The sequence below is a fragment of the Ovis canadensis genome, chromosome 1, assembly GCF_042477335.2.
Source record: "Ovis canadensis isolate MfBH-ARS-UI-01 breed Bighorn chromosome 1, ARS-UI_OviCan_v2, whole genome shotgun sequence".
In the NCBI taxonomy this organism is placed as follows: domain Eukaryota; kingdom Metazoa; phylum Chordata; class Mammalia; order Artiodactyla; family Bovidae; genus Ovis; species Ovis canadensis.
The window spans coordinates 203,991,890-204,063,978 of record NC_091245.1 but is presented as its reverse complement, the minus strand read 5'-3'; positions in this window follow the sequence as shown (position 1 = coordinate 204,063,978).

Here is a 72,089-nt window from a genome sequence, read left to right as displayed (position 1 = left end):
TTCTCACTGATTTCTAAACCTGCTGCCAGAGAGCAGATTCCTTATGACTCCACTCCCTGCCTTTAGACTCCCATCCTCTCTTCTAGGATGACTGTCCCAGCCATCTTCCCGCTACCCATCTAGTACCAATCCAGTCCATACCTACTGCCCTGAAGCCAGAGAGAGCTTCCCAAAATGCAGATCTAATCATGTCACTTTCCTGTGATTTTTCTTTTCTTTTTTTTTTTTTTTTTTTTAACAATTTCCCCAATACTTTGAACATAAGATTGTAAATTCCTTTCCCCATTCTTTAAGACCTTTTGTGACTTGGTTCCTACTTAGCTTGTTCTGACTCATTTCTCACCTCTGCCCACTCCTGTCTACACTCCAGATGTTCTGAATTAGGAGCTGCATTAGGAGCTTTAAGTAGTTACTGGTCCTTGCAATGCCCCTAAAAATATATTTTATACCTTTCTTTCTCAGGTGAAGAATCTGAGCCTCGAATCTCACAGCTAATAAATAGCAAAATCTAACTTTAGAGACAAGTCTCACTGTCACTGAAGACCTGGGTGTTTTTGACAGACTTTGGGGAGCCTGGCATACTCTGTGGAGTTTGCCAGGCCTGCAGTGTGGGAGAGAGGGGATACTGAATCCCTCCTGCATGCAAAGTCCTGACATTATCTGGCCGTAGCCCTTTCCTTTCTTGCTGACCCATATGATTTTGCAGATATGGGGGGTGACTGAGCCCCAAGATTAATAATCACTTCAAAATTCACCGTGGCCAAGGAGAAGACACACTATTCATCATGTGAGCTGTAGCCAGTTCCCATTGCTTGAGTTTAATCAGACTAATGAACCAGCTGGCTTCCTTTCTGAAGTGATTTCTGCTGTTTCCAGTACTGAACAATAGCACAGCGGGATTGGAAAGGGAGAAGGAAGAACATTCAGCTGGGGAGAAGGGACATCCTCCAAGTTAGCCAGCTGATGGGTTGGCTGTACTGGAAGGTAGGACAGGGTGGGTGGGAACTTGGTGGGGTCCAGTCTAGGCCTGTCACCTCCAGGGAAATGTTCCCAAGGACGGGGAGGGTGTTTCTAAAGTGTGGAAGATGACAGGTCCAGGTAACTCAGAGGACAGTGTCTTCAGAGGAGAGCGGGTAGTAAAGGAACTTGATCCAAATAATGTATTCATTTGTCTAGCATTTATTGATGCCACTGTATGCATGGTCTATTGTAAACACTGATGATAGAACAATGAACCCAACATGGATTCTGCTTGAAAAGTCAGGGCAGTCATCTTCAAATATTTTAAAACTGTAGAATCTTTTGTTCAAAGGAAACCTTACAGAGAAGCCCAACAGTAAAGGAAAAGCAAAGCTCTAGGTGGCTTCTGATGGGCTCTTCTGAACTCTAGGGATGCATGGAGTGCAGTGGATTGTGCTGTGCTGCCGAGCAGGAATGACCCAGGGGCAGGGGACCCAGGAGTTGTCTTCCAACATGTGATGTAGGTCTTGGGGAAGAAGGGTCTGACCTATCCATGGTGGTTCCACATAGTCAAGAGTCTGTTATGAAATGACAGAAAACCAACCCGAACCTCTAAATCACCAAACTGAAGAAAGAACAGGGAAATGGATGGCCTTCACGAACAGCTGGAACCAGGGATTCGAAGCTCCCCGATCTTGGTCCCGTCTCTTCCTCCTCTTCCTCTTCTCTCTCTTCTCCCCAGGCACTTCTAAGGAAGTCCCCATCCACAGGCCTGGCTGCAGTGAGTGGCCATGTGCCATGCCCTGAGGCAACACCCACTGACATCCCTGATGAGACCATCCTGGTTCCCTGACTTAAGGGTAGTCAACCAGTCTGGAGGGAGAAGGCAATGGCACCCCACTCCAGTACTCTTGCCTGGAAAATCCCATGGATGGAGGAGCCTGGTAGGCTGCAGTCCATGGGGTCGCAAAGAGTCAGACACGACTGGGCGACTTCACTTTGACTTTTCACTTTCATGCATTGGAGAAGGAAATGGCAACCCACTCCAGTGTTCTTGCCTGGAGAATCCCAGGGACGAGGGAGCCTGGTGGGCTGCCGTCTATGGGGTCACACAGAGTTGGACACGACTGAAGCGACTTAGCAGTAGCAGCAACCAGTCTGGAGGCTGGTCAGGGCCTGTAACTTAGGCTTGGATTACAAAGAAGAGCTGGGAGCCAAGGGACACAGAGAAGTTGCCCATTCGCTCTGGAGAAGAGAGAAAAATTTATGTAGATTTGGCATCTGAGATGGCCATTATGGGTTGGATGACCAAATGTATCAGTTCATCCTGGGGAATCCCAGTGTGCCTCAGGTCAATTATGACTAGGGCCTCTCTTCACTTTCATAGGTACTCTGGTTTGGATGTGTTACGCGAGTGTATGTTCCTCGATTCTTTGTCTCATCACAACAAAGATTTGGAGTGACAGATGAAACACTATTCAGTCACTCGAATTATGGACCATATTAGGTGGTGGAGTGGGAGATGAAAAAGGATGAGAGAGAAGACGGGATCAGACCTGGAAGAGCATTGCAGGCCAGGCAGAAGAGTTTGGATTTTTATCCTGAAGACAATGGGGACTTTTAACATGGAACGTACAAGATCAACTTTTGCCGTTACAAAGATCACTCTGATAAAGTGTGGGCAGCAGATGAGAGACAGGCTGAAGAGCTGAAGGTGATCAGCTGACTGAACACTCCAGGTAAGAGGCAGGGTGGTGTGAATTAAACAAGTGACTGTAGAGATGAGAAAAGCAGCTGTATTCAAGGGATATCCAGGAGGAAGATTTGAAAGGATTTGGGAGACTGATTAAATTTGGGGATGAGGGAGAGAAAGGTGTTAAGGGTGAATTTTTCTGTATTTCACCAGTAAACGGCTGCTGGTGGCAGAAATAGTGAGTGTGGCTTTGAATGTGCTGGTTTTGAAGGTCATCAGAGTGGTCACTGAGTGATCAGGGTGTAATTAGGGAGGTGCTGGATGGGAAGTGGTTGTTGGGGGTGGTGGGGGGCAGGGAGCTTCATTTGCGGGAGTGGAGGGAGCCACAGAGAGGATGGGCAGGCTGAGGAGCAGGAGGTGGGAAGGAGGACAGGTGAGGCTCACACCCAGAGCTATCTGCTCTGTGTCTCATGCTTTGCTTGGCATTCTGCTCATTTTTCTTCTCACCATTCCCCACCACAGACTGTATACTCTGTTTGAGGCCTGGCACCTTTTTAAACCTTGAATCATCTCCCACGGTGCCTTTGTGTAGCAGCTTGTTTGTATATATTTGGTACTACATGATGGAAAAAAAAATTTTAAAGCCCCGTAAGATCGACCACCAGATCTCTGATGACCTTGGGAGAGTGTTTCCCATGGTCTGTTGGGGCAGATGTCAGACTCCAGTAGTACATGGAACGGGGGATGGAGGAAAAGCAAACCAGGAACTGAAGCCACGATCCGGGCTGCCTCACTTCCCACTAGCCCATCTTCTCCTTCATTTGGAAGGCAGTGTCTTTGAAAGAACGGCTTGAGATACTTAGTCACTGGGAGCATTGAATGCAAATGAGGGAATTAGCATGTCTGGTATGTCTTCCCTTTAAGTCCAATGCCCCTAGAAAAATGACAGTAACAGGAAGAACTGTACTGTGTTTGAATCCTAGCTTTGTGCTTGGGAAGGGCACCAATTTAGATAGCTTAAAATAATTGGGAATTTGAAATCAGATCAGATTTCAGATTGGAACCAATATCTGACTCTGATTTTTACCTATCTAATAGTTTTGGAAACTTTGTAAAATATCAACATTTCTGAATCTTGATTTGCTCAACAGAAATGTGGGGATATTAATGACTGTCTCTCAGGCTGCAGATCAGATTCAATGGGTGGGGGAAACTGAAACTCATAGAGGTTTTATATAACATTCCCAAGTTATTTCACTAGTAAGTGATGGTGCTGGGATTCCAACCGAGGGCTCACAAATTGTGATGCTTTTGTACTGATACTTTCTAGTGTACTCTGCTGCCTGGCACATGACCTCAGCTCTTCTTTGTATGGAAGCAAGTCATAAATAACTAGATAAATGCCTGGACCAAGAATATGCAAAGTTCCCTTCCCTACTCTCATTGTCCTTGGGATCTTAAGAAACCACCCTCAACTCCATGCTATTGCTGAAGCTTCTCATTAAATGGGGGGAAAAAGGTATGACCTACTGCACAGTCTAATTGTAAGGGTCACACTTGTTAATGTCAGCAAAGGTACCCAAAGGAGTATTCACATAATAGGTGTGAATTAAATGGTAACTAAAGCTGATTCCAACTTTGAGACTGGAGCTAACTTTTCCAACAAGCTTTACTGGTAGTGACAATAATTGTAGTGATAGAGGCAGTTGTAGTCAGAGCAGCATTAGGTAATATTTGTAGAATACTGGGAAATCTTCAAATGCCAGAAAATAACTCTCATTTAAATTCCCAACAACTCTCTAACAGATATCATTATTTATTACTATTTTTACAGATTAAGGTAGAAAGGCATAAAGAAAGAGGATAAGTCACTTCCCCAAAGTCATTTAGCCTTATGTGGCAGAGTAGAGGTCAAGTCCCAGGCTCAGGGTTTTAGTGAAGACTCCACTTCCATTGAATGCCAACACATGGACCCCAAAATTTGGTTGGAGTTTATTCCCATGAGGGTTCTGTAAGCTAAGAAGAAAATAAAAATGTTCTTTCCAGGAAGCACCATGACTGGAGAAGATGCAGACCCAACTGGCTCTCTGGCTTAGCTTCTGGGAGCTGACCCTGGGCTTTCGAGGACAGTGCCAGCAGCTGGGACAGAGGTGAGGTCACTGTCACCAAGCCATTATCTCTCAAGAACTCCCCAGCCCCATCCCAAGCTTACACGGCCCCCTGACCTCCCAGCCCTTATTGCTGAGGCAAAGGGGAAGGAGAGAGAGAGAGACCTGGGCTAAAGGCTGGTGGGAGACGCAGTCAGAAGGGAGAGAAGTAGAGCAACAAAACCCGCCGAGGGGGCCTGGCAGGGAGGCTGTCAGCCTGTTCATCTGTATGCTCGGGGGTGAGGCTGTGGCGGAAGGCACCACCCAGGCAGTCATTTGGACAAATGCATCTGTCAAACCCTGCAGGCACCGGTTCTGGCTTTCAGGGGCTCTGATCCCATTCCCTGCTGGCCCTTGTCCTCTGCCCCCACAGTGAGATTGGCCTGTGTGTGTGTGGTGTGTGATGGTCCCACATTAAAGGGGCAGGAAGACGGAAGCCCTGGTGTCCATCTGCAGCAGGAGCTCAGCCCAGGACTGTGTCCTCTCTCTCTCTCCCTGTAGCTGCTCTGAAGTCCTCTCCCCCAGACTGCTGGCAAAGCTGCAGAGCTTCTGACTCAGTGACATTTTATAGGATCACTGTGTTCTTTCTTCAGAGCCATTTGAGATGGAAGTGGGAACAGGGAGCCCACTATCTCAGAGGACAGGACCAAGGATGGTGCTCCCCAAGTGACAGAGGGCTGCAGGGGGTCAGAGCAGTGGGGGAGTGATGGGAGGAGCCAACACCCTTGTGTTCCAGCCTGGCATCAGCTACTATCACGTGTTGTCTTTTCTTTTAACCCCCTCAATAATACCAGGACGTGGGTAAAATTACCCCCATTTACAGGGAGAGGAAGTTGAAGCTGAGAGAGAGAAAAGTGGTTTACCTAAGGTCATTCAGTGACTAGGAGGCCTCAATAATCTTTAACACCAGTCTTTTCTAATTCTCCATGTTGACTCTTCCTGTATGCCTTGCAGCCCCCAAGCTTTCCCACGAACCAGAGTTCCCAGGACACATCACTGGTTTATAAGGCAGTATCAAATGGCATGAACTTAGTGGGGCTTACACATGTATGGTGGTCATCATGCCTGTCTTCTGGTACAGACTCTAAATCTAGGCTCTGTCAGAAATTTTCCTGGAAAGATGCATGCATATCAGGCTGAATTGGCCGCCTCCATGCCTATGGGCATGGATGAGTCTTACACACATAATCAGACAGACACACACCTACCAAAGCATCTTGGAGCTGGAAAAGAATTGGTTGGTCATTTAATCCAAATCCCTGACTCATCAGAGTTCTAGCCACTAGACATTTTCTAGTCTGTGCTTGGAGGTTTATAGGATGCTAGAATAGTAACAAGTGGGGTGTGGCCCCAACAGTGCACAGGCTTACCCTGTGAACCCCCAGACTATATGGTGTCGTGGTCACGAAGTGGTTTGGTTTGGGTAAGGGTGGTGACAGTGCTGGTGATCCTGATGGCAGTGGCGGGGATGATGGTGACAACAGCAGTAGAGGAGGCGGTGGCTTGCTGGTGACAATGACGGTGGTAGTGATGGTGGGGGTAGAGGAGGGGCAAATGGTACCGATGGTGGCAGAGGAAGTGGTGGTGGTGGCTGGAGGTGAGTGCTGGTGGAGGTGATAGGGTGGCGGGAGTAGCAGTCACGGTAGCTAAAGGTGGAGGGGAGCCGATTTCAGAGGAGGAGGCAGGAATGAAGGTAGAAGTAGTGGTAGCCTCCTAGGGATGGCGGTTTACCCTCCAAGTTTAGGGTAAGTTGAACTTCTCAAAGTATGAGGAGCCAGCGCCCACAGGGGAGGCTCCAGGCCCATCACTGGTAGAGGGTACATTTCTTCCCAGAACACCAAACCCCTATCCACATGGTCTCAGGGTGGCCCACTGCCATGAGAAAAAGGAAAAGGCCATAGCTCCCTCCTGGCCTGTCCAGTCCAGGGTGCCTCTTGGCTCTGGTGGCCACCCAGGCCAGAATTCTGCCAGACACAGCCAGTGTCCACCATTTCTAGGTGACGAGGTCGCAGGGCCCTGAGGCCCCACATTAATTTTCGAAGCTTTGATAGAAATGGTTTTGACAGAAACATTGCAGGTCCACAAAATGTAGCACATTTTCTCTGATAGGTGAACACCTCCCCCCAACCCCAACATACACACTTACACAGTTTCTACAGAAGTTCATGCTATTTGTTTTTAAAAACCAGCGTGCACAGAATGGAGCATGTACTTAACATGCCGCGTGCCCACCCCCACCATCCTGATCTAGACTGCTTCGTGGTGCTGGCAGCCCTGCTGCTGACCCAGCCACTGAGGCGCCACTCCAGAGGAAAATCGATGTGTTGTTTGCCTCTCTGAAATGAGAGCACGCCCCATGAAGAGTCGCAAAGAGAGGCCTTGACAGCAGCTCTCATGGTCCCCCAGTCAACACTGGGCTTCCCTTCTGATGAGTCTGAGCAGCCCTCTCACCTGGAATACTTGTAGAGGAAACCTCTACTCTGCACTACCTATATTAACTAGTATGACACGTAGGCTTCCCTTGGTGAGTAGCCATTTTCAAGGCTGTTTTAGGGTAGCCTCTGACCCAGAATGACTCCTGTCATTTATTATCCTCCACAGAACCCTTTCCCCACAGAAGTGTGTGCAGCTCACACTCCATGCATTCCTCTATCCATTACCTCACTGCTCCTAGCAGTAACTCCCACATCAAAGATTCACAAAAGTATCTGCCTTTGATATGGCCCCCTTACTTCCTTGCATGGGGTTAGTGATAATTTCTGGAGCAAGAAGATAGAAGAGCATGCAAGTATCATTCCTTCTTGGTGCCTGGTTCTTGAGAGGTACTCAGAAAATGAGCATTTAATGAAGGGAATGAGGGCTGGGGTTCCAGATATGAAATCTCTTTAGTTTTATTAAGGCCCTATTAACTGCAGTGCAGGGAAAGAGTCAGGAAGCAAAGGGCCCAACTCGACACTGACAGACCATGAATATAGCTTCTTAGAACCATAGGCTATAAAGCCTCTATCTGGACAGGTTTGCATAAGATAGTGGCATGTGTTGGTATCTAGAAGTTCCCCCAGATACTATTTTAAGGGTTTCTTCTGTATTCTAGTTGCCTCCACAAGGACGGGGTCAGCCCTTGGCAGCTGCAGCCCCTTGAAACTCTGGACAGTGACTCAGAGATTAGCCATAAACAGAATGTCATCTGTGGCATGAGGCCCGGGCTCTGTGTATATCTGGCAGCAGTGTACCTGCAACCCCATCCTGCTCTCAGTCTTGGTATGAGGAGCGTGCTGCATGCTCAGTCACTCAGTTGTGTCTGACTCTGTGATCCCATGGACTGTAGCCCACTCGGCTCTCTATCCGTGGGATTTTCCAGGCTAGAATACAGGAGTAGGTTGCCATTTCCTCTCCTACTCCACTCAATATAAGGAAAGGCCCCTAAATTCTAGCAAACCACAGAAGCAAAGGCCAGTTTTAAGGAAACTGCCACTTCCTATGATAAAATATAGGAAGTGCCACTAGACATGGAACAACAGACTGGTTCCAAACAGGAAAAGGAGAACGTCAAGGCTGTGTATTGTCACCCTGCTTATTTAACTTCTATGCAGAGTACATCATGAGAAACGCTGGGCTGGAAGAAGCACAAGCTGGAATCAAAATTGCCAGGAGAAATATCAATAACCTCAGATATGCAGATGACACCACCCTTATGGCAGAAAGTGAAGAAGAACTAAAGAGCCTCTTGATGAAAGTAAAAGAGGAGAGTGAAAAAGTTGGCTTAAAGCTCAACATTCAGAAAACGAAGATCATGGTATCTGGTCCCAACACTTCATGGCAAATAGATGGGAAAACAGTGGAAATGGTGGCTGACTTTATTTTTGGGGGGTCCAAAATCACTGCAGATGGTGATTGCAGCCATGAAATTAAAAGACAATTGCTCCTCGAAAGAAAAGTTATGACCAATCTAGACAGCATATTAAAAAGCAGAGACATTACATCAACAAAGGTCCTTCTAGTCAAGGCTATGGTTTTTCCAGTGGTCATGTATGGATGTGAGAGTTGGACTATAAAGAAAGCTGAGTGCCAAAGAATTGATGCTTTTGAACTGTGGTGTTGGAGAAGACTCTTGAAAGTCCCTTGGACAGCAAGGAGATTCAACCAGTCCACCCTAAAGGAAATCAGTCCTGAATATTCATTGGAAGGACTGATGTTGAAGCTGAAACTCTAATACTTTGGCCACCTGATGTGAAGAACTGACTCATTTGAAAAGACCCTGATGTTGGGAAAGATTGAAGGCAGGAGGAGAAGGGGATGGCTGAGGATAAGATGGTTGGATGGCATCATTGACTCAATGGACATGAGTTTGGGTAAACTCTGGGAGTTGGTGATGGACAGGGAGGCCTGGTGTGCTGTAGTCCATGGGGTCTCAAAGAGTTGGACAGGACTGACAACTGAACTGAACTGAACTGAACCGCTCAGCCAGTTTCCCACTTTCTCTTATAACTTCTTTTAGCAATTCCCAACTACGTCTTGGCAGCTCATTTCTTCTATTCCGTTTCCATGTCACTCTCAGATTGGGCACACCACTGACTCTTTCCTGAGCCACAGTATTGGTAGTACAGTAAGTCCCCTACATACTTGTTTGTAAATCCAACAGAGTTATCCTAGTTACCCAACTAACAGAATATATAGTACTGTACTATAATAGGCTTATAGTATTTTTACACAAAGAATACATAACAACAAACAAAAAATAAAACATTTTTAATCTTACAGCACAGTACCTTGCAAAGTACAGTAGCATAGTACAACATCTGGCATGCAGGGGCATGTTCACATCTTTGAAAGTTCACAACTTGAAGGTTCGTATGTAGGGAGCTAGCTCACTGTACTCCATCCTGATGATGTCCTGTGGAACAGCTTCTGGCATTTCCAGGCCCCAGGACTCTTCCTGTCCAGATGTGACTCCTTGGGCTGCACTCCCAGCCATCACGTCCAGACGGGACCAACCATGAAACCTTTGAAAGACTCTGGTTGTAACCAGAGGAGACTGTCCCCAGGGAAAATGAGCCCATGAGACACCCCCTTGGCAGTATTGGAGAGCTGCATGAGCCTTCAGTTGAGCCTTCATCATTTCAACAGTATGACAGCATTGAGTGGCAAACTGCCCCAGCTTGGGCAGGAAGCAAGTCTGGGCACTGCCAGCATAGTAAACAGTTTGATCTCTCTAAATAAGGCCCGTCTGTGTGGAGTGGACCAGAGACGACAGAATCTCCTGGGGCTCTGAGAGCCAGATGCCTTTCAACGGGTTTTGCCATTGATCTTAATAAATACAAGGAGGCAGCAACTGGCATGATATATTCAAAACAATCCTTGCCTGAGAGGCTTGTGCTCAGAAACCCTTACTCGTTCAAATCAATTCAGCAAATACTTACAAGGCATCTCCCTGAGCCAGTCACTGTACTAGGCCCTGGAAGGACAAAGACGAGTAAGACTGCCACTGTCCTGGAGAGGCTAAGAGCCAGACAGTGGTGAGGAGTAGGGCAGGTGGGGGCTAAGAGGGTAAAGAAAAACGTATTATAGGTTCTAACAAAAGGGCACAAACAGGGGATAAGCGGTATACTAGGTGGGGGGTGGTCACTTCTCCTGGGAGTAAGAGGTCAGGAAAGTCTTCACAGGGGAAATGACTCAGATATCATTTCACTGAATATCTATTGACTGTTAGCTGGCAACAATTTCTGTACTAGAGGATTTCACAGGCATTATCTCATTTATGCTTCACCAAACCCCTGTGAAGTAGATATTATTATCCCTGTGATGTTCAAAGATGAGGAAACATAAGTCCAAAGGTCACATGGCTAATGAATGATTCTTTGGTAGAATTAGAGCCCTCAGTCTGATCACCCAAATAACAGAGGTCCTAACTTTGGGGTTCTCTTGTGCTCATACACATGAGCCTTAGCCTAGCATTTTTATAAGTAGATGCCCAGATATTGTCTCATCATTCTGCTACCAGGAGAATTCATGCAATGAAACCCACAAACAGAGAAGCTAAGGTGAACCTCCCTTCCTCACGTCCCCACTTCCTTCCTCATTATCTCTCTCAGTTTTAGAGGCCTTAAACTTGACCCCACACACACACAAATTAAAAAAAAAAAATTCTTTGCCTCCAGAAGCCACTGTGCTTCTGTTTCATCATATTTGCCTTAAAGTTGAAAAAAGCCTACTGCCAAGGACACTGGAGTAGGGTGGGCTGTGGGCTGAGAAGGGAAGGATAATGGTGGAGAGGGGAGGAAATCCTTCCAGGGCTGCAAGGACCTAATGCCACGGAACAAGAAGAGAGAGTGAGTGTGGAGGCAGAGACGTAAGCAAATGGGGAGAAGAAGATACGGAAGGTGAAAAGAAGATGGTCCACTAACCCAGAGAAGAGAGACAGGGAGAGCCATGCTGCTGCTGCTGCTAAGTCGCTTCAGTCGTGTCTGACTCTGTGCGACCCCAGAGACAGCAGCCCACCAGGCTCCCCCGTCCCTGGGATTCTCCAAGCAAGAACACTGGAGTGGGTTGCCATTTCCTTCTCCAATGCGTGAAAGTGAAAAGTGAAAGTGAAGTCCCTCAGTTGTGTCCGATTCTTTGCAACCCCATGGATTGCAGCCTACCAGGTTCCTCTGCCCATGGAATTTTCCAGGCAAGAGTACTGGAGTGGGGTGCCATTGCCTTCTCCGAGGAAAAGCCATAGCCAGGCTCAAAGAGGACCAACAAAGATGTTTTCACATTTCAGTCAATCCTGGTTACTCCTGCCTTGATCCTTGTGTCCCAGATTGGAAGTCTCTTTGGGGGGATACTGTGATGGCCCCTAAAAGTCCAGATTCAAGTTTTGGAAGTACTGGTTGCTGAGAGAAGGGACTCAGCAAACCTGGTTTCACCCAGACCTCAGGCTCTCCATCAATAGAGGAGAGGAGCAAAGATTAGCCCAGGTCATCTTTCCAGCTCTGACATGCCAAGACATCAGGGACAGCCATCCCCTGAATTTGGTTTCTCTGGATTTGGTTGGATAGAGAGGACACAAAGAGCCTGGGAACTTGAGTCAGCACTGTAGAACCATGTGAAGAAGTGGCAGATTTACAACAGAATCAATAAACAAGTTGCTACCTAAGGAAGGCAGTCTTAGGCCTGCTCTCATCCATATAGTTTTCCCCAAATCCTGTTGTTTTCATACCATATTTCCCTTCCCCCATGCAGAGTCAGCTTTAACTGAACAGTTACAAACTAAAGAGGTTGTGAGTGCCAGACCCTAGCCCAGGGCGGTAGAAGACAGAATGATGTCCCCTGGATGTCAGGTCCAATCTCTGGCACTATTGAGGTTACCGTATTTGGAAGAAGGGGCTTTGCAGGTGTGTTTAAGTTAAATGTTTTGAGGTGAGATGATATTCTGGGTTATTCAGGTGTGCCCTAAATGCAGTTGTATGTCTCTTTCTAAGTGGGAAGCGGGAGATTTGACACAGACAGAGAAGACCATTTGAATAACAGTGGCCTTTAAGAATGGGCTTCTCTGGTGGCTCAGTTGGTAAAGAATCTGCCCATAATGCAGGAGACCCTGGGTGGGAAGATCCCCTAGGCGTAAGTGATGCAGCCACAAGCCAAGAAATGCCAGAGGCTGGAAGAGGTAAGGATTAGATACTTCCCTAGAGCCCCCAGATGGAAAACAGCCCTGTGACACATTGATTACAGGAGATGCAAGAGACACGGGTTCGATCCCTGGGTGGCGAAGATCCCCTGGAGGAGGAAATGGCAACCCATTCCAGTATTCTTGCCTGGAGAACCCCCATGGACAGAGGAGCCTGACGGCTATAGTCCGTAGGGTTTCTAAGAGTTGGACATGGCTGAAGCGACTTAGCATGCATGCACAGAGTGCTTTCAGGCTTCTGGCCTCCAAAACTGTGAGAGGATACATTTCTATTGTTCTTAAGGCACTAAGTTTACAGTGATTTGTTACAGCAGCTATAGATAGTGAATACGCCCAGCCTCATCCTACCCCTGACTCATGCCTGCATATTCTGCACACATGTCCTGCAGCCTGAATATGTCATGGGCTTGCTGTGTCCTTTGCGATGATGGGGTCATCTAGACTCTCTGGATGAGCTGTAATGAGAAAACCATGGACGGACCTGGAGGTGTGGAGAGGACCTGAACTGGAGATCCAGTTCATTCCTTTTTTGTGGTGGGCAGAAGACTTAACCTTTCCAAGCTGATTTTCTCATAAGATGGGACTGGTAATCCTTCACTATCTTACTGCTGTCGTGTTAGGACCACATAATATGATGGACTTAAAGGCAGTTTGCTGCCTTTTCAGCTCCATGTACACATTATTTTTCCTGAAATCCTGCTTTCTGGGCACAATCCTGGGCAGACCCCTTGTGAAGTGCAAGTAAGAGTCAAGTTGGGAGAATCTGCCATGACTCTTGATAGCCCTGACATTTCTCTGATTCTGTGAGCAGGGAGCAGTGGCACAAGGTATGAATGATTCTCAGTTCAGTTCAGTTGCTCAGTTGTGTCCAACTCTTTGCAACCCCATGAATCACAGCACACCAGGCCTCCCTGTCCATCACCAACTCCTGAAGTTCACTCAGACTCACGTCCATCGAGTCAGTGATGCCATCCAGCCATCTCATCCTCTGTCGTCCCTTTCTCCTCCTTGCCCCAATCCCTCCCAGCATCAGAGTCTTTTCCAATGAGTCAACTCTTCGGGAGGGTCTATATCCGTGAACCCTTTCCCAGCCCACCTAAACTGCAGTCACTATGTACTTTATCCACAGATTGATCAAGATCATAAACATCCTAGATGTGTTCAGGACCTCAGCATCACCAAGGTGAAAGGACCTGGTGTGAATCTGATAGCTTGTTGACAATGTCTTATTTGCTTTGTGTCTCCAGCAGCTAGCATGGAAGCCCAATAAATGTTTATTGGATGAATGAAGGGATGGATGGATATATGAATGAACGAACAATGAATTAGTGGATGAAAAGAAATGAGCCCTGAACATCCACAAAACCTCATAACTCACAACCTATCCTCAAGTATCAGTCGCTCAGTCTGGGTTTTACCTTAACTTCTCCAGTCGCACACTATCTACCTGATCCCTCTTCTGAGCTTAGTTGGAATAAATTCTTTCAGGGCTCCATCAAAGGATCACTTCCAATACCATTAAGCACTGCCCATGGTCCCCCCTTGAATATACTGGTTACCTGGAATCACCATCCATATGATTTCCAGGACTGCACTGAACCCCAGGGGTGCAGCAGCACCAGCTAGCCTTGTCTGAGGACAGAACCCTGTCTGTTCTGTATTATGTCAGATGGTCAGGCTGCACCTCAGGATCAGCAGCAGCAGAATTAGAGTCCCCCAACTTCCATCCCATCATGTCTTACTTCCTTACCCCTTTCACCTGGGATGCTAGGGTCCAAGCATGGTTACCCCAGATTCTATTAGAGACATACTTAGGAGAAGAAGAAGGACCAAAAATTTCTATAGATCCAATTGAATTTTTAGAAGCCTAGTTTACTTTCTTTTGCATTGTTATATAGCATATATTCATTGTATAGAGCTCTGAAAGTACATAAAAACATAAATTATTAGATAAAATCATCACTAGATAGCACAAACAAATGGAAAGATTTCTGGCTCATAGACTGGAAGAATTAATATTGTTAAAATGGCCATACTACTCAAAGCAATCTACAGATTCAGTGCAATCCCTATCAAAATACCAATGGCATTTTTCACAGAAATGGAAGCAAATAATCCTAAAATTTGTGTGAAACTGCAAAAGATCCTGGATAGCCAAAACAATCTTAGAGAAGAACAAAACTGGAGGTATTATCCTCCCTAATTTCAAACTGTACTGTAAAGTTACAGTAATGAAAATGGTGCGGCACTGGCACAGAACAGACACGTGGATCAATGGAACAGAAAGGCGAGCCCAGAAATAAGCCCACACTTCAGTGGTCAATTAACTTACGACAAAGGGGACAGAATATACAGGGGGGAAAAGACAGTCTCCTCAATAAATGCGGTTGGGGAAACTGGACCACTTTCTTACACCATACAAAAAATTAAACTCAAAATGGACTTAGACTTAAATTTGAGACCTAAAACCATAAAACTTCTAGAAGAAACATAAGCAATATGCTCTTTGACATCAGTCTTAGCAATACATTTTTGGATTTGTCTCCTCAGGCAAGGGCAACAAAAGCAAAAATAAACAAATGGTACTACATCAAGCTAGAAAGCTTTTGCACAGTGAAGGAAACCATCAACAAAATGAAAAGGCCATCTACTGAATGGGAAAAAAAATATTTACAAATGATATACTCGATAAGGGGTTAATATCCAAAGGATACACACATGTCAGTAAAAAAGAAACAATTCAATTAAAAATGGGCAGAGGACCCGAATTGACATTTTCCCAGAGAAGATATACAGATGGCCAATAGGCACATGAAAAGATGCTCAACATCATCAGTCATCAGGGAAATACAAATCAGAACCACAGTGGGATATTACTTCACAACTATCAGAATGGATATTACTTCACAACTATCAGAATGGCTATTACCCCAAACCAATAAATGACAAGTGTTTGTGAGGATGTAGAGAAAAGGGGACCTTTGTGCACTGTTAGTGGAGATGTAAATTGGCACGGCCACTTTGGAACACAGTATAGAGTTTCCTCAAAAAATTAAACAGGACTACCATATAATCTAGCAATTCCACTTCTGGGTACCCACCCAAAGAAAATAAAAACATGCATTTGAAGAGAATATGTACCCCTATGTTCATTACAGCATTATTCACAACTGTCAAGCTATGGAAGCAACCCAAGTGTCCATTGATAGATGAATGGATAAAGAGGCATATTATATATATATATTATGTATATGTATGTATATATATATGAAAAAGAATGAAGTCTTGCCATTTGTAACAACATGAATGGACCTAGAGGGTCTTATCTAAGTGAAATAAGCCAGACATAGAAAGAAAATACTAAATGAATTAACTTATATGTGGAATCTGAAAAACAAAACAAATAACTACAACAGAGCAGAAACAGATTCACAGATACAGAGAACAAACAAGTGGTTGCCAGAGGGGAGGGGAGTGATGGAGGAGTGAAACAGATGAGTGAGATGAAGAGGCACACACTTCCAGTTATGAAATAAATGAGTCATAGGGATAAAATGTACAGTGTGGGTAATATAGTCAGTGATATCATAATAAATTTGTATGGTTACAGACGGTAACTAGATGTATCATGATCATTTTGCGATATGTAGAAATATTGAATCACTATGTTGTGGATCTGAAACAAATGTAATATATTGTATGTCAGCTATATTTCAACAAAAAAGAAAAGAAAAGGTCATCGTAATTTTACTGTCTAGGGTCAATGACTATTAACATTTTGGTATATTTCCTTTCCAGTAATATTTCTATAATTTTTACAAAATTGAGATTATAGAATATATACAATTTAAATTTTGCCTTCTAAATGTAACATTTAGCATAAACCATCTATATCATAAAATGCTCCATAAATATCATCATTATATATTAGATGTATTAGTTGCTGCATGCTGCTGCTACTGCTGCTAAGTCGCTTCAGTCATGTCTGACTCTGTGCAACTCCATAGACGGCAGCCCACCAGGCTCTCTGTCCCTGGGATTCTCCAGGCAGGAATATTGGAGTGGGTTGCCATTTCCTTCTCCAATGCATGAAAGTGAAAAGTGAAAGTGAAGTCGCTCAGTCGTGTCCAACTCTTTGAGTTGGATTGTAGCCTACTAGGCCCTTCCATTCGTGGGATTTTCCAGGCAAGAGTACTGGAGTGGGTTGCCATATCCTTCTCCAAGTTGCTGCATACTATTTTTCAATTTAATATTAACAGTGATTTTTAGACATAATTTTCAGTAAGCTCTCCCTTAGTACTCCAACCAAGGAGCACTATATTCTTTTTTCCCTATACAATCCATTTGCAGAACTCTGAGCTAAGAAGAATTCATTCATTCCAAAACAACAATGAGCAATGAAGAATGTAGGCTTGTGATGAAGATTTGATAGGAAAGATAGAAGAAAGGTGTTTTTCTGGAACTCTCTTGCTTTTTTGATGATCCAACGGATGTTGGCAATTTGATCTCTGGTTCCTCTGCCTTTTCTAAATCCAGCTTGAACATCTGGAAGTTCATGGTTCATGTACTGTTGAAGCCTGGCTTGGAGAATTTTGAGCATTACTTTACCAGCATGTGAGATGAGTGCAATTGTGCAGTAGTTTGAGCATTCTTTGGCATTGCCTTTCTTTGGGATTGGAATGAAAACTGACCTTTTCCAGTCCTGTGGCCACTGCTGAGTTTTCCAAATTTGTTGGCATATTGAGTGCAGCACTTTCACAGCATTATCTTTTAGGATTTGAAATAGCTCCACTGGAATTCCATCACCTCCACTAGCTTTGTCCGTAGTGATGCTTCCTAAGGCCCACTTGGCTTCACATTCCAGGATGTCTGGCTCCAAGTGAGTGATCACACCACTGTGATTACTGTCATTACAGCATGAGAGGTCCTGGCTTCACAGACTTACCCTCATCTTAGGAAACAGACTTCACAGATTTCCACTCATTAGGAAAACAAAGGGTCTTTGAATACCTGGACCCAGGTACCTTCTGTAGAAAGAATTTAATGACAATCACTTGATAATTGACTAGGCCTTAACAATAACAAATCCATCCTCCTATCCCCACTGACCTCATTTATCATCATCAAGTATTTCTTCCAGACACATAAAATGCCTTCCCTAAGAGTAAATGACTTTCTCAATTTCATTAATCTGGTGTATAATAAAATCTCCTTAATTTGTTTTTCATTGGATCAACTCTTTATTAGGGTCTGAATAAGAAAAACTTGTTTTAAGAAAGTGAAAAACTGTGCGTACAAATATGAAACGTGTATATGTGAATTCCACAGATACCCAGAAAATGGTCATATCTACCAACTCTAATCAAGGGATGTTTGGTTAGGGGGAGAAGGGAACAGTGATAATTTAAATAAAATCTATCCAGTAGAAAGCAAGCATTGGACAAGTGAAGAAGTCTAAAACTGAGGTCCAGGAAGTTGTATTTTGTTTTCTGGGAAGGTCACTGTCGCTGTCAACAGAAAACCTGTCTGTGCAAGGAGGGTCCTGCCTCGAATGCTGGGTCCAGGGGTGTGCAGCTCATTTCCGAAAACCACAGCAAGTTGGAGGGTGTTCAAAGGGAAGTACAATAACCATTTGAAGGGCTATAAGAAAAGCCTGAAAGAAGGAAACAGTGGCTCCTTGTTAAGCATCTGGAGGAAGTAAACAGAGCGGGGGTGATTCCCACTTTCAACCTGGCAAAGACGGCTCTGACTTGGTGAATCCTGAGAGACTCTAAATAACAGAAGATGCAGGGGATCCTAGAGAAGAAAGCTCCAAGGCAGAGATTGAAGCAACTCCCCCCTGCTCTATGAGCTGAGCAAAAGCACTGCCTCCTCACAGCTTTTGCTTGTGAACAAGAAAGTAAAGTGCACTACTGTGAGTGATGTAGCTAAAGAACCACTCTGAGGAGCACCCCCTTCTTGGAACCTGGGGACTCTGCAGAACTTGGAGGTGGTTCCTGCCCCTGCTCCACCCATTAAGTGTCCTCTCTGTTACCCGAGCCTCTCAGAGTGAGGAGCTGCAGATAAGAGTGGGCTGGGGTTGCAGGTTTGGGAGAAGGCAATGGCACCCCACTCCAGTACTCTTGCCTAGAAAATCCCATGGACAGAGGAGCCTGGTGGGCTGTAGTCCACGCAGTCGCTAAGAGTTGGACACGACTTCACTTTCACTTTCACTTTTATGCATTGGAGAAGGAAATGGCAACCCACTCCAGTGTTCTTGCCTGGAGAATCCCAGGGATGGGGGAGCCTAGTGGGCTGCCGTCTATGGGGTCACACAGAGTTGGACACGACTGAAGCAACTTAGCAGCAGCAGCAGCAGCAGGGTTGCAGGTTTAGCACAATCTCTCCCACCAAACACACACCCATATACACAAATCCAGGATCTCCAGTTAAATTTGAATTTCAGACAAGTAAATTTTTTGGTCTAAATATGTTCTAAATATTGCACGGCAATGCTAAGATGACAATGAAATTAATGACTGTCCAAGTTTCCTCTTAATAGAACAGAAAAAGAGGAAGTTAGAGAAATAGGGAACTGAGTTGTTGGAGAAGCAGTCTATGTGTTTGCATGTGTGTGTGTGTGAGAGAGAGAGAGATTAAACTGTCAGCATGGTCACTGGTTGAAGACAGATGCTTAGAGAATTCACAAGAAGATAAAAATGATTTTTAAAAGCCTAGGTTCTATGGTAAACATTAGACAAATCATTTATGTGAATTTTGCACCACTTCTTTTTTTTTGTAACGATCCTATGCTTTTTCCCCCTCATAAAGACCTTTTGAACTTATCACCATCAGAATTGATTTGAAAGCTTGCTGATGCTCTCCACAGAGCCTCAGCATGAAATCACACCTATTTGTTGGCAGAGGCTTTGACATCTGTGGATCCCTGATGAGGTCCAGCTGTCTTCTCTCCTGCCGTCATGAACTAACTGTGAAGCTACTTGAAAGTTTTTTCCCCAAGTTCCCTTTCCCTCACACCGTGCTCACATCACCATCACAGCCTCCTTATTGGTTGGAATTTGGTCTAGAAAAGTTTATCTACTACTTCCTGTACTCCCTGAGAGATAAAATAGTTAGCAAGGCAAATTCTGAATGTGTCAGATGCTCTGCTTTTAGCCAAGTGACGTTCCATGTATCTGAACAGTGTAAGTTCCCAGCTTACTCTGTTCTTCCAGGGGCAAGTTTTATGATCTGTATCAGAAACCCCACCCCACTCCCCATCTCCTCTCTCTGACCAGCTTCTATCATGCCTGTTCCCCTCTTGCTTCTTTGCCTGGCGTTCCTCTTGGGAGCATTGTCCATTTCTGGGTAGCCTAAACTTTCTTGACTTTCATCTCTGCTCTGGCCTGTTAGTGAGGGTATTTGCTTTATGGGACTTCCCTGGTAGCTCAGTGGTAAAGAATCCGCCTGCCAATGCAGGAGATATGGGTTCCATCCCTGTGTCAGGAAGATTTCCTGGAGGAGGAAATGGCAACCCACTCCAGCAGTTTTGCCTAGGAAATCCCATGGACAGAGGAGGCTGGTGGGCTGTAGTCCATGAGGTCGCAAAAGAGCCAGACACAACTTAGCCACTAAACAACAATAATGTGCTTTATGAATGACGTCTATCCTTTAGTTGTCCTATTTCAGCCCTGAGGCCCATATTTCTGTGACCCAGAGAGCCATAGCAGAGCATATGGGCTGTACCATGGATCATCTGTTTCACCTTGCTCAAGACACAGACATTTTGGATATCCTGGAGAATCCCAGGGATGGTGGAGCCTGGTGGGCTGCCATCTATGGGGTTGCACAGAGTTGGACATGACTGAAGCGACTTAGCAGCAATGAGACATACTGTCTTAGACACTGCAGGGAAGCATCCCAGGTTCTCTTACTCATCTTATGGTGGTGGTCTATTCAGGGTTCCTTTCCTTTTCCTGCTTCTGATGATAACAACTTCCCTGTTCTTCTGGAACTGCCTCTGCACATCCTCTCATGTCTCTGCTGAAACATCCTACCTTCTGGCCAAGGGGAGGTTCCATCAACCCCTGGATGAATCTTCCCAGGCAGTTTCATTCCATCTTTCTATCACAGAGACAAGCTCATGAGACAGCGCATGTGTCGATTTGGATCTGTCTTCCCCTGAGAGCACCTACAAGGTCATTAGTGGGCTGATATAGACCTGAATGGGCTTCCCTGGTAGCTCAATGGTAAAGAATCTGCCTGCAATGCCGCAGGAGACAGGTTCGATCCCTGGGTTAGGACGATCTCCTGGAGAAGGGCATGGCAACCCACTCCAGTATTCTTGTCTGAAGAATCCCATAGGCACGTTATAGTCCATATGGTTGCAAAGAGTTGAACATGACTGAAGTGACTTAGCACACATTGACCTGAATGGTGGGTAGCAATGATCCCCTCTCTTCCCCATCCGTAAAGGCAAGTAGAACTGAGTGATAGAGGGAAGGACAGATCTCGTGACATCATTTGAGTTCCTTCATCCAGTTATGACTATGGCCACCCCACTCCTGGATTTCCATGTTTTGCTTTAGCGGATTTGCGTTGGGCTTAACATTTGCAGCTAAAGAATCCTGAACAACACACACTTGGTATTTACCTTTCTCCCTGGACTTAATTGACGCTAAGTCCCAGCACATTTGCTCCCACAATTCTTGACATTGGTTCCATCTCTAGGCTGATCATCTCTATTGTAAACATAAAGGGAACAAGGCCGAAAGAGTACACAGCTAGTAAAGAGCTCTGTTGGAATCTCAATACAGATTTTGACTCCAAATCCAATAGTGGTTTTAAAATTTTCACTATGATTCACAGAAAAATTTTTTTACATATTCCAAAAATGCACACAGCCTGTGAAAGTGAACCATATGAAACTACAGATATTGGACCTTTTGATCTTAAAAATGGTAATTTCATATAGTTCAATCTCTATGTATAATGTAACAGAAACAAAAAATAATGAAACAAACTTACCTCTACTATGTATAATACACTGCATTACTTATATTTTTATCCTACTTTACTTCATATATTTTCTCTCTTTTATTTATTTATTTTTTTGTTTTTATTTTACTTTAAAATACTGTATTGGTTTTGCCATACATTGACATGAATCCACCATGGGTGTACATGCGTTCCCAAACATGAACCCCCTCCCACCTCCCTCCCCATAACATATCTCTGGGTTATCCCCGTGCACCAGCCCCAAGCATGCTGTATCCTGCATCGGACATAGACTGGCGATTCGATTCTTACATGATAGTATACATGTTTCAGTGCCATTCTCCCAAATCATCCCACCCTCTCCCTCTCCCACAGAGTCCAAAAGTCCGCTATACACATCTGTGTCTTTTTTGCTGTCTTGCATACAGGGTCATCATTGCCATCTTTCTGAATTCCTATTTTCTCTTTTAAATTGAAGCATAATTTATAATGCAGTGTTGTGTTAGTTTCAGGTGTACAACAAAGTGATTCAGTCAAATATATATATTTTTTATAAGACATTGAATATAGTTCCCTGTTCTATACAGTAGGTCCTTGTTGTTTATCAATTTTATACATAGTATATATATTTGGGCTTCCCTAGTGGCCCAGCGGTAAAGAATCTAACTGCAGTACATGAGACTCAGGTTTGATCCTTGGTTTGGAAAGATCCCCTGGAGGAGGAGATTTCAACCCACTCCAGCACTCTTGCCTAGGAAATCCTGTGGACAGAGGAATTTGGTAGGCTACATTTGGGGAGGGCTACCATGGGGTCGAAAGAGTTGGATATGACTTAGTGACTAAACTACCACCACCAGTGTATATGTGTTCATCTTAAACTCCTAATTTACATGTATATTCTTTTTCAGACTCTTTTTCGTTATAGTTTACAACAAGATATTGAATATAGTTCTCTGTGCTATACAGGAGGTCTTTGTTGGTTATCTGTTTTATATATAGTAGTGTGTGTGTCTGTTAATACCAAACTCCTGATTTATCCCTCCCTATCCTACTTTATCTGGTCACAACCCACTAAACTGATTTTATGACACCCTAATGAGGTGTGACATGAAGTTTGAGAAACTGTGACCTACACGAAACCATTCTGGTAACCATGCTTCTCTGGAATATTAATCCCACTCCCTTTAAATATCACTTTAAATCTCTCGGGTAAATTTTCTGACACAGTGGCCTTCTCACCACCATTTTGGTCAGAGCTCATTTGCCTGGATTATCTTTAGAAGCATCTAGAAGTTATCCTGAGTCACACCAGGATTACGGGACATGGCAAGTCCACCATCAGGATCGCTCTAGCTAAATTCCAGAATCAAACCTAGAAATTCTCATACTAAGTGAATAAACCAGACAGGGAAGGATAAATATCATGTGATATCACTTACATGTGGGATTCAAAAAAAAAATACAAGTGAACTTATATACAAAACAGAAACAGACCAACAGACATAGAAAACACTTACAGTTACCAAAGGGAAAAGAGGGGAAGGGATAAATTAGGAGTTTGGGATTAACATATGCACACTTCTATATATAAAATAGATAACCAACAAAGACCTGCTATATAGCATAGGGAACTCTAGTTAACATTTTGTAATAACCTATAAGATAAAAGAGGAGAAGGCAATGGCACCCCACTCCAGTACTCTTGCCTGGAAAATCCCATGGACAGAGAAGCCTGGTAGGCTGCAGTCCATGGGGTCACTAAGAGTCGGACACGACTGAGTGACTTCACTTTCACTTTTTACTTTCATGCATTGGAGAAGGAAATGGCACTTCACTCCAGTGTTCTTGCCTGGAGAATCCCAGGGACGGGGAGCCTGGTGGGCTGCCGTCCATGGGGTCGCACAGAGTCAGACATGACTGAAGCAACTTAGCAGCAGCAGCAGCAGCACAAGGTAAAAGAATCTGGAAAAAGGATATATACATATGTATAACTGAAACACTTTGCTGTATACCTGAAAGTAACACAATATTGAAAATCAACTATACTTCAATAAAAATGAATAAAATTTTAAAATAACAAATTCAAGAACTGCAGATGAGTGTATCAGTTTGGTTCAGTTGCTCAGTCATGTCTGACACTTTGTGACCCCATGGACTGCAGAACACCAGACCTCCCTGTCCATCACCAACTCACTCAATCTCATGTCCGTTGAGTCAGCGATGCCATTCAACCATCTCATCCTCTGTCATCCCCTTCTCCTCCTGCCCTCAATCTTTCCCAGCATCAGGGTCTTTTCAAATGAGTCAGCTGTTCACATCAGGTGGCCAAAGTATTGGAGCTTGCGCATCAGTCCTTCCAATGAATATTCAGGACTGATTTGCTTTAGGATGGACTGGTTGGATCTCCTTGCAATCCAAGGGACTCTCAAGAGTCTTCTCCAACACCATAGTTCAAAAGCATCAATTCTTTGGCACTCAGCTTTCTTTATAGTCCAATTCTCACATCCATACATGACTACTGGAAAAACCATAGCCTTGACTAGACAAACCTTTGTTAACAAAGTAATGCCTCTGCTTTTTAATATGCTGTCTAGGTTGGTCATAACTTTCTTTCCAAGGAGCAAGGGTCTTTTAATTTCATGGCTGCAGTTACCATCTGCAGTGATTTTGGAGCCCCGAAACATAAAGTATCCCACTATTTCCACTGTTTCCCCATCTATTTGCCAAGAAGTGATGGGACCAGATGATGCCATGATCTTCGTTTTCTGAACTTGAGTTTTAAGCCAGCTTTTTCACTCTCCTCTTTTACTTTCATCAAGAGGCTCTTTAGTTCTTCTTCGCTTTCTGCCATAAGGGTAATGTCATCTGCATATCTGCCACAATCTTGATCCCAGCTTGTACTTGATCCAGTCCAGCATTTCTCATGATGTACTCTGCATCTAAATTACATAAGTAGAGTGACAATATACAGCCGTGATGTACTCCTTTCCCAATTTGGAACCAGTCTGTTGTTCCATGTCCGGTTCTAACTGTTGCTTCTTGACCTGCATACATATTTCTCAGGAGGCAGGTTAGGTGGTCTGGTATTCCCATCTCTCTCAGAATTTTCCACAGTTTGTTGTGATCCACACAGTCAAAGGCTTTGGCATAGTCAATAAAGCTGAAATAGATGTGTTTTTGGAACTCTCTTGCTTTTTCAATGATCCACTGGATGTTGGCAATTTGATCTCTGGTTCCTCTGCCTTTTCTAAATCCAGCTTGAACATCTGGAAGTTCATGGTTCATGTACTGTTGAAGCCTGGCTTGGAGAATTTTGAGCATTGCTTTACCATCATGTGAGATGAGTACAACTGTGCATTAGTTTGAGCATTCTTTGGCACTGTCTTTCTTTGGGATTGGAATGAAAACTGACCTTTTCCAGTCCTGTAGCCAATGCTGAGTTTTCCAAATTTGTTGGCATATTGAGTGCAGCCCTTAACAGCATCATCCTTTACAATTTAAAATAGCTCAATTGGAATTCCATCACCTCCACTAGCTTTGTTCATAGTGATGCTTCCTAAGGCCTACTTGACTTCACATTTCAGGATGTCTGGCTTTAGGTGAGTGATCACACCATCGTGATTATCTGGCTTGTGAAGATCTTTTTGTACAGTTCTTCTGTGTATTCTTGCCACCTCTTCTTAACATCTTCTGCCTCTGTTAGGTCCATACCATTCCTGTCCTTTATTGAACCCATCTTTGCATGAAATATTCCCTTGGTATCTCTAATTTTCTTGAAGAGATCTCTGGCCTTTCCCATTCTATTGGTTCCCTTTAATTGCATTGATCACTGAAGAAGGCTTTCTTATCTCTGCTTGCTATTGTTTGGAACTCTGCATTCAGATGGGCATATCTTTTCTTTTCTCCTTTGCCTTTTGCTTCTCTTCTTTTCACAGCTATTTTTAAGGCCTCCTCAGACAACCATTTTACCTTTTTGCATTTCTTTTTCTTGGGAGTGGTCTTGATCCCTGCCTCCTATACAATGTCATGAACCTCTGTCCATTACTCTTCAGGCACTGTGTTTATCTGATCTAATCCCTTGGATCTATTTCTCACTTCCACTGTATAATAAGGGATTTGATTTAGGTCATACCTGAATGGTCTAGTAGTTTTCCCCATTTTCTTCCATTTAAGTCTGAATTTGGTCATAAGGAGTTCATGATCTGAGCCACAGTCAGCTGCTGGTCTTGTTTTTGTTGACTGTATAGAGCTTCTCCATCTTTGGCTGCAAAGAATATAGTCAATCTGATTTCGGTGTTGACCATCTGGTGATGTCCATGTGTAGAGTCTTCTCTTGTGTTGTTGGAAGAGGGTGTTTGCTATGACCAGTGTGTTCTCATGGCGAAACTCTATTAGCCTTTGCCCTGCTTCATTCTGTACTCCAAGGCCAAATCTGCCTGTTACTCCAGGTGTTTCTTGACTTCCAACTTTTGCATTCCAGTCCCCTATAACAAAAAGGACATCTTTTTTGGGTGTTAGTTCTAGAAGGTCTTGTAGGTCTTCATAGAACCATTCAACTTCAGCTTCTTCAGCATTACTGGTTGGGGCATAGACTTGGATTACTGTGATATTGAATGGTTTGCCTTCGGAAACAAACAGAGATCATTTTGTTGTTTTTGAGATTACATCCAAGTACTGCATTTTGGACTCTTTTGTTGACTATGATGGCTACTCCATTTCATCTAAGGGATTCTTGCCCACAGTAGTAGATATAATGGTCATCTGAGTTAAATTCACCCATTCCAGTCCATTTTAGTTTGCTGATTCCTAAAATGTTGATGTTCACTCTTGCCATCTCCTGTTTGACCACTTCCAATTTGCCTTGATTTCATGGACCTAACGTTCCAGATTCCTGTGCAATATTGCTCTTTACAGCATCAGGCTTTACTTCTATCACCAGTCACATCCACAACTGGATGCATAGCTACTTGCTATAATGGAAATGGTGATTCATAATAAATATTATTGCAGCAAGCATACCATCATTAGCCCAAAGCAAGATCCAAATTTCTCCTGACGTGTCTGGTTAACTTGTGGTCTGGTTAACCCATACCAGTTAATTTCGTGTGCGTCTCTGGAAGAATTAATTTCTGTGAAATTAACTTGCCCAAGGCCTTTGGTTTTGTCTGGATTAAAAGGAAGGATTATATTGAAAAACCTGTTTGAAGAGAGAAGTGATGAACAGGGCAGATGGCGTCTGTTCCCTGCCTGGCCCCCGGGGGTTGGGGGTGTCCAAGCCCCAAATAGAAAGGGACTCCAGGAGCAGTTTCTGTGCAGGGCTCTTTTGTATCTAAGAGACACCGTGTGACTTGGAGTGTGGTCACAGAGGAGGTTCTCAGCCATTGGCAGCATGCCCACAGGGCCAGCTCTAGAGCAGGAGAAACTGAGGTACAGGAGCTGTGCCTGCGGTATCAGATTGTGTGGGTGCCTGGTGGATGTCCCCAGGAAGTGTGCCAAGTCCTCAGGGGGGACTTTATAGGGCCCAGCTTGCACCACAAGGGTGGCAGCCAGTGAAGTATGGATGGTCACTGCTATTGGCACCTACTGCTACTGGCTGGTAGGTCTGGTGAAATTCAGGTTACATTAAGCAAACACAGTCACATTACAGAACATCGTGTTTGGAGAGTACATTACACAAATTGCTTTCATTTTGCAAAGCTCACAACTCTAGGAGGTGGGCAGGGACTACTCAGGAGCCCTAATTTGCAGGAAGCAGAGGTTATAGAGGAAATGTGGTGCGCATGACATACCACAGCCAAGATAATATGGCCAGAAAACAACAGAGTCAGGATTCAAACCCAAGGCTAGTCCTCAGACCGCTCTGTTCTTTCTGTTGTGCAGATTGTTCCCATGGCAACGCTGTGAAACTGCCCAAACAGCGGTGAGCAGGAGAGAGAGAAAACCAGGATGGCAAATGTGGGTGCCAGCTCCCCCAACCCTCTCCTGTCTCCCCAGTGTCTTGTGGTCATGGTGAGTCATCCAGCGGCACCCTCCTTCCTTGAACACCCATTTGAAACCCCTACTTGGCAACACCACCTCAACGTGGACTGCAAAGCCAGATTTTGTGGGCATCTCTCTGCAGGGTTGGGAGCACCAGACTCAGGAGGTTGCTGCAGCCAAATCCTAGTATCTGTCCTGCCCCATCCCCCTCCTCGAAATCCCCCATCCAGCAATCAACTTTAGGGTAGGTGGCACTGGATCTTCCAAGTGAAAGTCCCTGAGAGCAGCTTCCAGGCCTCCACTTTTCTTTGGAGGTTAAGGCCATGCATTGGGAGAAGGCAATGGCACCCCACTCCAGTACTCTTGCCTCGAAAATCCCATGGACAGAGGAACCTGGTAGGCTGCAGTCCATGGGATCGCTAAGAGTCAGACACGACTGAACGACTTCAATTTCACTTTTCACTTTCATGCATTGAAGAAGGAAATGGCAACCCACTCCAATGTTCTTGCTTGGAGAATCCCAGAGATGGGGGAGCCTGGTGGGCTGCTGTCTCTGGGGTCGCACAGAGTCAGACACGACTGAAGCGACGCAGCAGCAGCAGCAGCAGCAGCAGCAGCAGCAGCAGCAGCCATGCATTGAGCACTTGCTATGGGCCAGGTTTTGTGTTTGGTGTTTTACATACATTTATTTGGGCTTCCCAGGTGGCACTAGTGGTAAAGAACCTGCCAATGCAGGAGACATATGAGACTTGAGTTTGATCCCTGGGTCAGGAAGATCCCCTGGAGGGAGTGTACAGCACCCCACTTCAATATTCTTGCCTGGGAAATCCCGTGGACAGAGGAGACGGGTGGGCTACAGTCCACTTGGTCACAAAGAGTCAGACACAACTAAAGCGACTTAGCGTGCATGCATGCATTTATTTGATTTTCACTGTTTCTCTATTAAGAGAGCAGGACCGTCCCATTTTATGAGTGAGGAAATTAATACACCCCATGTCACACAGGTGGTAGGAAGTAAAGCCCAGATTAGGACCAGATGTCTTGCTACCCTCTCTGGACAGCTTTTAACCACACCATATTGTTTGGGGGCTCGTTTTGCCCACTCTGGATGGAGAGGGCATGGGTGTGTGAGAAATGAAGCAATGAGAACCACCGGATAATGTTCTTGCAGATGAACAAGCTCACCTGTGCCCAGTATACAGCAGATACACACTGGTAAGGCTGAGCTGGCTGCTTAAACATTGAAGTGAGTGAAAGTGAAAGTGTTAAGTCGTTCAGTTGTGTCCAACTCTTTGCGACTGCATGAACTGTAACCTGCCAGGCTCCTCTGTCCATGGAATGCTCTAGGCAAGAATATTGGAGTGGGTAGCCATGTCCTCCTCCAGGGGATCTTTCCTGACCCAGAGACTGAACCCAAGCCTCCTGCATTGCAGGCAGAACTGACCAGGTGGTAAATTGCCATCTGAGGGACTTTGCAGCATCCTGGCCAAGCTGGCCAGTTGTCCCAGGACTTCCTCACAAGTCAGCAAAGAAAGCGCTATTACCAGGGCCTCAGGAGCCTTAGGACCATGACCGTTCCGGGACCATGGTCACCGTTCACCCTGACTGGCTGTGCCTGTGCTATTCCTGTTGTTATATGTTTTGGCATCACTCCTGCCTGACCTAATGAGTGATGTGGGATGGACGCTCTTGGATGCTGAGCAATCTCTGAAATGTTTTGTTGAATTCTGGCTTAGGAAACATTCTGCTTTCAGAGACAACTTGTAGGTGATGAGGTGTGTTCCCGGAGTCAAGGGTCATGGGCGCTGGTAGGATTGGTTCAAAGATCCCTACCATTCAAGAAAGATGCATGCCTATGAAAGCAGGATAGAATGTGATTCTCCAAATGAGCCCTATTGTCTTATTGATTCTAATGATAAAAATCAGTTATAGTTGAGTGGTTAGCTCATTACTGATGGACAGGGACTCGTTTCTGACCAGGCAGGGCTTGAGAAGAGTTTTGTGCATGAGGCCTGCTAGCTGTTCGTTTACAGGATTGCTTCTGAAGAACTCTGCAAACTTGCCACATTTTACTGACCTGGAGATCTCTTGACTGCTGACACCTCTGAACCCTTCTCAGAATAAAGGAAATTCTCTAATCCCTGAAGATACTGGCCCCACACTCAGAACTTCTGGAAATTGACCTGCCTTCCTTCCATTTCTGCTGGGAAATAATCATAATATCTCCCATTTAATGAACAACTCTGATATATCACCCTCTGGGCTAAGCAGTTAACATACTTCATATCATTCACACAGTGCAGTTTTACTATACCCATTTTATAGACAAGGAAACTGAGGCTTAGAGACATTTAAAAACATTATTCATGTTAACCCAGCTGGCAAGTAGGAAAACCAGTTGTCAAACTCAAGTCTGTTGGACCTTAAATCCCATATTCCTTGCTTGATAGTCTGGGATGCCAAGGCATCTACTTGTGCTCCAAGGCCCTTATACGGTTTGGCTGCTGCCTCCTAAGCAATCTCCCCCTGTAGTCTACTCCCCACCTGCCCCTGTCACTATGATCTACCCTCTTTCTGTTCCACAAAGGCACCCAGATTGTTTCTGGCAGTGCACTTTTGTTATTGTGGCCTGCTGTGCCTGGGATGCAGAAACTTTGCAAGTTCTAGAGATGCAAAGATATGTAAGACAGCTCCTGCCCTTAAGAAATCTATAATCCAGTGATGGGAGGCAGACAAATAGGTAAGAGAATTATAATGTAGTCTACTAAATTCATTAATGGAGATCTTGAATGACTTAACAGAAATACAGAGAAGTAAAGCTGACTCGTGTGTGTGTGTGCGCGCGTGTGTGTGTGTGTGTGCGTGTGTGTGTGCATGTGCGTGTGTAGGAGGACAGCCAGGAAAGACTAAGGGTGAGTCTTAAAGAATAAGCAGGAGTGAACAAGACGCAGCGCGTAGGAGAAGGCTGATTGTGATAGATTCCTGGTGGAGAAGACAATGGGAGCAAAAGCCCAAAGATGAGGAACAGTGGCATATATGATATGGGTGATGTGTGGTGCTGGAACATAAAATGGTGAGAGATGCAGCTGGGAGGTAGGCAAGACTGGACTGGGGACAGTCCTATGGTTAGGAAGCCCAAATGATTTCCTAAAGGATACTATGGGAGTGAGAGCAAGCTAGGACCTCAAGACAGTAGAAACAGTCTGGAGCTGTCCTGGAGATGCTGCAGTGTCACGTCACTCTCACCTAGAGTCTACACTAAGAAATTTGAACCTCGGTGTATGCACAGTGGGGAGACACTGAAGGTTTCAAGAGGGAGGCGGCAAACCAGACTTAATTGTTAAGGGTTATTCAGGCACCAGTGTGGAGGGTGGATTGGAGGGCTGCCAGGCTGAAGTGGAGGCCCACTTGGCATAAGAGAGAGTGGGAATGGGTTGGAGGTGATGCTGTGGTGAAAGGTATAAAGAAAACAGGTGGTTTTTTGTTTGCTTGTTTGTTTTCAAGAAATGAAGGAGTACTGAGGAGGCGAGATCTTCAGGGTTTTAGCATTGGTGAAGAGAAGGAGGAGAGAAGAATAGACTCCCCCCCTCAGGTTCCTCATAAGGAAGCTGGGTACAGATGGTGGTACCACCTGCAGCAATAGAACAGGCTTTGGAGTGTTGGGTTTCTCCTTGCACAGGTTGATTGGTGGGACCCATAGGATGTCTGGAGGGAGGAGTCTAGTAGATGGTTGTGGGTCTGGACCTATGTATAAAGGGCTGGAGACTTACCTGGAGCTTATAAGAATATAGACTATCAAGAGACTGAAACACATTCATACAGAGAGTATGTTCAGTGAGAAGAATGGTGGCTTAACACTATTCCCCTTCTCCTCTTGGCAATTTTCTTTCAAAAAATAAACTTTGTGTCATTGACAGGATATTTAATTAACACTCTAATAACTTGTGAAAATGACTGAGCTTATTATTTTCCCCTTGTAAAAATCTGCCTTGGGTTCTCCGAATTCTTAATTATGTTGTTATTTTCTACAAACTTAATTTATTTCTGTTGGTTGTGTGTGACATGGCTTATTGCCCACTGTTTGCAGGGGTCAGTATTTTGTTCACTAGGTTGCCACTGGAGACTGGCGATAATGACAGAGCTGTAGGAACTGAGCGGCGGTGAGGCTTCTATTTTTTAACTTCTTAATTTATCTTTTCTAATCTTATTTTTGAGTATATAATACATTCAAATGGTTTGTAAATAAAATATATAAAAATATATGCAGCAAATAGTCTCTCACCTATCCCTATCCCTCATCCAATTCCCACCATTGTTCCAGGTAGCTATGGCCATCAATTTCACGCATGGCTTTCCAGAGTTTCATTAGCATACATGAGCAGATACAAATATATATATTCTATCTCTGCCCACTCCCCATCAGTTTTTACACAAAAGGTTTTAGGTGATCCTTATAGTTCTGACTTTTCTGTTTACACCTAGTATGTCTTGAGTATTGTTCCATGTCAAAACATAGAACAGTTCATCATTCTCTTTAAACCATCACTGACTTAGCTAGTCTCCTTTGTTGTTGTTCAGTCCCTTGGTCGTGTCTGACTCTTTGCAACCCCATGGACTGCAGCACACCAGGCTTCCCTGTCCTTCACTATCCCCTAAAGTTTGCTCAAACTCATGCCCATTGAGTCAGTGATGCCATCCAACCATCTCGTCCTCTGTCGCCCCTTTCTCCTCCTGACCTCAGTCTTTCCCAGCATCAGGGTCTTTTCTAATGAGTCAGTTCTTCTCATCAGATGGCCAAAGTATTGGAGCTTCAGCATCAGTCCTTCCAATGAATAGTCAGGATTGATTTCCTTTAAGATTGACTGGTTTGATCTCTTTTCAGTCCAAGGGACTCTCAAGAGTCTTTTCCAACACCACAGTTGAAAAGCATCAAGTCTTTGGCATTCAACTTTCTTATGGACCAGCTCTCTCATCCATATGTGACTACTGGAAAAAGCATAGCTTTGACTATACAGACCTTTGTTGGACATTTGGATTGTTTCATATATCTGCTATTACAAATATCAATGCCATGAATAACCTTGTACCTGTGTTATTTTATACTTGTGTAAATGTATCTCTATAAGATGCATTTGTAGGTGTGAAATTGCTGGCTTCAATATTTTATTTGGGGGGATTACAAAAACTGACGCTTTTCAATTGCCATGCTGGAGAAGACTGCTGAGAGTCCCCTGGACTGCAGGGAGCTCAAACCAGTCAATGCTAAAGGAAATCAACTGTGAATATTCATTGGAAGGACTGGTGCTGATGCTGAAATTCCAATACTTTGGCCATCTAATGCGAAGAGCTGACTCGTTGGAAAAGACCCTGATGCTGGGAAACAATAAGGGAAGGAGAAGAAAGGGGTGACAGAGGATGAGATGGTTGGATGGCATCACCAACTCAGTGGACATGAGTTTGAACAAACTTTGGGAGATAGTGAAGGACAAAGAAGCCTGGTGTACTGCAGTCCATGGGGTTGCAAAGAGTCAGACATGACTTAGTGACTGAACAACAACTGTCGAATTATCTTCCGTAGTGGCCATACCAACTTCCATTCCTGTCATTTGATATATGAGAGTTACCCTTTCCCTACAGCCTCACTGATAGAATGAAGTATCAAACGGATTCTGGGGAAAATGGAAGTGACTCAGTGCGGTTTAAATTTGCTTTTCTCTCAGTTTGACTAAAGGTATACATATTTTTATTTGTTTACCTATATATAAACTATGTGTCTATAACTTAGCTTATTTTTCTGTTAAATTTTGGTCTTTATCGATTTTAAGAGAATTTGAACTTTGTCTAGGATCTTTGTCTGCTGCTGCTGCTGCTGCTAAGTCGCTTCAGTCGTGTCTGACTCTGCGCGATCCCATAGACCGCAGCCCATCAGGCTCCCCTGTCACAGGGATTCTCCAGGCAAGAGTGCTGGAGTGGGGTGCCATTGCCTTCTCCAATGCGTGAAAGTGAAAAGTGAAAGTGAAGTCGCTCAGTCGTGTCCGACTCTTAGCGGCTTCTCCGTCCACGGGATTTCCCAGGCAAGAGTGCTGGAGTGGGGTGCCATCGCCTTCTCCAGATCTTTGTCTAGCATGGCTCAGTCTTTGTTTGTGATATTAGCTGCATTTACTTCTAGTTTGCCATTTCTAGTCTTGGGTATTTTATTTGCCCTGCAGAGGTTTTTTACTTTTTTAAGGCAATTAATGTATCATTCTATTCTTTTATAGCTTCTGGGTTTTGAACCCTTTTAAAGACCTTCACCATTCCAGTTTTAAAGAATTTTTTTCCAGATTTCCTCTAGTATTTGAATTTTAAACTGAAAATCCATGATCCACTTAGAATTTATTCTGGTGTACACAGTTTAGTGTGAATCCAACTGAATCTTTTTCTAGATGGCTGAGAAGCAGTGGTACCAATATCATTGACTCACTAGTTCCTACTTTCCCAACTAATTTGAGAGGCTACTTTTGTCATGTTCTAGATTTCCATACATACTTGGGTCTATTTCTTGACATCCTTGCTCTTTGTTTATGGGATAATTTCATACTATTTTAATCATTGACATTTTATTATTTGTTTTAAAGTTTGATAAGGATATTCCTATCCTCATTACTTTTTACCTCATATTTAATTTTTTATTAAATTAGATGCATTTTTCTGGTATTTAAATTTTTTCCATGTAAACTTTACATTCAGTTTTTTTTACAAAAACAAACAACCCAACTATTGGTATTTGTACTGAGATCATCTTAAAGCTGTTAAGACTTCCTATCTCAGACTTGAAATATCTCACCATTTTTTTTCCAAATCTTCTTTCATGACTTTCAGGAGCTTTCTTTTAAAAAAATAAAGGTCTTGCATATTTCTTATTAAGATTATTCCTAAGTGTTTTATCTTTTTGGTTGTTTTTATATGTGAAGTTTTTCATTTCATTACATTTCCAACTGGTTGTTATTTTTATGTTGCTAAGTTATGTCTGACTCTTTTGTGACCCCATGGACTGTAGCCTGCCAGGCTCCTCTGTCCATGGGATTTCCCAGGCAAGAATACTGGAGTGAGTTACCATTTCCTTCTCCAGGGGATCTTCTCGATCCAGGGATTGAATCCTTGTCTTCTGCATTGGCAGGTGGATTTTTTTTTTTTTAATCACTGAGCCACCATGCCCTGCTCCTTAACAGAATTCTTTGTTTCCTTTTGATTCTCTTGATTTCCTGAGTATAAATTCATTATTATCTCCAAGTGGCAATAGTTGTTTTACCCTTTGCAATTTGCTTAGTTTTAAACTTCTTTTTATTTTCTCATTACTTAGTTTAGTACAATATTTTAAAAATTAATAGTAAATGTGGATTTGTCTTCTTCCCAGCTTTAGGGGAAATTTCTAATATTTGCTTTTTAGGCATGCAGCTGGCTCTTGGGCTGAAAGTGATGTATTTCATCACATCAGGGAAGCATGTAGTTACTCATAATTTACTGAGTGATCTAATTCAAGAAAGGGTAGTGTTATTATAGAAAGATCTTTAGAATACATTAAGGGGGAAAAGCAAGATGGAGAATAGAAAAGTATGCATTATACTACTGTTTATTTGAGAAGAAAAATATGAATGTATTAGGTGAAACCAAATGAAATTAACAATTTGGACTGTTTTTGACTTATAAAGATGGCAGTATCATATGGCTCAACCCAATGTATTTATAACTGGACATATTAAAAATATGGATGGATAAGCCATTAAAATAATAGCAATAATAATAAAGGTTTTCTATGGTATGAGGGAAGGAACAGAGATACAATCTACATTTCTCTGAACCTATCTTGTTTTGTAGATTTGACTTCGAAGCTATGTAAATATTTTATACAATGATACAATAAAGAAAAATTTTAAAAGGTATTCCCCCCAATCAAAAGCTAAAACACAATTATTTAAAGCTATTAAAGACTACTGAGGTTGTATCAAAAGGATCAGGAGTCAAACTGAAGCAACAAACAAAAGATGAAACCAATTTGGACATCAGTAGGACATGTGTAATGAGTCTAATCCAACCCTTTGAGACCCCATGGACTGTAGCCTGCTAGGTTCCTCAGTCCATAGGATTATCCCAGCAAGGATCCTGGAGCAGGTAGTGATTTCCTTCTCCAAGGGATCTCTCCGACCCAGAGATTGAACCCAAGTCTCCTGTGGTTCCTGCACTGGCAGGCGATGCTTTACCACTGAGCCACCTGGGAAGCACTATCAATAAGGATACTGACTACAGCGGATTAACATGTAGCATCATGACACCACAGGCAAACCAAGCAAACTCTAGACTATAGAAACTCTGCCAGATTCTCCCACAAATAGGTTGACAGAAGAAAAAAACAAAAACAAGAAAAGAAGAGGGTAAGGGAGGGGAAAAAACTCTGCAAATTAAAAGAAACTTAAGAGATAGCAACTAATTGCCATGTATGAACTTCATTTGGATCTTGGTTCAAACAATGCAAAATGTAAAGTTGCAATCATTTGCTACCTTCATTTTAAGGCAAAGAAAAAGTAATTTATTTACCTGACAAACATCAATAAATGGGGAGAAGGAGTCCTTGTGTAAGAACAGCCTAGAACTAAAATCAGTCCCCAGGGCTCCCATCCCAGCAAACACGAGCTCAGACAGGGCAATATGATCACAAAGCAAGAATGGTAGCATACTCAGTAATAAACTTTTATCCACCAGAGGCCTTTGCTTGTGTAAACCATATTTCTGTCACTGGTAAGTCAGCCAGCCTAAGAGTTCCGCTCCATCACCAGGGCCAGTAGAGTAAGTGGTAAGTTGGCCCTTTAAATCACAGTTGTCACCAGGTTCATCAGCTCTGAAGCACTTGACTCCTTTCAGGCCAGTCTGGGGCAAACTATCCACCCTGTGCCGTAACATCTGAGCAAGGATTCTTAGCTGCTACTGGAAAAAATTAGCTAAAATGCCACCTCCCATCCAGCTAAAGGGCAGGTCCGAGGGAAGGACTGAGTTGGGATTTGTATGTTTCTGAAAGAAAAGGGCCCCTTGCCGATAAACCAGCTGGTTTCTTCATGACTGCACTGTAGTGGATAGAGTCTGAAAAAAAGAAAAAAGAAAAAATTGTCCTCTGCTCCTTGCTGATAAGACAGGTTCCTCTACTTATCTTATTTAGTCAAAAGCAGATAACTGCATCTCTCCTTGTCAAAATAAGGCCATCCCTTATTGCATGAACCTGTTTAGATGCAACTGAATACACATGCATCTAACTGAAGGCCTGGATGTTATTCCCTGAAATGGTAACTGTGATTATTTCTGGGTGATGGGGTTTGGGATGCTTTACACTCTTCATAATGCATGTAAATTATTTTTAAACTTGGAGTATAAAGCCACTTCCATTTTTGGAAAGAAAAATAAACTATGTAACCCAAGAAATATTGTCCCCTCTGGCCAAATGCTAAGCATTTCTGAGTATTCTGTTACCCCCGACACTTGATGAGGGAGCTCTGATTCTCAGAAATGTCTAATTCCATCAGCTCCAGGACTTCATCATTCTTGATGGCTATTTCTAAGAGTGAGACTAGGTGAAAAGAAACCAGGAATCAGGTCCCTGCTTGGCTGGTTTTGTGGGGACCGTGGGTTATGGCCAGCTACCCCCAACACCAAACCGCATTCTAGCCAATGCTGAACGTCTCTGACCTAAGTCTGGCGTCTGACCCATTTGGGTTTCAATCCCATTTGCTTATGTTTGGTCTTTCCCCCAGTTTTCATGGTGACCCGACTCAAAAGCAAAGTAGCTTCTTTTATTTGAATTAAAAGTACGTGTGCACAAAAAAGAAAAAAAAAAAGTAAGAAATTAAAAAAAAAAAAAAAACAAAAAAAAAACAAACAAACAAACAAAAAAAAAAGTACGTGTGACATCCTGGATTTGTATCTGGGAGCCAAGATCCTAAATGAGACATTTCCACATGACTTTGGTCCTTAGGTTAATGAGAATTCTTAGGGTAACAAATAATGAGTGATTCTTCATAACAAGTGGGACCTATATATAGATGCATTAATTAGCTAAATGTTGCTCTGTTCTCTTGTGTCTGAAGCCCAGAGAGGCAGGACAGTGGTCCTGACAGCAAAGTGCGTTGCAAAACATAAAAGATGCTGAGCAGCTGAAGGTTGGGGCCGGTGAGCAAGGAGCTAGAACAGAGGTTAGGCTGTCACCAATCAACTCCTCTTCACAAAAACAGTGAGAAGGACCAGGAGACTTTGCCATATGCCAGGGGATTACTCTGTGAAAAAGCACAAGGTTGGCTGCCCACCAAGACACAAGGTTCCCAAATAGAGCCTGAGTCCTGGAGGGAGAGAAGAACCAGCTAAAAATAGCTGTGACGTCCCAACGTCGATTTTCTTCTTCTTCTTTTTTTTTCCCTTTGGTGAGTTCACCTAAAATAGCCTGGCAGCAGATTTTTTTTGCCCTTTAAGTGGAAAAGAAAAACAGAAAGGTCAAGAACTGAAGTTAAGCTTCTAAGAAGCCTGAAGTTTTTGCCCAAACAGATGAAGTGTCCCTCTGGGGTGATGGCCGTGTCCACTCCTGTGTGAGGGCTGCATCCCTGAAGACAAAGGCCAAGGCCTGGGGATTGTCAGGGGACAGTGCGAACTCCTCTGGGCCTGTGGGCATGTCAAGGAGCTGACCAGAGGCTGGGCAAGTATCTAGGCTTAGGAGAAGGTGCCAGGTTCTGAGATCAGAGTTTCAGGAAGCATAGGAAAGTGTTTGGGAAACAGCAACCCAGGTCTCTGATTGAGCCAGTAACTGCAGGTCAGAGTCAGGAAGGCCTGTGACTCTAGCAGAAAAAGTCCTGGGAATTACCTGGTGGTCCAGTTTAGGACTCTGCGTTTTCACTGCCAAGAGTCCAGATTTGATCCCCTGGTCAGGGAACTAGGATCCCACAGCTTGCACATCTCAGCCAAAAAAAAAGTCCTGTCACAGGGAAGTGAGCTTACCTGGAGGTAAGGCCAGGCGAAAGAGAGGCCCCCATGGACAGTCAACTACTTAGCGAATTCCCTCCTCTCAGAGGGTTTTTCATTCCTCCTCCCCTGCCTCAGAAGGAGGATGACCATCTTCCTTGCCTCTCTGTTCCTGGCCTCCCAGGGTCCTGACCTCTGCGGGGCAGCCTGGCTTGGATCCCTTGTAGAGTCCTCACTGAGACGGGCCACCATCCTGGGCACACTTTTGAAAACCAACCCTGAGTCAGAGTTCGGAGTACAGAAAAAGGAGGCAGCACTGTTACTTGGGAACCAAAGCAATCCCAACGACTCAAGGCTGCATAATTGTAATCCCAGTGAATACTGAGAATTTTACAGTTGAATAAACTCAGGTTCAAAGAAGCTGGGTGACTTGCTCAAGGCTAGTGTGTGCTGTTGTTAAGTTACATCTAACTCTTCGTGACCCCGTGGACTGTAGCCTGCCAGGCTCCTTTGTTCATGGGATTCTCCAGGCAAGTATACTGGGGCAGGTTACCATTTTCTTCTCCAGGGGATCTTCCCGACCCAGGGATCAAACACCCTGTCTCCTGCACTGGCAGGTGGATTCCTTACCACTGAGTCACCAGGGAAGCTCAAAGCTAGAGAGTCAGCAAACTTTAGGCAGAAAGGTCAAATCCAGGGCCTTGTCTCCAGGCTACACTCATTCACTAACTAGCAGAAGTTTTAAGTGAGGGGCTGGCTGCAGACCAACCTAGATAGCATATTGAAAAGCAGAGATATTACTTTGCCAACAAAGGTCTGTCTAGTCAACGCTATGGTTTTTCCAGTAGTCATGTATGGATGTGAGAGTTGGTCTATGAAGAAAACTGAGTGCCGAAGAATTGATGCTTTTAAACTGTGGTACTGGAGAAGACTCTTGAGAGTCCCTTGGACTGCAAGGAGATCCAACCAGTCCATTCTGAAGGAGATCAGCCCTGGGTGTTCTTGGGAAGGAATGATGCTAAAGCTGAAACTCCAGTACTTTGGCCACCTCATGCGAAGAGCTGACTTATTGGAAAAGACTCTGATGATGGGAGGGATTGGGGGCAGGAGGAGAAGGGGACAACAGAGGATGAGATGGCTGGATGGCATCACTGACTCGATGGATGTGAGTCTGAGTGAACTACGGGAGTTGGTGATGGACAGGGAGGCCTGGCATGCTGTGATTCATGGGGTCGCAAAGAGTCAGACACGACTGAGAGATTGAACTGACTGGCTGGCTGCAGAGGTGGTGTCACTGGTGGGATTCAAAACAGATGGTGAGAAGATAGGGGGCTGAAATCTGCAAGGGTAAGTGTATCCTACTGCTGCTGCTGCTAAGTCACTTCAATCGTGTCCGACTCTTTGTGACCCCATAGACGGGAGCCCACCAGGCTCTGCTGTCCCTGGGATTCTCCAGGCAAGAACACTGGAGTGGGTTGCCATTTCCTTCTCCGATGCATGAAAGTGAAAAGTGAAAGTGAAGTCGCTCAGTCGTGTCTGACTCTTTGCGACCCCATGGACCGCAGCCCGCCAGGCTCCTCTGTCCATGGGATTTTCCAGGCAGGAGTACTGGAGTTGGGTGCCATTGCCTTCTCCAGTGTATCCTACTAACAGCTGTCAAACATTGCCACTTAGCTCAGAACATTGCCCCCCACTGGGCAGTCAGTACTAAATCAGATAATATATGTTAAGCCTGGTATAGAATAACCACTCAATAATTTTAGCTGCTTTATTACTATTATTTTTGTAGTGTTCACAGTCCAGAGCCTAGTATAAACCTGGCAGACTTGGAAGCCTGGTTTTGGCAAAACACCAAGAATGAATTCGTCTCCAAGATTGATTACTTAAAGTCAGAAGACATGTACAGTTTCCAAGGCAATGTGTGACCATCCTTGTCATCTGGAGGGTGTGTTCTGCACCACTATGACTTCTCTCCCCTTGGGTAGGTTCAAAGGTGCTTGTGAGCTGAGCAGGTTCTCCTGGTCAGAATCCCAAGGTTAATGACACCAGGCCAGGTCTGGTTCATCCATCTTCACAGTATGGATAACTGTCACCCATATGCTCACACACTCATTCATTCCCAGATGTTTTTTGATCTCCTATTATGTGCTGGCACTGCTCTGGTACAGGAAATAAGACAGACAGGCTCCTGCCCTCATGGACCTTACTTTCTAGGACCAAGTAAGATAAGCTCACCTTTGCCTCCATCATTGGTGCTGGGCACGAACAGGGCCAGCATTCGCTCCTCTCATTCTTGCTGATGCCAGTGCCAGCAGCCCTCCTTCTAGAGACACAGATGTTTTCTTTGGGGATGTTAATACCTTATTTCTCTGAGAGTGAAGTGCTGGGTGTCAATACATCATCTGTCTTGCTGGCCGTGGGCAGCATCACCTTACCCCGGTCCAGTCCCAAGGAGATAACCTTGTAGCCCCTTGTTGTGGGATGCATATCCCCTACTGATGTCCCAACACTTCACCTGCCCACGTCAGCCCCATCTGACTCCTCCTCAGCTCTTTCCTCTCTGCAGCCCCTTCCTTAACACCCATGATATGCCATTCTGGCCCTTGACTTCCCCCTATACTCCATCTTATCCTCTTCCTGTAAACCCCAAGCCTCCCAGAATCTCTGCCTCCCACTCTGCCTCCTCTGAGAGGCCTTGGCTGTCCGATAGACCTGCTTCTTCTGAGCCCTGTGCTTCCCGCAGTCTCTGGGGTTCTTTCTGGCCTATCTCTTCCCCATCCTGTCTTCCTCATTGACTTTCCAGTAAGCGGGTCCCACCCTCCCCCTGCAATGCCACTGGGGTTCTTTCTCTCTCTCCAGGCCTTACCGCTCCCTGCCCTGTTCCCTCTCTCCTCCACCAGCTGCAGGTTCTCCCTGTTCTTGGTCTTACAACCCTTGCCCTCTCACTCTGGGGGGTCACTTTCTTTTTGGATCCAGAATCTATGCTAGTTTTCATATTGTCTTCCCTATATAGACGTTTCCTCGTCAATATTTTCAATTTTTTTAAATATGTGGGCTATTGTCAATTTAAAGGGAAATACTGCACAATAGGGCTTCTCCAATGGCCCAGTGGGTAAGGAATCTGCCTGCAATGCAGGAGACGCAGGAGAAGCTGGTTCGATCTCTGGGTGGGGAAGAACCCCTGGAGGAGGGCATGGCGATCCACTCCAGCATTCTTGCCTGGAGAATCCCATGGACAGAGGAGCCTGGTGAGTGACACTCCATGGGGTTGCAAAGAGTCAGACACTCCTGAAGTGACTGAGCATGCATGCATTACATAATAGTGGAATAGATGGTAGACAGTAATTCCAAGAAGTGAGTGGATGAGACAGGGGTGGAAGCCTGGGAAAATGAATATACTCTCAATCAGCAGATGAATGGATAAGAAAGCTGTGGTACATATACACAACGGAGTATTACTCAGCCGTTAAAAAGAATACATTTGAATCAGTTCTGATGAGATGGATGAAACTGGAGCCAATTATACAGAGTGAAGTAAGCCAGAAAGAAAAACACCAATACAGTATACTAACACATATATATGAAATTTAGAAAGATGGCAATGACGACCCTGTATGCAAGACAGCAAAAAAGACACAGATGTGTATAACGGACTTTTGGACTCAGAGGGAGAGGGAGAGGGTGGGATGATTTGGGAGAATGGCATTCTAACATGTATACTATCATGTAAGAATTGAATCGCCAGTCTATGTCCGACGCAGGATACAGCATGCCTGGGGCTGGTGCACGGTGATGACCCAGAGAGATGTTATGGGGAAGGAGATGGGAGGGGGTTCATGTTTGGGAACGTATGTACACCTGTGGTGGATTCATGTCAATGTATGGCAAAACCAATACAGTATTGTAAAGTAAAATAAAGTAAAAATAAAAATTAAAAAAAAGAAAAGAAAAGAAAATGAATACACTCAGCTGGATACGGGTTACATTTTCTAGACCCAATTGTTCCTTAAGATTGCACTTTGCTGTCACCCATCAGCTCGTCTTTTCTGATTCGAGAATGACCGCTTAGCACTTGTGTACGTGCTTAGTCACTCAGTCGTGTCCAACTCTTTGTGGCCCTGTGGACTGTAGCCTGCCAGGCTCCTCTGTCCATGACCACTTAAGACCACTTAGAAGTCCTTGAGGAAAGCCTCACACTAGTCCCCAGGTCCCAACAACTACACCTTGCTCATGAGCATAGGCAGTGTCTCCTTGAGTGAGTTTTATTTCCAAAGCTAGCTTGTAAGTAACCTGGAGCTCATTTTCCCATCAGTTCAGTTCAGTTCACTTTCCCATAGAAATACTTAAGTATAAGATGGTTAAACTCCAGACAAACATGCAGAGAGTTGGACACGACTGAGTGACTGAACAACAATAACACCATGCAGAATGCTTTATCACCCACGAAGTACTTGCCCAGAATCTGAATGGTAGTCTGAGGCCCTTGGCTCCAAGAGTCTTGCCTGTGGAGTCCTGATAGCCACCCCGGGTTTGTTGGCAGGAGACTGAGAACTGGGGCTGAGAGGAGGCATCAGAGAAGCATCCTAATGTCTCATCTGTGTGTGAGCCTCTTGCCTTGAGATCATGAGAAAGGCTTATAACAAAGTCCCCAGGGAATTTTTATGTATCCTAGAAATTGAAGACCATTGCCTCCGTGGCTTGGCAACCCCCAGAGCAGCTGGGAAATGAGTATGGGAGTGTGGCCAGGCCATGGATGGCAAAGGTCACTAGGTCATCAACAAGCCAAGTGTCTGCAATGTATAAATTTGATCCACCTATAAATTCTACTCTTTTGATCTTGCCTACTCTTGGGCTGTCCTGAAAGACTCAGAGAACACCCTTCCCTTGCTCCATTATCTTCCAGAGCAAATGAGGAATTACAATTAAACCACATTTATTCATCTATGAGTTCTGAGCATCTGGCGTAGTACCCAGCAGTATTTCTCATAGTATATGACACCTAGCAGGCGTCCCCCAAGTATTAGAAGATACCTGGATGGATACCCTGTCGCCTGGGTGCACATGCCAGGCCTGGAAGGCCCCTGGGGGAAAGAGCTGGAGCTGTGGGCAATGGGACTTCCTTGACAGCCAAGTGAGATGGTTAATTTAGAGCACATCAGTGTGGCATTACATTTCTTTGGAAATGCAACTCAAAATCCTCTTCCTCCAGGAGGAATGCCAAGTGGCACCCTAGAACAGGACAAGTTGTACCTTCACAGGAGGCTGGGGAGCTGGAGGGTGGAAATGCCACTGCTAATCCATCCATAAGCAGCATAGGGTGGGGGTGCTGGCCTCCACCAGGAATGGCAGGAAAAATAAACAGGGATCCCCCTGTCCCCACGCCTGTGAAGGACTAGGAGGGCAGCAGAAACCGGTCCAGTTCTTTTACAAGCCTTGGGCTATTTTTAGCTCATTAATCCCTGGGGGCCTTGCAGGGATCATGGTTAGAGACACAAGCTAGAAAAAGCTTTATAATTCTTTTCATAGAGCAGGTACTCCCTTCACCACTCATCTACTGGCCTCCAGAGACCTAATTGCTTTTCTGAGGACAGGAAGGAGAGCTTTAGAGCCTGTGAAAGGAGGGGAGTAAAATGAGAAGGAGAAGCTGAGACAGAGCAAGAGGCTGTGAAGCCCGGTGCCTAAAATTGGGTCAGAAGGAGCAGCCTTTTGAATGCAAATCAGGAAACTTGAATTGCAGCCTCAGCAGGGCCAGGTGGCTGCCTCCTGTCCAACCTGGCAGGGAGGGTGGGAGAGCACACCTCCTGTGGGTCTGGAGAACCAGCCTGATGGCCATCCCAAGCCCCCTGCTTTTTCTTCCTTTCCCCATGCCCTGAGGTCATTTTATTTCCTATTATCACTCCCTGCACCCTGCTCCCAAAAAAAGGTAAGAGAAAAAGGAGAAACAGCTCAAATTAAAGCAGCTTCTCATCATTTCTAATTTAAAATCTAAATGGAAGAGATGAAAACCATTGTTTAGAAAGGGATCACCTGTGGATTTTTACTGATGGCTTCTATTTTCCCTACCCTGTTTCTGATTGACATAGATAATAAAAAACTGGCCTCTCCCACCACCACCTCTGCCTTTCTGGAAATAAGGAAAAATTATTGTCTGACTTTTCCCCTCCTCTAACTGTGGGCTGCTTAATTTAAGACACTTTGCCAAATTGCCTTTGTTCCAGTTCTAAGCAAATAAGTGAGTCATGGTAGTAACTCAATACTTGCTGAGTTGATTTGTTACCAAGAAATTGAGGGCATATTTAATTTTTGTATTTTTGTAGGTTGAATCATTTAAATATTCTGGACAGCTCCACAGTTATGGGATGCCTCTGGTGAATGCTCTGCTACTGCTGCTAAGTCACTTCAGTCATGTCCGACTCTGTGTGACCCCATAGACGGCAGCCCACCAGGCTCCCCTGTCCCTGGGATTTTCCAGGCAAAAGTACTGGAGTGGGGTGCCATTGCCTTCTCCCGGTGAATGCTCTAGAGAAACTTTTCGATTGAATCACTAGGCAGAATTGGATGCACTTGTCCACAGCCTCCTTCCTGAAATGTTCCCCTAAAACTGGGTTCACCTCTTGGTGGTTGTTGAGTCAGAAAACACAATCAAGCCAAACAGTGGGAAAAGGAAGGATTTATTATTACTTTCAGCAAGTAAAGAGAACACCAGGGATCTTCCTAAAATAGGGCTTCTCCAAACAGCAAAATTGGGGAAGTTTTAAGTCTTGGTACTCCATAGAAGGAAAGTTATGACCAACCTAGATAGCATATTCAAAAGCAGAGACATTACTTTGCCAACAAAGGTCCATCTAGTCAAGGCTATGGTTTTTCCAGTGGTCATGTATGGTGTGAGAGTTGGACTGTGAAGAAAGCTGAGCACCGAAGAACTGATGCTTTTGAACTGCGGTGTTGGAGAAGACTCTTGAGGGTCCCTTGGACTGTAAAGAGATCCAACCAGTCCATCCTAAAGAAGACCAGTCCTGGGTGCTCATTGGAAGGACTGATACTGAGGCTGAAACTCCAATATTTTGGCCACCTCATGCGAAGAGTTGATTCACTGTAAAAGACTCTGATGCTGGGAGGGATTGGGGGCAGGAGGAGAAGGAGACGACAGAGGATGAGATGGTTGGATGGCATCACTGACTTGATGGACATGGGTTTGGGTGAACTCCTGGAGTTGGTGATGGACAAGGAGGCCTGGTGTGCTGCAGTTCATGAGGTCACAAAGAGTTGGACACGACTGAGCGACTGAACTGAAACTGAAACATGCATATTCATGAAGGGGCTTGGGTAGAGAAGAACTGAGCATTGAACTGGGGCAAAGGTTGACAGAGTCCAAGTTTTAGTTGATTGAAATCAGGGGGATCAACATCATCATTCTGTCTTCCATCTGTGTGGGGAACTCATGGAAGTTTATGTTTAGCCCTTAAAGAGAAACTGTGTGTGGGCTCAGCTGCTAAGTCATGTCTGACTCTGTGACCCCCAAGGACTGTAGTCCACCAGATTCCTCTGTCCATGAAATTTTCCAGGCAAGAATACTGGAGTGGGTTGTCATTTCCTACTCCAGCAGATCTTCTTAACTCAAGAATCGAAATTACTTCTCTTGTGTCTCCTGCATTGGCAGGCGGATTTCTTTACCACGGAGCCACCTGGGAAGCCCCGCTTTATCACTGCAGTGCTGCTTAGCCATCTATTCTCTGTTCCTGAATTCCTTTATTCCCTTGAGATTATTACTGAGACCTGTTCAAAAGCAAGCACTGTGGCCAGGCTTAGACCACAAAACGGCTTAGTCCAAAATGTCTTCTCCTATGTCAAGAAGCCAGTTTCTGGTTCTTTTCCTTTGGAGACCCCCTAACCTACCTGCCTACAGAAACAGGTGGGATTCCTTGACCCCCACCCTCACCTGGCTTCCCGCCTGGTTCTCTGGCTGTGCCTTCTCAGTGTCCTCTGCTGTCCTCCCTGCCTCTGCCCTAGACCTTGGGGTACTAGACGGTTCCTGGGTCCTCCTTTGGCCCTCTGTCTTCATTTCTTTCCTCCTAGGTAATCTGGAGGATGCCCATCCCTGTGCTCCGATGACACCCACATTTCTATCTATAGCTGGACCTCTCTGGGAGTTTGTTGTGCAAAGACCATTCCTGCTTGATGGCCCAACCGTATACCTGATAGGTGTCACAAATTTAACCCGTGCAAAACTCAACTACTGCTCTTTTGCCCTTGGAAATACTTCTCTCCTAGGGTTCCCCATCTCAGTATACGGAGCATTATTGACCCAGTAGCTAAAGCAAAAACCCAGAAATTATCCTCAATTCCTCTCTTTCCTTCATTCGCCAATTCAATTAATTCAGTCTTTCTGGTTCTAATTCAGTATGTACTCAGAATCTGAGTACTTTTCAACACCTCTGCTGCTCTGATTTTACTGACCCTTATTTCTCCCTGAACTGTTTCAGCAACCTCTTTCCCATGTCCCTGTTTCCACCCTTGCTTCCCCAGTCCATCCTCCAGTGAAAAGAGGAAGTCTTTGAAAGTGTCAGTGAGAGCCTATCATTCCCCTGCTTGAAACACACTGAAAATAAAGCCCAGGTTCCTCATCTAGGCCTTCAAGAGTCTAAATCAAGAGTAGACATACTATTGCCCTTGGGCCAAATAAGCACCCCCACCTCCCGCCTGTTTTTGTCAATGGCATTGTATCTGAACACACCTGTATCCATTTATCTCTGAATTATCTATGGCTGCTTCGCCATTACAAAGGCAGGATCGTGGAGTTACCACAGAGGTTGTATGGCCTGTAAGGCTTAAAATAGTCACTGTGTGGCCCTTTAAAAAAACACTATTGTCTTCTCTGCTTTAAGTGACCTGGCTCTTGCCCTCTTCTCCCATCAAGTCTCTTTATTTCCTGCCTCGTTCACAACATTCTAGTAACTCTGGCTCGCGTTCTCTTCCTCACCCAAGACTGGCCTTGCCGTAGCATTTTTACACTTGTGGTTCTTGCCCAGTTTGTCCTCCACCCCAGATCTTTCAGTAGCTACTTCCTCAACATTTCTGTCTTGTCTCAAATGTCACCTCTTAGAAGTTACCATTCTAGCTATATCATCACTACACCAGTTATCTCCCACAGGATTATCTTATTTCATCTTTATAGTACCTGTTACCACGGTCATGCTATGTCCCTATCTAGATAGCTGTAAGGATGAACGTATGAGTTAATCTTCTGTCTTCCCCATCACCATGTAAGAACCTTGAGGGCAAAGACTGACTTATTCATCTGTATACATCCCAAACTTGGTACTGTGCCTGGCACACACTTATAGCTACCTGGAACATATTTATAGGTACGTACTTATAGGTACTTTATAGGTACCTGTAGACTTACTGAGTCTTTGTGAAACCAATTTTTCTTTATGATATAAAAAATCAGGTCTTACTTTATTATGTGAGTTCAGATATTCATATATCAAATTTTCTTGAGCTTCTATATACTTGTCCACTAGCCAAATCCTTTTCAGAATTATTGTTGTTTTTCTTGTTTTATAATTAACATTGACCACTGAGTGCTCAGCACATTACAAACATTGTCCCATTTAAATTCTTTAGACAATCCTATGAGGGAGGTAGTCTATCTCCCTTTACCAGTGAGGAAATGGGCACCCAGTTGCTAACAACTTGAACTGGGTCACACAGATGGAAATTTACAAAGTCAGAATTTCAGCCCATGTTTCTACTGTTATGTCAAGCTGTGGGTGAGTCCTTCCCCAGGGCTTTCCTTCCATGATCAGCAAATCTTACTGCACCAGTGGATTAGCTTACATCATCCTTTCAGCTCTATGAGAAACTTGGATACTTCTACATCCATCTTACCAAAGGTATGAGATGTTCCCATTATCTTCAGATTCTTTTCAACCAGTGGGTTGACACCGTAGATAGTTCTGAGAAATCCCAAACAGCCCAAGTATTCTGCCATTAGTGACTAATTTGGGGGTATATGGAGATTATTCTGCTTTAAGAGTTTCTTGTAAAAGGCAAACAACTCTGGGCAGGGTAGCACTTTATCAGAGATGAGCTGACAGGTGCCTGAGTGTGGAGCCCTGGAGAGCAGGAGCCAGATAGACACAGTAAAGAAAAGATTTGGAAGAGCTGAAGGCATCACTTGCCCATTTGTCCAACCTTAGCAAACTGGAACATTTAATGATGGAGAAGGATGTTCTCCCTGTGATTAAGCAAGTGCAGGTTATGCAAGTGGTCTGTTATGTCCAGTATGTACAGCATGATCCACTTTTCCACATATATAAGAAGGTCAGAAGACCCTACACCTATTAATACACTTATGTCTAAATGTTGAAGTTATGCATGATTTTTCTTTTCCACTTTTGCTTTTATGTAGTTTTTAGATTTTTGTTAATGAATATGTACTACATTTTGCATAACACAAAGGCAATAAAGGTAAAGAAATCTCTCCCAGAAGCCCCTTCCCTTCTTAGCTCAGTCTTCCACTGGGTAAACCTTTAACTGGACTGTTCCATGACTGCCGAAGGGGCCTGTTCCTAGAAACCCTCTTGGCTCCAGTGAGTCCTACACAGAGTTGCTAGATTAAAGCATAGCTCGGATCACGTACCTGCTCAAGCTAGTCCCTGCCAAAGCAGTTATTCTCCTGGGCCACAATGCTGGGCAGAAGTCTCAGGTAGAGAGAGATCAGGACCCCTGAGAGGCAGGTGTGTAATGCTGGGTGCTTTCCACAGTCACTGCCAGATCCAGCTTTGAGGACCAAGGAGCCCCACGGCCTGGGTTAGCCTTGGGGTGTGGCATCTTTATAAATTGTTTCCTTTAGCCTACAGTCAGCTGAGCCAAAGTCTTCCCAGTGGCTCAGACCAGGTAAAGAATCTGCCTGCAATGAAGGAGACTTGGGTTCGATTCCTGGGTCAAGAAGATTCCCTGGAGAAGGGAATGGCTACTCACTCCAGTATTCTTGTCTGGAGAATCCCATGGACAGAGGAGCCTGGCAGGTTACAGTCCATGGCTTCGCAAGGAGTCAGACACAACTGAGCAACTAACCACGCACATAGCTGAGTCAAACACATTGCCTGAGGGCCTCAGAAGTGAGTTCTGGATCTAGCCAAGAACTGCCTCAGAGCACTTAATGAAGGAAGCTTCCTCAACTTGGCTCCCGAGTGCCCTCAATCTTGCAACTGCTGGGCTTCTGTATGAAACAAAGCCCTGTGTATGCAGAGGGCTACATGGAGGAGAGAGCTCATCCCTCCCCAGCACACACACACACACGCACGCACGCACGCACACACACAAACATGCCTCTGGGGAGCCTTAATGATACTCTGGGAGGACATGATAGGGGCAGCATTTATCTCAATTACACATGTTTCTTAAATTAGGCTAGAAAACTTTCACTGGCCGAAGACAGCCTGCTTAGTGTGCAGGCTCCTTATCAAATCAGGCTGCCGCAGTAAACATTAGTCTCCTGCAGCCAGTCCATTTCAGTGGGGACTCTGAGATAATGAAATATCAGTAAGTAGAGAAGGGCTTATTGTAAAGTAGGGTGAGTCTATGTTTGTAAAAGAATGTGGGAAATATTTGTATCCTCTGCATTGAGAAAACGGATAGCACTTGGCATGACAAAAGTTGAAAGTGGTGATATTTATTTATCTGTGTAAGTGTGCCCACACGTACTTTTCAGTATTTGCAAATATTTCCTATGACTGATGTGCATTATTTTTGAAAATAGATAAAAACATTTATGCTTTTAGAAAATTGAAAGTAATCAAAGGCACCAAAACAAAAATCGCTGTGGTTTTTCTCATAAATTAATGTTAAGCTGGACTAATACACCTTATTTTTAGAAGGGTAAAGAGCATTCAGGAGACAGGGATCAAGACCATCCCCATGGAAAAGAAATGCAAAAAAGCAAAATGGCTGTCTGGGGAGGCCTTACAAATAGCTGTGAAGAGAAGAGAGGCGAAAAGCAAAGGAGAAAAGGAAAGATATAGGCATCTAAATGCAGAGTTCCAAAGAATAGCAAGAAGAGATAAGAAAGCCTTCTTCAGCGACCAATGCAAAGAAATAGAGGGAAACAACATATTGGGAAAGACTAGAGATCTCTTCAAGAAAATTAGAGACACCAAGGGAACATTTCATGCAAAGATGGGCTCGATAAAGGACAGAAATGGTATGGGCCTAACAGAAGCAGAAGATATTAAGAAGAGGTGGCAAGAATACACGGAAGAACTGTACAAAAAAGATCTTCACAACCCAGATAGTCATGATGATGTGATCACTCATCTAGAACCAGACATCTTGGAATGTGAAGTCAAGTGGGCCTTAGAAAGCATCACTACGAACAAAGCTAGTGGAGGTGATGGAATTCCAGTTGAGCTGTTTCAAATCCTGAAAGATGATGCTGTGAAAGTGCTACACTCAATATGCCAGCAAATTTGGAAAACTCAGCAGTGGCCACAGGACTGGAAAAGGTCAGTTTTCATTCCAATCCCAAAGAAAGGCAATGCCAAAGAATGCTCAAACTACTGCACAATTGCACTCATCTCACATGCTAGTAAAGTAATGCTCAAAATCCTCCAAGCCAGGATTCAGCAATACATGAACCGTGAACTCCCTGATGTTCAAGCTGGATTTAGAAAAGGCAGAGGAACCAGAGATTAAATTGCCAACATCCCCTGGATCATGGAAAAAGCAAGAGAGTTCCAGAAAAACATCTATTTCTGCTTTATTGACTATGCCAAAGCCTTTGACTGTGTGGATCACAATAAACTATGGAAAATTCTGAAAGAGATGGGAATCCCAGACCACCTGATCTGCCTCTTGAGAAATTTGTGTGCAGGTCAGGAAGCAACAGTTAGAACTGGACATGGAACAACAGACTGGTTCCAAATAGGAAAAGGAGTACGTCAAGGCTGTATATTGTCACCCTGCTTATTTAACTTCTAGAAACGCTGGGCTGGAAGAAACACAAGCTGGAATCAAGATTGCCGGGAGAAACATCAGTCACCTCAGATATGCAGATGACACCACCCTTATGGCAGAAAGTGAAGAGAAATTAAAAAGCCTCTTGATGAAAGTGAAAGAGGAGAGCGAAAAAGTTGGCCTAAAGCTCAACATTCAGAAAATGAAGATCATGGCATCCGGTCCCATCCCTTCATGGGAAATAGATGGGGAAACAGTGGAAACAGTGTCAGACTTTATTTTTTTGGGCTCCAGAATCACTGCAGATGGTGACTGAAGCCATGAAATTAAGACGCTTACTTCTTGGAAGGAAAGTTATGACCAACCTAGATAGCATATTCAAAAGCAGAGATATTACTTTGCCGACTAAGGTCCGTCTAGTCAAGGCTATGGTTTTTCCTGTGGTCATGTATGGATGTGAGAGTAGGACTGTGAAGAAGGCTGAGCACTGAAGAATTGATGCTTTTGAACTGTGGTATTGGAGAAGACTCTTGAGAGTCCCTTGGACTGCAAGGAGATCCAACCAGTCCATTCTCAAGGAGATCAGCCCTGGGATTTCTTTGGAAGGAATGATGCTAAAGCTGAAACTCCAATACTTTGGCCACCTCATGCAAACAGTTGACTCACTGTAAAAGACTCTGATGCTGGGAGGGATTGGGGGCAGGAGGAGAAGGGGACGACCAAGGATGAGATGGCTGGATGGCATCACGGACTCTATGGACGTGAATCTGAGTCAACTCCAGGAGATGGTGATGAACAGGGAGGCCTGGCGTGCTGTGATTCATGGGGTCGCAAAGAGTCGGACACGACTGAGTGACTGAACTGAGCTGAACTGAACTGAAAGAGCATTCATGAGAAAATGAATTAGGCATCACTGATAACAAGATTCTGTGCAAAATTTATTGCAGTGCTTTTCCCTTTTCAGTGATAAATCAGTTTCCCCCTCATTATGTCCAGGGACATACCTAAGAGATAAGATGTAAAAGGTATGAAAAAGGATTTTTCCACATGATTACCTAGAAAGACCAGGTATCCAAGTAAGGGACTGGGCTTAGTTAACATTTTTATGTGTAACATGGAAAAGAATAAAATTGATGTTAAACATCTCTGATTTGTGAATGTCAGTTCAAGGGAAAAAACTCTTGTGTAATCTTATAGAGCTGGGTATTTTAGGTAAATGAAAATTATATTTACAAGGTGATTGGCAGCCAAGGAACCAGGTGAAGACCAAGGGCGATGATCTTGGTAGTCCCCAAATGTAATAATCTCTAGAGTCTAAAAGCTTGTATGGTCAAAAAGAATAAAACAGGCTGGACAACATCACTTACCCCTAATGGGATGTGGATTATCTCCAAATGAAATATGGATCAGAAAAATTATCCTTTTATTATAAAGCCATGGGGGCCTTTAGACCAGGAAACCGTGAGTCATACCCTGATTACTTAGTGTTAAGGAAGACATAATTGGGTGGAAGGATTTACCTAGTGGATGGAAATCTACAGGAAGCCAGATTGAAAAAAAAAAGGAAACTCAACTTAGAAATAAAAAGGCTTGACCTGGAATATAACCAGCAATAAAATATTGACATTCTGAAGAGAATGCATTGATGTTTGTTTGCAAAAATGCCAGAATGTAGAGGAAGACCCAATGAAGCTTAAAAAAGCATACATAATAGATCCTAAAGTTATGAATCACATTACCCCAAGAAGAGATCAAGAGCAGCAATTTCAACCATTTCATGTGTGAATTAGCCAATAACCTTTTGGGCTCAATCATCCATTGATTTAAAGGAATCAAATGCTTTCAGGATAATACCATGGAAAAACTGTTTGCCATCTTGAGCTCAGGAAGCTACTAGCTAAATTTTCCTTCACATTCTACCAGATCATAAAAAGCAGTCATTTTTATGTTGAGTTCTGAAGAATCTCATGCTGTCATTTGTCAAGTCTAAAATTTACACTTGGTGGTAACGGCTTTCCGCAGATTAACTTTTCTCATGCCAGAGCTTTAGTACTGCTCCTAACAAAATGAGAAATCAGCTCCCAGAGCGATATCCTCCCCTTGCAAAGGCGGTTCTGGCTTTCCATACTGAGAAAGGAAATCCCAAGTGTCCTATTTATTAGCTGGACATTCTGTGTTAATAACCCTCTTGACCCCACTGAGATATTTAGATAGCAGCTTTGGTGAGCACTCAGGTGAATTACTACAGTCTCACTCAGAATCTAAAAGAATATCAGTCTTCAGACAACTAATGATAAAAGTAAAACTTGAAATTTCACTGTGAAAAACACTGTGAGGGAATTATAAGGCTACATGAACAACAGATGATACTGATGGAAACAGTTTGGTGGCTTAATCACTTGAAACTTACAAAAAAAGATAACCCATTGCATATTTAGAACACTGCAATGTAATTGTGATTGATGTGGTTAAGTGTTCAAAATAATCCTTCTTCAGAATCTTTTTGAGAAAGTCTTGATGGTTCCAGAAGGGCTTAAGGGATTGGTGGGTGGGCAGTACTTGGTCAGCGGTGGAAGTGGCTGCAAAGAAGGAAGTAGAACTTAGTCTCGGGTGGGTCACATCTCTGTAGTTCTGCTAAGCTGGTTTTCTGCAGTGCTACACCTGAACACATGGCTATCCTGAGAGCTATCTCTGTGTAACTTATAGCTCTAGAAATGGAGTTTCTGAAAGCAAAGCGTGTTTCTCCAGTGTGTCTTTATCCTTGATCTGTGCTAAGGGCAAGAAGTACGTATGAAATAACAGACCAAGGTCTGCCCTTACCATCATATTGTAACTCCAAGCCTCAGCTGGCTACTTACATTCCCAGAAAAGAGAAGGAAAAGGCAAGGATCAACACAGACAGGAAGAAAGAAAAGACAACCTGAGCTCAGCTAGAGGAGACACAAGGAGAGTTGACATAACTTTGGGGGCCAACTGCAGAGCATAGAATGGTTGCTGTGATCCTCTTTGGTGGGAAAACATGTAGATTCCTTTTAATTTGCTCACAATCTGCATAAATCCCGCAGACCAACTGAGTGAATTACTTTTGTTCTCACTCAAGAGATATCTACTAAGAATTCCAGGTTTTATTCTTTGGCAGGGCTGATATTCAGCCAACACACACAGGCAAAACTGCCCCAGTGGTTAAAAAATACTGAAAATACTTCTGTACCTCTTGGAAACAAATTGCAGCCTGAGCAATCTTGAGCACTGCTAGCTACCCCATTTGTACTGGCTCCTCCACTGAGACCACAGACCTTTGCCTACTCTAGCAACTACAGGGTGAGTGTTTAGCTCTGAAGGATCTTATTAGTGTCCATTCTCTACTGATTGTTGAATATTTCGATTCTCCTATCTGTTCTCAGATAATGATCATAAGTGACACTGGTTATCCAACCAGGAAGTTGTTAAAAAGTAACCCAGTACAGGATGACAAGTGAGATGGATAGAGATGAAAGAAGAAAAATAAAATAAAATAAAACATAAGGGGAAAAAAAAACCCAAAGATAAATATGTGTTAATTTTGGAACATTGATTTGAGAAACCGGAAAGCAAAATAAAAAATAAAAGTAAAAAAAAAAAAAAAGAAACTACCCAAAGGTTACTTGGGATGGTGAGCAAGAGGGCCTTAGATCAGAGGGATCTTGGGTGGAGTATATGAAGAAGGATTCTCCTCGGTCCTGAGTGGTACAGCAGTCCTCATTGGCTGCCTCTAAGAGATGCTGGCAAGAAAAACAGATCACAGCTGAAAAGCAATAGGAACCCCGGAGGAGGAAAGTCCTATGTAAAATATGCAAGAGGATTAAAAATAGAGAAAGAAAATTAATCCAAACCACAAGTGTATTTTCAGACTGCCAAGGTCCTGAACTCCTGCTTCTTACGCACCTCTATGTGAATGGTGCTCTTACCAAAGTTAGAGGGAACTTAACTCAACTGAGGGACATATAAGGGAGGTTCAGGGAACAGTTCTAGATGGGTAGTGTAAAAATGCGAAAACAGCATATAATTCCTTTAAAGAATAAATGCCACCAAAGGCTCCAATTTAGCACATGCCCACGTGCCCTCGGAGCTGACTGCACTGACAGTATGCCCTCCTGAATATGATATAAAATTTGGCCATGCAGTAAGATTTCACTATTCAACATATATTTATTGTGTTTACACATTTGGTCTCAGTTGTAACTGAAGAATGCAGGAGTAGACCACTCCATCACTGATCCCCATCCCCACAAAACTTTCAAACAAATAATCTATTCATTGTGATCACTTCATCCATCCCCACTTCCACCCCTGTGTATTCTCCTGAGAACTATTCTCAACCCTTTTGAGGACAAGCATTTTTTGTATAAGCAGTAGGAATGAGGACATTCACACTCCACTCAGGACCAGAGGAGTGAATCTCTACCTGCAGGCTTTCAGGACCTATCCTGAGGGCTGAGATAAGAGAGATAAGAAGAGGCCAGAGAAACACTCAGAAAGTGTGTTTCTGAGTGTTCTGAGTGTTCGGCTGACTATAATTCACTTTTCCTAGGTTTGGCAAGAAGGGTCCCTGAGTCAGTGGGCACTTTACATTTCAGGATTGTGGTTGTTATTGTTCATGCAGCCAGGATGTCTCTGTTCCTCATAGCCAAGCACCAGCATATGAGATTTGCCTTAGTTTGGGCTGCTATAACAAAAAGTGCCATAGACAGGGGGCTTCAATGAGAAACATTTACTTCTCACAGTTCTAGAGGCTGAAGTCTAAGATTGGGGCACCCGCATAGTTGGGTTCTTGGTGAGGGCCTTCTTGCTAGTGAAAGGTAGCTGCCTTCTTGCTGTGTCCCCACATGGTAGAGAGAGAGATAAGGTTCTCTGGCCTCTTCTTATCAGGGCACTAATCTCATCATGAGGGCCCCGCCCTCATGACCTCAGCAAAACATAATTACCTTCGGAAGGCCCCCACTTCCAAGTATTATCGTATTGAGGATTAGGGCTTCAACTCATAAAGTTTGGAGGGACATATTCAGTCCACATCAGGATTTGAGGAATGTCTTGATTTCCCAGTCATTATTACTGTGAGCTGGGTCATGATGGGTATGGCAAAAGGGTCACCAGTGGAAGGGAAGTACGAGGGGGGAACCATTGAAAGCATTTACCACTGACAGTAGAATTGCTGACCTGTGATAACTGTATTGATAAAAAAGCAGATAACTTTAAGTCATTTTCATGATGGATTCTACATTCACTACAGACAATGTATGCCTTTATTTACTGCACCCGAGTGGGTCACCCCCACAGGTAGAACAGCCACCCCACTCTCCAGCAGATCCCTGCACCAGAGGGTGTGGTTCTGTTTCAAGTTTCTGAACTCCTATCATGTTTGTCCTGGGAACCAAACTCTGGGAAGTTTTCTCAGAATAAATTGACGAAGGCCAAGTCAGGAAAAGAGATGGGGGAGGGGAGGCAGCTTGAGTCTTGACGTACTCTAAGGGCATTGCTCCCAGCAGGAGGGGAGAGGAACAGGCTCCTCCACCACCCTCCCACTCAGTCTCTGGTGACTGCAACATCACAGGAGGCCCAGCCTGTCCTCCGGTTGCCAGGGCAATTTAAAAATAGCTTGTGCAGCCAGAGAAGAGGGGGGCAGGGAAATAAGGAAGATTAGTGGCCTTTTGCAGGAAAACTACAGGCAATGAATCCTGCCTAGGGTTAATCTGGAGTGGAGGGTCTCTTGTGTTTACTGTATTTCTCATCTTGAGGAAATCCTTCCTGGCCAGGGTCTGCTGTGGGCTCTTTCTGGGAAGAACTCAGCTGCCGCTGGAGAACGCCCTGTTTACTCCTTGGACAAGCAGCCAGGAGGACACTGGCAGGCTCTGTGGAGGAAGGAGTAACACTCCGTGCTCAGGTTCAGAATGACTGTTCTGCCTGTACAAGGAGGGCTGTGCGGTGCTCAGTCACTCGGTCTTGTCCGACTCTTTGCAACCCCAAGGACTGTGGCCTGCCAGGCTCCTCTTCCTATGGAATTTTCCAAGCAAGAATACTGGAGTGGGTTGCCATTTCCTTCTCCAGGGGATCTTCCTGGATTGTACCGGCATCTCTTGCATCTCCTGCATTGGCAGACAGAGTTTACCAACTGTACCACGTGGGAGTTGGTAGAGACTGATGGGAACCATGTGTATATGCCATGTGTGCTGTGCTGTGCTTAGTCGTTCAGTCATGTCCAACTCTTTGCGACCCCATGGACTGTAGCCCGCCAGGCTCCTCTGTCCATGGGGATTCTCCAGGCAAGAATACTGGAGTGGGTTGCCATGCCTTCCTCCAGGGGATCTTCCCAACCCAGGGATCGAACCCAGGTCTCCCACATTATAGGTGGATTCTTTACTGTCTGAACCACCAGGAAGGCCCAAGAATACTGAAGTAGGTAGCCTATCCCTTTTCCAAGTGATCTTCCCAACTCAACAATCAAACCGGGGTCTCCTGCATTGCAGGCAGATTCTTTACCAGTTGAGCTACCAGGGAAGTAAAATATAATTATGATGTTAGATTATTTCTGGATAGTTCACTTATAGTAATTTTTTCTTTCATATGCCTTTAAAAATATTTTGTATTTTTTATAAGGGGCATTTAAAAAATCTTAATGTGATTTTTAAAAAGGCATGCTATTAAGGGGAAAGTTATGTGTTTGTCCCTTCAGTTCAGTCAATTCAGTCACTCAGTCATGTCCGACTCTTTGTGACCCCATGGATCACAGCACGCCAGGCCTCCCTGTCCATCACCAACTCCCGGAGTTCACTCAGACTCACGTCCATCGAGTCAGTGATGCCATCCAGCCATCTCATCCTTGGTCGTCCCCTTCTCCTCCTGCCCCCAATCCCTCCCAGCATCAGAGTCTTTTCCAATGAGTCAACTCTTTGCATGAGGTGGCCAAAGTATTGGAGTTTCAGCTTTAGCATCATTCCTTCCAAAGAAATCCCAGGGCTGATCTCCTTCAGAATGGACTGGTTGGATCTCCTCGCAGTCCAAGGGACTCTCAAGAGTCTTCTCCAGCACCACAGTTCAAAAGCATCAATTCTTTGGCACTCAGCTTTCTTCACAGTCCAACTCTCACATCCATACATGACCACAGGAAAAACCATAGCCTTGACTAAACGGACCTTTGTTGGCAAAGTAATGTCTTTGTTTTTTAATAATGCTATCTAGGTTGGTCATAACTTTCCTTCCAAGGAGTAAGCGTCTTTTAATTTCATGGCTGCAATCACCATCTGCAGTGATTTTGGAGCCCAAAAAAGTAAAGTCTGACACTGTTTCCACTGTTTCCCCATCTATTTCCCATGAAGTGATGGGACCGGATGCCATGATCTTAGTTTTCTGAATGTTGAGCTTTAAGCCAACTTTTTTGCTCTCCTCTTTCACTTTCATCAAGAGGCTTTTTAATTTCTCTTCACTTTCTGCCATAAGGGTGGTGTCATCTGCATATTTGAGGTTATTGATATTTCTCCTGGCAATCTTGATTCCAGCTTGTGCTTCTTCCAGCCCAGCGTTTCTCATGATGTTCTCTGCAGATAAGTTAAATAAGCAGGGTGACAATATACAGCCTTAATGGACTCCTTTTCCTATTTGGAACTAGTCTGTTGTTCCATGTCCAGTTCTAACTGTTGCTTCCTGACCTGCATACAAGTTTCTCAAGAGGCAGGTCAGGTGGTCTGGTATTCCCATCTCTTTCAGAATTTTCCACAGTTTCTTGTGATCCACACAGTCGAAGTCTTTGGCATAGTCAATAAAGCAGAAATAGATGTTTTTCTGGAACTGTCTTGCTTGGACAAGTCTATTTGAAGGCAGAACAGTAGTCTGGTGGCAGAAGTGGTCTTCTCTTATCTTGTAAACTCTCAATGAATGTAAAGCAAAGCCAAGGTTCCTTGGGGGCAAAGGGATACACTAGATGACCTTCTGACCTCCTACATTCAAATCACTACTGAGTGCTGCTGCTGCTGAGTCACTTTAGTCGTGTCCGACTCTGTGCGACCCGAGAGACGGCAGCCCTCCAGGCTCCCCTGTCCCTGCGATTCTCCAGGCAACTTTCCAGAGCGAAGTATTCAGAATCCTCTCCAAGGTCCAGCATAGTCATCAATCAAAGTGTTCTTCCAAACCCCTCTGCATTGGCCTGCAAAACATTCCTAATGGATTCAGAAAAGAGTGAGGACCCCAGGACCTGCAGAAATGGTTTGTTTGGCTCTCAGGCACAGAATATATATTTTAAAATTAATTTACTTACCAATGTTAAAGTAAGCATGTAAAAATCTCTATTTCTGGATTCTCTTGGAAGAATCATAAAATCAGTCCTCACGGCAATAAACTGCTGGAGCTGGGTGGTGGCTTCCCCTTTTAAAGTATGTGGTCTTTCTAGTGCCCATGGTCCCCATTAGTCCCTACCAACTCAGGAGTCTGAGGCTGGATGGTAATTTCCATCCTCACTTTTCTTATATTGGGTTTTCTTCATTTAGTCACGCTACCTGTCAGCCCTTATAAGCCTCTGAGTTTGCAATTTCTAATATAATAAAAGCTCCATAGGGACAGAGACCACTTTGTATCTTCCACAAAACTTAGTAAAAACACATGGAGGTCCTCAATAAATGTTTGTTGAATGCAGGTATTATATTGTTTCTAGATCCCTAAAATGAAAGTTTGGTAGGAAAGCCATTACCCCTGTGTTGTGGGTTTACCATGTTCCTTCATGAACCTCTCTTCTTCCCTACGAAGGTAAAACAATTTGCTCTTAGGACTGAACCCCTGGCTACCAGTAGCCCTCCTCTTGTGCAGCCTATTCCTAGTCCTGATATTTCCTCAGACTGTGTCTGAGAAGGTTTATCTTAGTCCAACTTCTCACTTAGGAGAGGACTTGGCAGATATCTCCATGGAGACAGAAAAGGGATTCCGGGTTCCCCTCTCATGTCACTTTTGACACTTAGTTTTGTACACAAGAGCTTATTTTTCATGTGCCATCCAAAGACAGAATCATCATCTTGCTTATTTACATAGTTGGTTTGAATGAGCTGCCAATAAATAGAGAGGTGGCAGTTTCTAAAGATCTGTAGTTGGGGGTGGTGATGGTGAGAAGAGTCTTCTTGTCTCCTCCTTATCTCTGCTCTCAGCGGGGCCTCTTTATCCTCAAGCCTCTTCTCCAATATTTCTGTTCCTCTGATGATCCTATCTTTGGTCAAAGAGAAAACATGCTGTAGGGTAAGACGCTGCTGCATGCACGCTTAGTCATGTCCAACTCTTGCAACCCCATGGACTATAACCTGCCAGGCTCCTCTGTCCATGGGATTTTCAAGGCAAGAATACTGGGGTGGGTTGCCATTTCCTACACCAGGGGATTTTCCCCACCTGAGGATTGAATCTGAGTCTCCTGCATTGCAGGCAGATTCTTTACCTGCTAAGCTAAAGTAAGTCAAGAACAGTCAATTAACAAAAGTGATTCACTTGAGGGAAATAATAAGCTACACATATTTTATTTGGAAATAGGATAGCCAGACATAGCGGAAGAGGGAAGAGAGGAGGAGCAAGATAAAGGTAGAGGATTAAGATTATATTTAAAATAAATAAACTATAAGGATACATAATACAATACAAAGAATATAGCCAATGTTTTATAATAACTATCAATGGACTATAACTTTAAAAAGTTGTGAATCACTATGTTGTACACCTGAAACTTATATAATATTGTACATCAACTACATCAACTATACCTCAATGAAAAAAAGAAATAGGATAACCATATAATTCATCATTCTAACCAGGACACTTTGGAGAGTGAGGAGGGGTGCTAACTAGATGGGATCCTGTGACTACAGGCACAAACTGGAACTGTCCCAGGAAAATTGGTTTTCAAAATCAGATGTGTTCATTAGAATAGCCTTGAACAATGATTTTCATTCAAGGCAAGGCTGGATGCTTTACAGAAAAAGTGTTTGAGCTACTTACAGCAAAACCTGCTGTGATAGGGAGAGAGAGGTTATAGACAATCATGAAAAATTTCTAAGTGACTTCAGGTAGTCCTCCACTTTTTATTGTTTTTATTGTACGTTTATCTGTTCATTTGAGGCTTTGTATGAAAAATCATCTCTCTCTTAGCTCTCCTGTCTGCTCCCTTATTTGGGCCTTTATATCCCCAAATGTCAAACAGGTTCAAGTAGTCAAAGTACCTATAATGCTGGTGTGTGTGCATGCGTGCTCAGTCACTTCAGTCATGTCCGACTCTTCATGAAGCTGTGGACTACGGTCCACCAGGCTCCTCTGTCTGCTGCAGGCAGATTCTTTACCCACAGAGCCCCCTGGGAAGCCCGTAATGCCTGTACTTGGCAGTATCTCAGGAAGAGAGCAACAGGCTGGGGAGAAGGAGGAAGCTCTCAAGGATACTTGTAGAAGTAATAATCACTTATCACACGAGCCCCTATTATGTCCTGCTGCTGCTGCTGCTGCTGCTAAGTCACTTCAGTCGTGTCCGAATCTGTGTGACCCCATAGACGGCAGCCCACCAGGCTCTGCCATCCCTGGGATTCTCCAGGCAAGAACACTGGAGTGGGTTGCCATTTCCTTCTCCAATGCATGAAAGGGAAAAGGGAAAGTGAAGTCGCTCAGTCGTGTCCGACTCTTAGTGACCCCGTGGACTGCAGCCTACCAGGCTCCTCCGTCCATGGGATTTTCCAGGCAAGAGTACTGGAGTGGGTTGCCATTATGTCCTGGACCCCATTTAAAGACAGCGGAAACTAATGCACAAGACAGATACACCATAAACAATCCTATCTCTAGCACTGTATGATAAGTTAACCATTATGCTAACTGCTATAACAAATAAACCCCAAATCTCAGTGACTTCACACAACTAAAGTTTAACTCTTGCTCAGACCGCACACCACCATAAGTCAAGAGGCTCTCCTGAGCAGCTTTTCACTGGATAGTGACTCAGATTTAGGCTTGTTCTATCATATGGCTCTACCATCTCAAAAACCTTCCCTTCCAGCCATGTGATCAGGGGAGAAAGAATATGGATGATCACACTGAACTGACAACCAGGCCTGAAGTTGGTAGTCATCATATCCACCCACTAGCCAGGCTAGTTATACAGCCCTGAACTAACTATAAAGGAAACTGGGAAATGGAATCTTCCTTATGCCAGGAAGAGACTGGTGAGCATCTGGCCAGCCTCTGACAAATTGCTGTACTCACCCCTTTACCAACAAATCAAGTTCAAAGAGGTTAATAACTTATGAAGGATCAAACATCTAACGTAGCAGCAGTTGGAATTTTAACTTAGGTGTGCTGAACTTCAAAGTTCATGTTCTTTCCATTGCAATTCAACCTATACAATCAACTCATATGCTTCCCCTATAAGCAGCAATATAGAAGGGAGAGACATATCAAGATCATTCTCCAAGGCTTTGTCTGTCTACTTTGCCTGGTTTATGACAGACTGACTGGCTCTAGTTTCCATCTGGCTATTTATGCAAGCCTCATGGAGGCCAGGACACACTAATTACCAGTAGAGTCAGGCTTCTCCTGTGGAGGTGCTCTCTTCTTTAATTTCTCCCCACAATATTTTGTGGTTTTCAGTGTAAAAGTATTGCATATTTTTAATGAGTCATTCATTCCTAAATGTCTCATAGATTGTTGAGTGGTGTTGAGTGGTGTTTTTGAGTGCTGTTGTTAGTGGTGTTTTTAATTTTCAATGTCTTGAATTTCATTGCTAAAATATAGAAATATATTTGGTTTTGGTATATCAAGCTTGTATCCTGCAATATTGCTAAATTCGTTTATTAGTTATAGTATTTTTCCATCATTTGTACATGGATTATCACATCTGCAAATAAAGTTTTACTTTTCCCTTTTCACTCTGGATATCTTTATTTTTCTTTTGTGCCTGATTGCCCCAGCTAAAACCCCCAATACAATGCTGATTAGGTGTGGGGAGAGTCAATGTCTTTGTCTTGTCCCTAGTATTAGGGAAAAAAAGTGCAGTGTAACGTTAGTTATAGGTTCTTTATTCATATTCTTCATTAGATGGAGGAAATTTCCCTCTATTCCTAGTTTTCTAATAGTTTACTTTTTAAAATTAGGAATAGATGTTGCAATTATTTCTTGGCCTTTTGGCTAAGATCAGGTGTAGGAATAGGTGTTGGATTTTTTCAAGCGGCTGTTCAGCATATGTTGAAATGATCATATGTGTCACTGTTGTTGATTTGTTAATATGGTGAATTACATTGACTGATTTTTTTTTTTTTTAAAGTTAAACCAACCTAGCACTACCCCAGGGGCTAAAAGTCACTTGGTCATGATATATTATCTTTTTAATATATCATTGGTGATTTGATAAAATTTAATTATGAAATTTTGCATCAATTTTCATGAAGGACATTGGTCTACTTTTCTTTTCTTCTGGTTTGTCTGGTTTTGTGTCAGGAAAATGGTGGCCTCCTAGAAAGAGTTGGGATTTACTCCTCTTCCATATGTTACCAACTAGGGTTCTTGGATTGTTTAATCAATAGAAATTGACAAGAGGCCAGACAGGGAATTCAGGCAAAGTTTTATTGGGGCTCAAGTGTAGCACAAGGGGGTGAAGACATGTAACAGGAAAGTGGGCTGGTTCCTTAAATAGGGTGTAGCATGTGTGGATAGATGGGTTGAGCTGGAGGGGTAGCTTAGGTGGTCTGCCCATCCCTTTGGTGAAGCTGTGTGCAGTGATCATGCTTGGTACCCTGCTTTTGCTGCCAAAAGCCTGGAAGTGGCAATTGACTTCTGGCCTGTTCTATCTTATTGTGTGTAATTGCCCCCAACTCCTCTGCATGCAGTTTTTTAGTCCCTTATACTGTCTTTGTATTTTGGTGCTTGAGAAGATGTTTGTTTAGGTGCAAAGGGTCCTGCCTCAAAGGGTCTCAGGCCCCAGGTTCTAGCCTGTCTTTAAAATTGTGAAAGAAGCTGTGTCGAATTGGTATTATTTCTATTTTAAATATTTAGCAGAGGTCTCATCTTGAGTACTATTCTATAATCTGAATTTTGAAACTTGAAGGAGCAGATCTCTTCTGCCTAACTTTGTCCTTAATACCAGCCTGGTTGGCCAGGCTTTGTGGAACACCCTTCTGAAGTTTTTCCTTCTCTTCTTCCTGAAGACAGAATGCTATTTCCTCCTCTGAAAGGGAAAAGGTAATGTGGAGGTGAAAGATGAAGGATAGGAGTAGGAGTATCTCAGTATGACATCTCAATGAATACAATGAAACGGAAGTGAAATTCACATAAAATTAACCTTTTAAGATATAATTCAGTGTCATTTATTCTGTTCATCATATTGGACAACCACCGCTTCTAAGATTTTCATTGCCTCAAAAGAAAATCCCATACGCATTAAGTCCTCACTCCCTCATCTCCCCTTCCCCTGACCCCTAGTAACCTCCAGTCTGCTTTCTGTCTCTCTGGAGTTACCTCTTCAGGATATTTCATATAAATGGAGTCATGTAATATGTGACCTTTTATGTTATCTGGCTTTTTTCACTTACCATATTTTCAAGGCCTGCCTACAACGTAATATGTACCAGTACCTCATTCTTTTCTACAGCTAAGTAATATATATATAATCACAGTTTGCTTATTCACTCATCAGTTATTGGACATTTGGGATGTTTTTACTTTTTGCCTATTGTAAATAGTACTACTATGAACATTCGTGTATAAGTTTTTGCATGAGTACATGCATGCTCAGTTGCTTCAGTCATGTCTGACTCTTTGTGACCCCATGGACTGTAGCTGCCAGGGTCCTCTGTCCATGGGATTTTCCCAGCAAGAATACTAGAGTGGGTTGCTATTTCCTTCTCCAAGGGATCCTCCCAATCCAGGGGTTGAACCTGCATCTCCTGCATTGGCAGAAGATTCTTTAACACTGCACCACCTGGGAAGCCCCTTTTGTGTGAGTATCTTGTTTCAATTATTTTGGATATATATTTAGGAGAATACTGCTGGATTGTATGATAATTCTTTTTAACTTTTTGAAAAATGGCCAAACTCTTTTCCATGGCATTTGCACCATTTTACATTCTCATCAGCAACGTATGAGGTTTTTGATTTCTCCATACCAACACGCTATTTTCCATTTTATGGCTATCCTAGTGGAAAATCCCATGGATGGAGGAGCCTGGTGGGCTGCAGTCCCTGGGGTTGCTGGAAGTCAGACACGACTGAGCGACTTCACTTTCCCTTTTCCCTTTCATGCATTGGAGAAGGAAATGGCAGCCCACTCCAGTGTTCTTGCCTGGAGAATCCCAGGGATGGGGGAGCCTGGTGGGCTGCCGTCTATGGGGTCGCACAGAGTTGGACATGACTGAAGTGACTTAGCAGCAGCAGCAGCAGTGGCTGTCAAGTGATGTCTCATTGTGGTTTTCAGTTGCGTTCCCTAATGACTTATGATGTTGAGTATCTCTTTATGTGCTTGTTGGCTATTTGTATATAGTTTAGGAAGATATCTAGGTTTTTTGTCCATTTTTAAAATGGGTTATTTATCTTTTTGTTATTGACTGGTGAGTTCTTTAGATATTCTGGATCCTAGAACTTTGCGAGACATATAATGTGCAAGTGTTTTCTCCCATTCTGTAGGTAATCTTTTCACTTTCTTTTCAGTGTTGGTAGTTTCTATTGAGAACTCCTCAAGGTCAAAATTTCTTTCTTCAGCTATGTCCCATTTATTAATAAATCTATCAAAGGCATTCTTAATTTCTATTATAGTGGTTTTGATCTGTAACATTTCTCTCTAGTTCTTTTTTAGAATTTCCATCTCTTTGCTTATATTGCCCATCTGTTCTTACATTCTGTATATTAGAACTCTTAGTTGTATTAAATTCTATTAGAACCCTCAGTGTATTAGACATTGACAATTAAATGGACATTGACATTGAAATTGTAAATAGTTTTATTTGTGTAAACTAATAATAATATTTAATTAAAATTTAAAATTAAGGTTGTTTCAGCTTTAAGTATTTTGTTAAGTATTTAAAGTATATTTTAAAAATATTTAAAACACACATCCTATTCATTATAATTTTGATTTTATCTTTTTAAATAATTTTGAATATTTTAAGAAAAATAGCATTGAATTTTTATATAGAAAGTAATTTTTGTTTTTTTCTTTTACATTTACTTTAATTATATTTTATTAAATATACTTAATTTTGAACAATTCCAATATAATTATATTTCAAGTTTTAATCTTTTAAAAAGTTACATCTAATAACATTTTATGCAATGATGGAAATGCTTTTTATTTGTACTGTTTAATATGGCAACCACTAATGTTACTTGACTGTTGAGCACCTGAATTGTGACTGATGCAGCAAGGAATTTATTTTTAAATTTTCTATAATTTAAAAAATAATGTTTAGTTATTAATTTTGGCTGCGCTGGTCTTCGTTGCTGCAGGGACAGGTTTTTCTGTAGCTGTGGCAAGCGGAAGCTACTCCAGTTGTGGTGCGTGGCTTTTCACGGCGGTGCTTCTCTTGTCACAGAGCACAGGCTGTGGGGCGCTAGGGCTTCAGCTGTTGCAGCTCCCAGGCTCTAAAGCACAAGCTCAATGCTTGTGGCACAGGGGCTTGGTTGCTCCGCAGCATGTGGGATCTTCCAGGACCAGGGGTTGAACCTGTGTTTCCTGCATTGGCAGGCATATTCTTTATCACTGAGCTGCCAGGGAAGCGCTAATTTTTGATTTTATATAATTTGTATCAATTTAAATTTTAATAACCATGTTTAGCTGGTGGCCAACATACTGAACTTGTTTTCCTAGAACAAAAATTATGTGAGTATAAGTATATAATTAATGACTGCTGGAATAAAGACAAAAAATGAATTCTATTAAAAGTAACACTTTATGAATTATGAATTTATTTTTATTACTTACCCAAATGTGGTGCTAGTGGTGAAGAACCTGCCTGCCAATGCAGGAAACGTAAGGGACACAGAGTTCAGTCCTTGGGCTGGGAAGATCTCCTGGAGGAGAGCATGGGAACCCACTCCAGTGGGTTCTCTTGCCTGGAGAATTCCATGGACAGAGGAGCCTGGCAGGCTACAGTCCAGGGTGTCACAAAGAGCTGGACATGACTGAAGCAACTTAGCACACACGCAAATGCCACAGCTCACCAACAGAGTATCTTGTATATGCAGTATTAATTATGTCTGGTCACCTCTGATACGTTGTCAACTTTCAGTCAATGAGAAACCTTCAACTTTCCACATAGTTTTTCTTTTCAATCATTCTGGAGATATATTTGTCAAAGAAAGAGGATAGAAATATGTCATTCAACTGTTCATGATTTATAAACGTTAAATGTAGGCTATGGTATGTAGGTCTCTGTTTGACCTCATGTCCTCGCTCTCACAAATGTTGGGGCTGGGCCTGTCCACACTGGAGTTGTCCCTCTGTGAGAGCAGCAATACTATGCACTGATTACTGCTCTCCAGCCCCTGGAATGCCACCCACTTCTCCTTCCCCATCGTCCCATCTCCAACTCCGCCAAAGCCCATTGTTGACAGTGAGTTGTGCTTCAAATCTTGAGGGGCTCTTCCTATCAACCTAATCCTTGCTGTTAGTGATGAAGAATAACCCTCAGAGCACTGTCAGGCAGTATCCTGACCCACAAAATAGCTGCAGGCCACCAGATCTTTCAACAGCAACCTTTAATTTTCTCCTCTTTGTCACTTGGGTAGCATGGGCACCCATTCCAGATGGTGAAAAATTCTCATGGACTCCTGGCATTGAGTTAAATTATTTTATTATAATTTCACATAAATATACAAGTTAAAAAGTATAAACTGCTATAGTGGAATGAGGTTTATTCCACTCTAAACCTCAAATAAGCTGTTTAAGTACAAACAAACCTGGAAAATCAATCAAAACAAAACTAACAACACTAAATTAATGTGAAAATGTTTTATGGAAAGTAAGTTGCCAATGTTGAGTTTAATAGTAAAATATTATATGTTAGTGTCACGTCTCTTTATACTTATTCCTCTGTATTTCAAATTTAACAATACAGAGGATGTTCTATATAGAATCATATTAAAACAATCTTTATTTCTTAGTTCTGGAGAATCAAGACTCATATTTAGTCAAAACTCTGCCCTAGAACACCAGGTTTCTTTAAAACTTCAATTTATTTAAACTAAAAACCCCCAAACAGGTTACCCATTTCTTCCATCTCCTCAGTCTCATCTCTTCCCCAACCACTAATCTGTTCTTCTATACAGATTACTTCTATGAGCTTGCTTTCTCTGTTTGTTTGTTTTCTGGGTTTTTTGGATTCCACATATAAAAGAGATCATACAATATTTGTCTTCCTCTGTCTGACATTTCATTTAGCATAGTGCCCTTGAAGTCCCCCATGTTGCAAATGACAAGATTTTCTTTCTGTTTTATGGCTGGATAATATTGACATATGGGCTTTCCTGGTAGCTCAGCTGGTAGAGAATCTGCCTGGAATGTGGGAGACCTGGGTTTGATCCCTGGGTTGGGAAGATCCCCTGGAGAAGGGAACAGCTACCCACTCCAGTATTCTGGCCTGACGAATTCCATGGACTGTATAGTCCAAGGGGTCGCAGAGAGTCGGACACAACTGACCGACTTTCATTTTCACTTTTCACTTTCAATATTGATACACACACACGTGTGTGTAATTTCTTTATTCATTCATCCATCAATAGACCCTCAGGTTGTTTCTATATCTTGCCTTTGTAAATAATAATACAATGAATAGAGTGCATACATATTTTCAAATTAGCATTTTATCTTCTTCAGGTAAATACATGAAAGTGAAATTGCTGGATCATATGGTAGTTCTAATTTAAATTTTTTGATGGACTTCCATACTGTTTTCCACAGTGGCTACAGCAATTTACATTTCCACCAACAGTGCACAAGGGTTCCTTTTCTCACATCCTTGCAATTTTCTGTCTTTTTGATAATAGCCATTCTTACTGGTGTGAGGTGATATATCATTGTGAGTTTGATTTGCATTTCTCTGATGATTAGTGATGTTGAGCATCTTTTCATGTACTGGTTGGTCATCTGTATGTCTGAAAAAAGGTCTATTCAGATTGGCTGCCTGTTTTTTAATCAGATTGGATTTGTTTTTGCTATTGAGTTGTGAGTTCTTTATATATTTTGGATATTAGCTCCTTATCAGATATATGATTTGTAATTATTTTCTCTCATTCACTAGGTCGACTTTTCATTTTGTCGATGGTTTCCTCTGATGTGCAGAAGCTTTTTAGTTTGATGTAGTACCGCTTATTTAGTTTTTCTTTTGTTGTCTTCGTTTTTGGTGTCAGAGTCAAAAAATAACCAGAGACCTTTGTCAAGGAACTTACTACCTATGATTTCTTCTTGGCGTTTTATGGTTTTAGGTTTTATGTTCAAGTCTTTAAACCATTTTGCCTTAGTTTTGGTGTATGGTGTAAGATCATGGTCCAATTTCATTCTTTTGCATGTGGCTATCCAATTTTCCCAACAACAATTATTGAAGAGAATGTCCTTTCCCTGTTGTATATTCTTTGCTCCTTTGTCATAAACTAATTGACCGTATATGCATGTATTTACTTCTGGACTCTCTATTCTGTTCTGTTGATCTATATGCCTGTTTTTATGCCAATGCGCTACAGTTTTAATTACTAAAGCTTTGCGGGTTTGAAAGCCAAGACTGTGATGCCTCCAGCTTTGTTCTTTCTTGAGACTGCTTTGGCTATTCAGGGTCTGTTGTGGTTCCAGTTCCTTAGAAGTCTTAGAATTGTTCTGTTTCTGTGAGAAATGCCATTGGTATTTTGAATGACATTGAATCTGTATATTGCTTTGGGAAGTATGGACATTTTAATGATATTAATTCTTCCAATCCATGAGCATGAAATGTTTTTTCATTTATTTTCATTTATTTCTTTTTCAATTTCATTAAGTCCTATAGTTTTTAACACATAGTCTTTCATTTCCTTGGTTAAATTTATTCGTGAATATTTAACTGATTATTTTTGATGCAATTGTAAATGGGGTTATTCTCAATAATTTTTGTAGTTCATTATTATTATAAAGGAATGTAAGATTTTTGTGTATTGATTTATATCCTGTGACTTTACTGAATTCACTTATTACTTCTGACAATTTTTTTGATGGAGTGTTTAGGGTTTTCTATATATAATATTATGTTATCCTCAAAGAGTGACAGTTTTACTTCTTTGAGCATCAGTTTTAATGAGATGCTTCTTGCTAACTCCATTAGCTATCTGGCTATATGACGGTAAGGGCTACTACATTATAGCGTTATTGATATCTGAAATAGACATCTAAATCCATTAGATTTCTGGACTTGTAAATGGAAATTATTTTCAACTATTTTCAACTATCCTTTCTGCTAATAAATTAGGGTCCATGCAGTAAGTTCCCTCTCTGCCACAAATGTGGTCCAGACTGCCTTGGCCCACCTTCCCGTAAGTCCTGCCTCCCTGAATCCCATGCCATCTCCAGTCACACTAACTTATTTGAACTGCTTCAAAATATGATGCTAACATATCTGGACACAATGTAAATGTGGGCCTGAGGTATGTGGTTCTGTTCTAACTTTAAGGTGACCTTCCTAAAGATCTGGTGTGTATTTGTATATATGTGTTCAGTTTATATAAATTTGAATAAATAAAATTTATAAATCCTCAGAGGTACTTTAGGAAGCCCCAAACTGTACTTAGATGAATAATTCTCAAAAGTATGATCTGAGGATCCCTTGGGGTCCCTGAGATGTGTTATGAGGATCCACAAAGTAGAAATTATATTCACAATTCTTTCTACTATAGGAAATATCAATAGGTGTAATCCATATAAACAAAAACTCTGGCCAGATAAGCAAGCATTAAAGTCAACATTAGTTGTCAGCATTAGGGCTTTAAAATCAACTCATTCCTACTATGTAGTCACTCTACCTTGATCGTATGATTGTTATGCCCAGGTCGACATACCCACCCCCGGAATTTAGTGATCTCTTTCTCTCTTGACAGTTCTGCAATGAATTTTGAATGAATTTTTCTCTCTTGTGACCTGGAGTTTACACAACATCCAAGATGAATCTCTCCTTTGTAGTCATAAGTTACACCTTATATTGGGGTGGGTTGCTATATCCCATGGCAATGGGAAGCATGCTGAGGAGTTATCTAAAGTAACTCTAATTCTGCTGGGAATCTTCTAATCCTTGGGCCACTAAAGACTCCCCAGATGTGAAACAATTCTGTTTTCAAAATTCCCATGTTTGCCAATGGGGGCCGTAAGAGTAACCACAGATACTTGTGTCTAAATATTCAGTTTCCGCCTAAGTTCTGAATTTAATCAGTTTCTGATCTCATTCTGCAACTGTCTACAAGAAGACAAATCACAACGAAATAATACTTATTGTACGGGGCCAGTTTCTTTACTCAGCTGAGACCAGAGTCAGTCCCATTCCCAACTGAAGTTCAGTTCAGTCACTCAGTCGTGTCCGACTCTTTGCAACCCCATGAATCGCAGCACGCCAGGCCTCCCTGTCCATCACCAACTCCCGGAGTTCACACAGACTCACGTCCATTGAGTCAGTGATGCCATTCAGCCATCTCATCCTCAGTCGTCCCCTTCTCCTCCTGCCCCCAATCCCTCCCAGCATCAGGGTCTTTTCCA